Consider the following 60948-nt stretch of genomic DNA (forward strand, 5'->3'; position numbering starts at 1 on the left):
CCTTCACAGGGAGTGACCCCTGCTTTGTCCTTTTAATGGATGGCTAACAGAAGAACTTGTCTGTTTTCTTAACATGCAGCCTAACCCATGTGTACATTAACCCTTAGTAATCCAATAGCAAACAAGACAATAATAATCAAACCCACAAATGTACATATAATATTCATAAAATATTACAGGCATCTTCTTCATCCTTCACAGTGGTCATTAAAAAGTCCACAGTGGTGCTTTAGATACAACAGTTTCCACCTATACTTACAACAAGAAATAACTGGAGCTGGTCAAAAAATGGGATGAACTTTTTGCTATATTTTTTGAGAAATTCCTATTCCTTTCCCTCCAAATTTCTATGGAAAAAAATGGTAGAAGTTTTAAACCAGCTCTTAAATAAAGGGGGTATCTCAGATATCCTTGTGCAGAGTTGTTGGTAAGTGTTGATTTTCTAATGGTGGTCACTTGTACACATGCCAGCAGTGCTCTCTCTATTGGACCATCCTTCCTGACATTATCATTATACAATGAGCATCCCATAAAATAAACAGCTGTGCATATATATATATTGCATGTGTGGCCTTGTGCGACCAGTATATCGAAGTGTTCAACTGAATCTTAAGTCATGGGCCAGATTTTTCCAAAGTAACTCAGAGGAGCCATGAGGCAGGACCTCGAGATTGCCAACAATGAGGCAGAACTGAAGCAGAATGTTTAAACTGCTCACTAGCTTCTTAGGAATTTGCATGCTGAATATGAAACCCTGAAGTTCCCAGTTCCACTGCTTGGAACCAGCCAAAATTCCTTCTACAATATGTCTTGAAAATTATTGGAATTTGTTTGTTGCTGGCTCACAAAAGTGTCACTCCTGTTCATCTCAACCTTTTGTCATTTAAAAAGGAGCAAAATACCAAGTTTGTTTATTCAGCTAGTGCCAATTTCTTTTTAGGCACAAAAATAGCAGCTCGGGAGAAACACAAAGAAACATCAATAGGAAACAGAGAAATGAGGAGAGGCAGAGTGGGAGAGATCATATTAGTATGGGCATAGCTCCAAGAAATGATTAAAGGAAGAAAATAACAAAACATAAAAGGGAAGAGAAAAAGTAGTGAATTGTCTCATATTTAATGAGTGTGGGACTATGTAAATAAAGACTTTATTCATAGGCCCATTCTGCTCCTAGATAATATTATAATATTTAATATTTAAATCTTTGCTATTTAGTTCCTTCCTAAATAAAGTTTGTGTAATAGCCACTGACTGATTGAGCTGTCAACACATTTCTTACTTCAAATTATTTGATGAATAGTTCTATGAGCTGGCTTAACAATGCTCATCAAATTGTTTATCCAGTGATTTTTCTGTGTATGTGTCAATTGTCAAATAAATTATTTGCAATTTACTATTATTTGCATTGTTGGATAACAAGCAGTTGCCTCATCAGGATTGGAGCTTAGCCTCAGGTTAGATGCTTACCCAAAGCTTTTCTGTAATATTCTGGACAAACCTTACTGAATGAAGTTTAATATCTTTGGGGTCTATTGTATTAAAAATGCAATTGTTTATGTGTCACTGTGAGATTGTATGTAACATCTCTAGGAGGAGAGGGTATGATAATATACTTCCTCCAGTTATCAGCCCTTTGAATCTTCATCCTGGGGAGGGGACCTATTGTCTGGCTGATTACCTGTTCACACGCTCTTCAAATGCTCAGACTGGATTCTCTGGAGACCAGCAGACAAAGAAAGGATGGTGGGATAAATAATCTGGTGGTTAACTCAGGGCTAGTCTACACTAGAAGCACTACAGTGGCACAGCTCTCCCGTGAGGCCATAGCTCTGTCGGCAGGAGTCCCATCAACATAGCGCTGCCCACACCGGTGCTTAGGTCAGTATCACTTACATTGCTCTGGAGGGTGGCTTATTCACACCCCTGAGCGACATATGTTCTACTGATATTACCTGTAGTGTAGACAAGCTCTCACAGTTTTTGGTTCTGACCCAGCAAATGGACCGTCCTAATCTTAGCGAAGGGCTGAAAGGACTGATAATGAACAGAGCCATTGTAGAGATGGGGAGGGGGGAAGATGAGCTCTAGTAAGCTTGTATGCGTGTAGTTCCTTTTATTGCTTTTAGTATGATTTCGCTATAATTTTTTACCCTAAGAGTAAATACGCTTGGAGGGAGAGAGCTGTGTGGGAGCTTAACTGGGGGCAGTTATACTGTTATTAGTCTCTGAAGAGAAAGGAAGCAGATCTGCTTAGGCTATTTGACGTTTGATGGGAATAACACAGTGAAGGCAGGGAATGCTTCAACCTGGAAATACCCTGGTGAGATGCTTGTCTCCACCCCAGAAAGGCAACAGCTATGGCTGGAAGCCTGGGATGGGTGCCTTGGCCAAGCCACGAAGAGGAAATACAGGTTAAGTTGCCCTGAGCTGTGACACACTATATTATTGATCTCGTAACCAAAGAGAAATTCCCCCCATGGACAGATTTCCAGTACTTCTTGTGTGAGGTCAGGCAGACAGTACACAGGAGCAGCCCCTCTCATGTTAATTTGCTGCCTTTTGCCAGCATAAGAACAAAAAAAATTGCCAGACAATATGAACCATGTTATTTAGAACCCTAATGATGACACATGTTGCATGAAGGATTTTGGTTCTCCCAAAATCAGAGGTTCTGATTGCCAGGGCAGGACCTGAGTGTGTGTTGAGGGCAGGCCACTTCAGCCCCCCATGCGATAAGAGCAGTCTCGGTGTTGCTCTAAATTCTGCTTGGCAGCTCACAGCACCAAGAATAGCACCAAGTGACAATGAAGAAGAGCTGGAGCAGAGCATCACTCTGTCCTTTTCCCCTCTCCCCTGGCTATGTCCTGAGCTGGGGGCTGGAAGTAAGGGGTGGTATAGAGCTATTATGCCATCTCTCCGCCTCCCAGCGACTCCATATTGCACAAGACATAATCCCTGAGGGCAAAATTTGGCCAGGTTATGACCCCTTTACTCTCCCAGAGCAGCATAAGGGGAATGTGTCAGACCCAGGAATTGCCCCTGAGTTCTTGGCACATGCACCATTGCAACCACCTAGCTCTCTTATTGTTAGTCTCAACAAGAAGGCTAAGATTAGAAGGAAAAGCTTTGCAGTTGAATGTCTTCACAGAGATCCCTAAGTTGACTTGAACCCACCCTGTTACTTTGGGATCTTTGGAGAAAGGGATAAATATGAGTAGTTATTACATTTATGGTTGAATTAACAAACACTTTTGATCTCAGTACCTGACACCATTCCTGCAATGGCACTCGGTTTCCAGAGCCTTGTAGAAGTCCATGCTGGTTGAGCTCATTTCCCTTTAAGACATACAAGTGCAGTGATTCCCATATGGTTGCTCCTGTACCTTTCTGATGGAAGGAAGATTTAACCTTACTTATGTAACTAGCCTTGAGGAGAGGAAACAGAGTTTCCCAAACCTTGGCTGTAGAACTGGGCAACAGAGATTGGAAGCCAGCTATCATCCCCAATTGTGAGCTGAAAGCTCCTGGCAGCATTATGATGGCTATTCAGATGTATTTGCAATTATTTCTAATGCAGTGTGCCAGACACTGCAAGGAGAAAGTGTGATGTGTAGAGCTCAGCCACACCAATTGTTAAGTAGATGACAGACACAAGTTGTTCCTAGTGGTATAGAAAGAGAATAAGATTCTAAAATCTCAAATGCATTTCATATTCCTCATGACTGCCAAAGGGCTTTTCAGTAATAATGGAATGAAGCGTGTTGTATTAGGTTTGTTTTTTTTTGAGAAAATGAAACTTGCCATGTGCTAATACTTGAGTTCTGCTGTGAACAAAGGAGGCTTAACAGGTAAATTTGACTTATACTTCAATTTATCACCCAATATGCTATCCATTGATCAGGTGGAAGTGACCCCAGCTGCACTGACAGGCTCAGAATAGTCTGGTGTTTTTTTTTTTTTCTCTTAAGAGAATTCAGTATTAGGCTTTGTCTACACTGGCAAGTGAATGACAAAACTTTTGTCATTCAGAGGTGTTAAAAAACACCCCCCTGAAAGACAACGGTTTTGTTGGTCGGAGTGCTTTCCTGCCGACTACGCTAACGCCACTCATTGGGGGTGGAAGTTTTTTGTCGGCAGGAGATCGCTCAGCTGTGCCGCTAAAAGCTGTGTCATGTAGACATAGCCTTGGTGAAAGTTGCTAGCTTGATGCCCTGCAGACAGGAGCCCTGTCTCCCATGCACAGAACTGGTCAAGTAGCAGAGGAGACTTCCCACATGCTGATCCTAGCAGAGTTTACCTCTAGAAGGGAGTGGAACTCAATCTGCACAGCCCATGAAATCCTGGGCCTCTCTGTTAAGGCTACACATGAGCATGTTATTTGAGACATGGATGTCGGTTTGCTAGGACTCAGTCCACTTGACAGAGACCACTGTACAGATCCTTGCTGGTAATGGTAACAATTTTCTTTCAATACTGACCTGGGCTAGATCCAACTGGGGGCATAGTGGTGAAAGGCTCAATAGCCTATTCCCATTTCTCTGAGTTATCCAGTCTTCTGGTATGTTATTTCAAGTGATTTTTTTTTCTTGTTTGGTATTTGACTCTGTTGATTTTTACTTCCTTTTTGATATGTAGCTGCTTTCAGTTCTGCTATCCTAAATTATTCCGGGCTGTCACTGAACTGTAAAGTAGTTAGGGGACTAAACCTTCACATTTGGAAAAATATTTTCCTCCATTTTCTTTAGTGGTGTGCTCTATTTTCTTCTGTGGAAAGAAAGCAGACATAGGGGCCCTGAGTAATGTGTGTTTCTGCATAGTTTCCTAGATTCGTTCATTTTAGAACAGTGTACAAGGTACTATCCAATCCCATTTCATGTAGAATGAGAAGCCACATTTGTAGACGTGAAGTGGTCTGAGCTTCAGCAGCAGCAAACATAGCCCTGGTCTACACTAGGACTTTAGGTCGAATTTAGCAGCATTAAATCGATGTAAACCTGCACCCGTCCACACGATGAAGCCCTTTATTTCGACTTAAAGGGCTCTTAAAATCGATTTCCTTACTCCACCCCTGACAAGTGGATTAGCGCTTAAATCGGCCTTGCCGGCTCGAATTTGGGGTACTGTGGACACAATTCGACAGTATTGGCCTCTGGGAGCTATCCCACAGTGCTCCATTTTGACCGCTCTGGACAGCACTCTCAACTCAGATGCACGATTGTTTGCCGTTGCTCTGACGCAGGGAGGGGCGACTGAGGACATGGCTTACAGGGTTGGCTTCAGGGAGCTAAAATCAACAAAGGGGGTGGCTTTACATCAAGGAGTATTTCAGGCAGGACTTCACGGAGGGTTCCAATAAGAAATGGTGCACCTAAGTTATTGTTCTTATTGGAACAAGGAGGTTAGCCTGGCCTCTGATTGATACATGGCTAGATTTACCTCGCTGCACCTTCTCTGTGAGTGACTGCAGTGTGACCTAGAGGAATGAGTCCCCTAGACAGGGGAGGGGGGGAAGCAAATGAGTACAAAACAAATCTGGTCTATTTCTTGTTTTGATCCACTCCATCTATCTTTTAGATCTTTGGCTGGCAGCAGACGGTGCAGAAGGACTGCATGCCATCCACATCTCATGGCTGCTCAGCAGAAGATGGTACAGTACGACTGCTAGCCATCCTCATCTCTTGCCTGCCCGGCAGAAGATGGTACAGTAGGACTGCTAGCAATCCGTATTGCCTGCCTGCTCACCATAAGACGGTTCAATAGGACTGACTGCAGGACTAAAGAGAATGACCTGGTCAAGTCACTCCAAATTTAGTCCCTGCGCCCATGTCTGCCCAGGCGCTCCCAGCCGACGTGGCCAGGAGCACCTCGGACACGATGATGACGGCTACCAGTCGTATTGTACCGTCTGCTGCCAGAAGGCAATGGGTTGCTGCTACTGTGTAGCAATGCCGTACCGCGTCTGCCAGCACCCAGGAGACATATGGTGACGGTTACCTGAGCGGGCTCCATGCTTGCCGTGGTATGGCGTCTGCACAGGTAACTCAGGAAAAAAGGCGCGAAACGATTGTCTGCCCTTGCTTTCACGGAGGGAGGGAGGGAAGGGGGGACTGACGATATGTACCCAGAACCACCCGCGACAATGTTTTAGCCCCATCAAGCATTGGGATCTCAACCCAGAATTCTAATGGGCAGCGGAGACTGCGGGAACTGTGGGATAGCTATCCACAGTGCAACGCTCCGGAAGTCGACTCTAGCCTCGGTACTGTGGAAGCACTCCGCCGAGTTAATGCACTTAATGCACTTAGAGCATTTTCTGTGGGGACACACACACTCGAATATATAAAACCGATTTCTAAAAAAACGACTTCTATAAATTCGACCTTATTCCATAGTGTAGACATACCCATAGAGCTGTCGTCCTCTGGCAAACAAACAGAACATGTGCACATCTTGCTCGTGTGTCCAATTCATCATCAATGTAGGCAGGTGAAATTCCACTTAGTTGTATCTGCTTCTGCCTGTTGTGAATCTGGCTACAGGCCTTGATTGTTACAAAGGAAAGGTATTTTTCAGGTGGATGGAGGGGAAGTCAGGGTCTCTTTTCTCTCCTGTCTCTTCACCCAGACTCTCTGTCTTTCATTGATCACATTTTCAAAGTTTTATAACTAAGTTCTAAAGAGGTGTGACAATTTGGGGTATCTGTTTATGTACAATGTATGAATTCCAGTTTGATTCTATGAACTGTCAGAATCATAAGACTTTATGTCTTAAGATTGTCATTTACTGTATTCTTATCTAACACTTCTTGTGCTAAGGGGCATGGGGTGGTGCTGGGCACCTGTCTATGAATAGGAAAGACTATCAGCATCTGAATAGATTTTGCCCAGGCAGAAGAAAAGAGTAACTGCATCCTAGAGAAAACCAGTGTTCTCCAGCTTGGCAATGGCAAGGGTTTGAAGAAATGAAATTTCCCCAGGAGAAGGAACAAAGAGGTGAGGTGTTGTACAGCCTTTTGCGGACAAACACTGAGCGAGTCAGCAAAAACAATGTGGAGTCCTTGTGGCACCTTAGAGACTAAGACATTTATTTGGTCATAAGCTTCCGTGGGCTATAACCCACTTCGTCAGATGCATGGAGTGAAAAATACAGGTCTGCACATCTACCAATGTGATATATGCCATCATGTGCCAGCAATGTCCCTCTGCCATGTACATTGGCCAAACCAGACAGTCTCTACACAAAAAAAATAAATGGACACAAATCAGACATCAAGAATTGTAACATTCAAAAACCAGTAGGAGAGCACTTCAATCTCCCTGGACACTCAATAACAGACTTAAAAGTGGCCATTCTTCAACAAAAAAAATTCAAAAACAGACTCCAATGAGAAACTGCAGAACTGGAATTAATTTGCAAACTGGACACCATCAAATTAGGCCTGAACAAAGACTGGGAATGGCTGGGTCACTACAAAAAATAATTTTTCCTGTGTTGGTACTCACACTTTCTTGTCAACTGTTGGGAATGGGCCACATCCACCATGATTGAATTGGCCTCATTAGCACTACATAAAGTAATTTCCCTCTGTTGATATTCACCCCATCTTGTCAACTGTTGGGAATGGGCCACATCCACACTAATTGAATTGGCCTCGTTAGCAATGATCCCCCACTTGGTAAGGCAACTCCTGTCTTTTCATGTGCTGTACATTTATACCTGCCTACTTTTTTTCACTTCATGCATCTGATGAAGTGGGTTTTAGCCCACAAAAGCTTATGCCCAAATAAATTTGTTAATCTCTAAGGTGCCATAAGGACTCCTCCTTGTTTTTGCTGATACAGACTAACATAGCTACCCCTCTGAAACGTAAGTGGGTCAGAGAGACAAAAGAAACAGGGGGCAGCAGAGGGGAACAACAGGGCAGGCTTTTGGAAAGCGAGGGGACTTTTTGACTGTGGGATCAGCCAGTGCTGGAGGAAGTTGGCTGCAAAAGAGAAAGACTTCATACATTGGAGGAGAAGCCATGAGCTTCAGGAGGGGAATTCTGGAAGACTAATCAAATCCCAAAGAATGCTCAAGAGTGGTGAGGATACTGAGGCTAGGAATGGCATAGAGGCGTTTTATTGTTTTTATCTAGATCTGCATAGCTCATATGTGCTCTCTAAAACAAAGAGTCATTGTTTTTAGAAATCCTATTTTGCAAAGCATGTGTCTGTTTGCTTCAACTATCATGTGTGTCTGAAAAGGTAAACTGCAAACCAGAGTGCCCACAAAGTTGGAGCTCTTCAAAAGGGTGTGATTAAGCACCTGGTGATCCAGCGCTAGTCTCAGGTTCTCTGTGCTCAGAAGGGGGTGCTAGAAAGAGACTCTGCACCCCAAGAGTGTGCCTAGAGACCCAGAGCCAGGGCATGGACTCAGACTCAGCAAGGCTGAAAGGCACCTGGGTCCAGCATTGAGCTCCAGCACAGCAACTTGCTGAGGGTCCAGCAAGGAGAGCTTGACTCGGGCTGTGACAAACAGTTTTCCTGCTCCTCCTGTTTTCAGTGGCCAGTGTTTGCCGTGTTGGTCTCAGCATATGAGAAAGACAACGTGCGTGAGGTAAGGTCTTCTGTTGGATCAAGTTCTGCTCATGAAAGCCACAAGCTTTTGAGCTACAGCGAGCTTTTCTGGTGGCCAGTATGGCAGAAATAGCCAGATGAAAAGGTGTGTGATGACAGTGCAACTCACAGACCCACATTCGTATAAAGCTGTAATTCTGTCGGGGCAGCTATTGGAGATTCAAACTCAAAACCAAGCTGAATTTGCAGGCAATATTTGCTGTTAATGAACCTGAAGGAGTTTGGGAGTGTTTCTCCAATACCCTTTTCAAATGTGTACATTGATCTGTGGAGTATATAATTACAGCAGGCACTCAGTGTGCTCTGTTTAATCTATGCAGAATAATGAGTTAGCTTTGCTCTAGATAAACAGAGCCTTCCAAGACCTTGAGATTGCATTGCTCAAATTATCTGTCAAACTGTCTTTTAAACTGTGGTTAGTCAATGTCATGCACACAAGGATTCCTTTTACATTAGGAATGGTAGGGACTTAGAACTGAGAAAACTTTGTTTTGCTTTACTTTGAACTCACTTGAACTCTAACGTTTTGAAGGATTGACTTGAATTTGAATGTTGTTAGGTTCATATTCCGATTGGGCGAAACTTGGGGGAAATGTCACAGATGTAGGAAGCATGAAAAAAAATCCAGTGAAGAAGTGAGAAGGAAAATGGAACAGAGAGAGGCCGGGGGAAAAAAAGAGGAGAGAGAAGAATAGAGAAAAAGTCCAGTAAAAATATAGAATAAATGCAATTATGTATATATAGGGCACCCCCTTTGCACCACTCCAGGTTTTGGGGGGGTTGTTCATCCCTATCAGAGAAAACATGGTGCCCTTTGGCTATAAAAACATTTACTGTTTACATTGAATTGGCTTTGAAACAGATGGGTTTAGTTACAGGAGAAAGGTTCTTGAGTTTAAAAACTAGTTTGGAAAAGAACTTTATAGATTCACAAATCTTCAGACTCCATGAGATTTCTTCATCCTGTTAAAAACTTTCCTGTTCTGAGAACAAGCTAGTTATCTGCTGAAGGAGAGTTACTTTATGAACTAAACTCTGGTGGAGCCTGTGTTATGGGAACTGGATTGCTCAAAAAACTGGGAACCTTTTCAGCTCTAGGCCACTGCTGATTCAAGCTTCCATTAAGTGCAGGAGGGAAAAAATGCTTCCCACCCTAGTATTTAGCAATGTGCAAAGTTTGCTGACAATAATCATGACTAATGTAATGGTGCAACAGAAATTTTAAAAGGCTTTCATTGCCCCCAACAGGTCTTTGTAGCTGTTGTGTTAAAGAAATGGAGAGGGTTCTCTGCCAAGATGACAATCTTGGATTGCATCATGGCAACTTGCTCTTGTGTTTCATTTAATTAAAATGTTAATTTACCATCTGGCAGTCAAAACAATGTCCGCAACATGCAGCTGAGAGTAAACAGTCCATATTAATAGAGGCAATGAATGCCAAAGGCCTACAAGGGACCAGTTCTTTCAGCTAGCTCAGTGCTAACCTAAAGAGGCCTGACATTTGAAGGATCTAGTCCAGGGGTTCTCAAACTTCATTGCACTGCGACCCCTTTCTGACAACAACCCCATGAAAGGGGGACCGAAGCCTGAGCCTGCCCGAGTCCCACCGCCCGAAGTCCGGGGGCCAAAGCCAAAGCCTAGGCCCCACCGCCTCTGTGGGAAAGGGGTCTGTCAAGGTTCCTTCCCTACTCTGAACTCTAGGGTACAGATGTGGGGACCTGCATGAAAACCTTCCCCAAGGTACAAATTAATTTTACCCTTTGCCCTTGGATTTCCACTGCCACCACCAAACTTTATCTTGGTTCCTGAAAAAAATGGAGTTTGGATACATCTTTCCCCCCAAAATCCTCCCAACCCTTGCACCCCACTTCCTGGGGAAGGTTTGGTAAAAATCCTCATCAATTTGCATAGGTGACCACAGACCCAAACCCTTGGATCTTAGAACAATGAAAAAGCATTCAGTTTCCTTACAAGAAGACTTTTAATAGAAGTAAAGGAATCACCTCTGTAAAATCAGGATGGTAGATACCTTACAGGGTAATTAGATTCAAACATAGAGAATCCCTCTAGGCAAAACCTTAAGTTACAAAAAAGACACACAGACAGGAATATTCATTCTATTCAGCACAGCTATTTTCTCAGCCATTTAAAGAAATCATAATCTAACACATACCTAGCTAGATTACTTACTAAGTTCTAAGACTCCATTCCTGTTCTGTCTCCGGCAAAAGCATCACACAGACAGACACAGACCCTTTGTTTTTCTTCCTCCTCCCAGCTTTTGAAAGTATCTTGTCTCCTCATTGGTCATTTTTGTCAGGTGCCAGCGAGGTTACCTTTAGCTTCTTAACCTTTTACAGGTGAGAGGATTTTTCCTCTGGCCAGGAGGGATTTTAAAGGGGTTTACCCTTCCCTTTATATTTATGACAGGGTCAAACACAAAGCCCAGCGGCTTCAGACCCAGCCAGGGAGCCTGTAACCTGAGCCCTGCCACCCAGGGCTGAATCCCTTGGGCTTTGGCTTGGGCCCTGTGCCCCAGCAAGTCCAAGTCAGCCCTGGCGACCCCATTAAAATGGGGTCACAACTCACTTTGAGGTCCCGACCCACAGTTTGAGAATTGCTGGTCCAATCAACAGAAAGTGGTATGACAGAGGCAAGCATGTAGGGGTTTGGGGGAATGTGATTGAGATGTAGCAGATATTTATGTTGTGAATGATAACCACAGTGTAATGCAGCTGGGGACTATACATCGGATATGGAGCCTTTTGGCTGTGGGACATCAGTTTGAATTCCAGTCCAGCTCAGTAGGGACAGAAAGTTGTTGTCATGCAACAGCTTTATTACCTGGTTTCTGTGAAATGAGTTCTGGGGTCTCAGTCCCTTTCCTGGTGGATGCAAGCACCCAAATCACAAAAGCAGCATCAAACTGGAACTGATCAGCCCCCCTTGTTGGCAAAGACTGAATGGGCAATGGAGACTTAACCGCCCTCTCACCCTTATAAAGCCCCCTGATGGGGCACTGTATGTGCAGAGTTTGCACTTGTGCTGTACTTCTTCTGTGGCTCACTAAAGACCTCACCCTCACTGGACTGTAGCTTAATTTTGGGGGGCAGTGGGAGTGGAAGGCAGAAGTGTTCATGGATGGGATGGAATCTTAGGACATTTCCATTTTCTTACACAGACTTTGTAAGAAATATATTAACAATTTCTAGATGCTTTTATCTGCAGAGAACTGTTACGGGACTTTCAATATTCTGGTAGAGAAAGAACAAATGATATGTTCTTTGTGAAGCCTGTTGCTTTGCAAATCAGCCTGCGAGCCAGCAGGTTGTCATGTCAGCATAAGACACTGTTAAACACCGACAGGCAGCATAATACAGAAGCTCTCTTGCAGGGAGATCAGAATTTTATAGATGCCCACTTGGGGAATAAAAGGTGGCAGGGAAATTTAGACTTTTCTTCAGGAAGAGGGTTGCGATTACTCCAGGGGTCTGGTTTCTTCCAACCCATGGAGTCATTGACTCCTGTGCACCGTGGGTGTAAAACATTTCTGCAGGTGCGAATGAAGAATTCTGATTTGATCATATTTTGCACACCCTTTGCACAGGTGTAAATGACAACCCAAAGTACCTAAATGGTGGCCCTGAGGCTCAATGCTGGGTGATAATTCATTGACACCTTGTCAGTGTGTTTCCAGGGATTCATGCATTGGGGTCTCCTATATATTTAGAATGTAAGATCTTCGTGGGAGATGCTTGTTTGCTCACCTATTGTACAGAGGCATATATGCTTACGGAGCTGATGGAAAGGCCTCCCTCTTTCCTCATGTTTTGATAAATAGCTTCCCAATAGGGGCACTCTAGTCTGATTATCTATATAAGAACATAGGGTATGTCTACACTGCATTGTAAACCTGCGTCTGTAGGATCCAGGCTTGTGGACTTGGTGTTTCCAAGCCCATGCCTGAGCATCCACATTGCATAGTAAATTGGAATTACAGTTGCTTGACCCGGGTCTCTCAGCCATGCTAACATGTTGTGCTGCATTATGAAGACCTTCTGACATGTGTCTGCGGCTTGAGCTGCTTCCACACTGTACAATGACAGGGCTTGGATCTGAGTCACAGCAGGACTCAGGCTTTGATCCTTCTCCCCAGCAGAGTCCTAAGATTTGGGTCCTGAGTGCATGCTGAACCAAGTCAGGCTGATTTCTGTGTGGACAGAAGAGGGGCTTGAACTCAAACCTGAGACAGAGCCTGGGCTTAGTGTGCAGTGTAGACATATCCTGAGAGAACTCTGCTTTCAGGAAATGTTTGCGAGAGAGAATATGTGGAGGAAGGAATGAAGCCTGTATGTTGTTTTGTTTTAACTCTCTCTCTCTACGCTGGAAAACTGACACCTCATATCACTGCTCCTCTAGTAGCAGCCTTTTCTTTTCATAAATCTCTTTATGGCCTGTTATGTATCATGGTGGTAATTAATGAGCCAAATACTTTGCTGCTGTTGTCAATGGAGTATCATGTCAGCAGAGAATTTGGTCTCATATGGTCAGTACCAAAGATTCCAACCAGAAAACAATAGGACTTCCACTAAGTGGCCCAATTAAAAAGAAAGAAAGCGGGGAGGGGAGACAAATGAGTTGGATGTCTTTTTTGTCTTGAGCTATCCAGAATTCTGTGGGGAAGCAGCCTTAGTTATCCATTAGCCACAGTTTCCATGGAATGATTCTCCTGTATTGCCTAACCATTTTTTCCATTGTTTTTCTTGCTACACATACCTGTTCCATTATCCTTCATTCCAGATTATTGCAAATTTCTTGATACATGTCCAGATTAAAATAATCCACTCTAATAAAGGCTAATTTACACAAACTCCGTTTATTCAAGTAAATAAGAATAGTGGGTTTAACACTGAGATCCTTTTTCCTCCCATCTAATTTAGTATGCTGTGGCCAGCTGTGACCAACATCTTATCCTCTAGAAACAAATCAATCTCCCAGGATGAACCTAGATGTAAATTGTGAGGATGGTGGCAGGAATTCCTTCCTAATCCCTACAGGTGATCAATTTTATACTCCATAGCACAAGATTAAATTCACCTTTATTAGGATTTCAGCCTGCATGTTGTCTGTGACCATGACATTATCCTGTCACAGTATTTAACTTGCATGATGTCATTTGGCAGTGAGTTCCACAGGTTAGTCATATTCTGTGGAAGTACCGGACACACAAGAAGCCACCAAAGATGAATGCATTGCATTCAAGAAGTTCATTAATAGAGTTGTGCAAAATTATAACAAGAAACCAAGAAGGATGTAGATGTAGTGCTTCACAGAAGGCTTGAGTAGCCAACTTTAATTTGTGTGATTTTAAAATCTAATAAAAGGGTCATGAAACATTTTTCAGTTTTTACTACGGTGCCATACAGCCCGTCTTCACCCGCACGGTCTCATCCCTCATCGGCCCTGACCCCGTCCCCTCCCCCTGTAATTTGAACACCCACCCTAATTTAAATTCCTGGGGAAAACACTGCTTCAGAAACTGCTCAACATTAACAACCTCCCTCAGAACACCATACTTGCCACCATGGATGTCTCCTCCCTATACACCAACATCCCTCACAGTGACAGCATAGCTGCCTGCCTCAAATATCTACAAGACCATGAATGACACTCAGGTATCCTCCCTAAGCACATTGCCAAACTCATCCATTTCATCCTCACCCATAACCGTTTTACATTCAACAACAAACACTTTGTCCAAACCATGGGAACAGCCATGGGTACCAGCATGGCTCACCAATATGCCAACCTCTTCATTAGCCACCTTAAGGAAAAATTTCTGGACAAATGCATCACAAAACTAATGATCTACTTGAGATACATGGATGATATTTTCGTCTCCTGGAGAGCCAACTTAAACTTCCTCAGATTTCCACCACAACTTCAACAACCACCACCCATCCAGGAAACTCTCTCTGGAACATTCCCAGACTGGCATGGACTTCCTGGACACCACGATAAGCTTCAGCAATGGAACTCCACAGACAACTATACACAAGAAAACCACAGCGCACCACACCTATCTTCAGAGATCCAGTAACCACCCCAAACACACCAAGAAATCTTTGTTATCTACAGCCAGGCATTCTGATACCACAGAATATGCTCTGAGGAGAAAGTCCAGGATATACACCTTAACATGCTTAAAACTGCCTTCACCAAACAAGGACACTCCACCAGAGAAGTAAATTGCATCATGGAACAGGCCACCCAAATATCCCAATACAACCTGCATTAGTATGGGAATAAAACCCCCTCCAACCACACACCCCTATTTGTCACCTAGCACTGCACACGAGAACCTATATGGGGTATCATTAAACAATTGCAACCCCCTCTGCTGGCACCTCTCTGGAATAGGTGCCAATTTTTTTCCTGGATAATCTCTGCACTGAGTTGGCCAAGCTCATAGGTAGCCTGTGAGGAGTAGGTGAGACAGCCAAGCTGATGCTGGCACCTTCTTGTGGCAGGTGCAGGAATTCCCATTGCAGGAATGCACTGATTTAGGCTCCAGATCTAAAAAGGTAACACAATGGGCATCCTGAGGGCATCTCCTTTCGAGATGGGGACATTATGTCTAACCACCTGGGGCCAAATGCAAATCAGAGGCTGGGGCACTACCCAGGGGATGGTCCTGCCAAGGCCCTTGATGGCAGTGCTGTGTAGGGGGATGAGGTTCCCTCTTGAATCAACCCCGCAAAGGGGGAGGGATGCTAGCGGGTGAGTATAGCTGCCCAGAGACCCACCTAGTGTGATGATTGGTTCCCCCTGAGGTGAGAACCTCCAAGAACTGGCAAAGGATCAACTGGGGTGTGGGTGACTGTGCGGGGCTGTCCCCTGACCGGAACCTTGAATGTAATTTGACTGATAAAGTTTCAGCTTGATTAAAAGTCATACCACATGTCCTTGCCTTCTTCCATGCCATGAGCTCCGCAAAGACTGCCAGTGAGATCCTGGGATTTGCTGATGCACATCTCTGTCTGTTCTGGTTTTAATTTCTTCCCCTTTCCACACCTTGGAATGTAGGGCTTGCGTCAGTTAAAAGATACATTCTTTTATCTTCCTTCATCTTGCTACTTAATGACCTACAACAGAAACTGTATCTCCACTCATTGACGTGTTGGTTTCTATAGTATCGTCCTGCGGAAGGGCAGGGAGGGGTTCTTCTAGCCCAGCAGTGACTCAGTCGGTGCACAGAAGGAGGTAATTCACAGAGTCAGGATTTGCTGCTGCCAGAATACATGAGGATACAGAATGCTACTTTTTCAACTATAGCATTGTTAAACTTCAACATAGGTACCTAAAAATTCAGTTGTATTTCATGATTATTTAGTTTTATTATTGAGTGGAGCTGATCAGGAATTCTTTGGCAAAATGTTTTTTATAGGAAAATGCTGATTCATTGAAACCGATTTGTGTGGGGGGGGGGGGGAGATCTGTTTTGCTGAATTTTTTTACTTGAAAATTTTTTTAAACAAACATTTCAAAATTGTTTCAGTGTTTCTTTTTGACATTTTCTAAAAGAGAAATTCCGGTTTTCCAGTTTGAAAGGATGTTTTGTTTACAAATTTAAGCTAATTATCCATCAAACAAACAAATAAATAATGGTCAAAATCAATAAATGTTTTTAATTGATACAAACCACAAGTGCCATCTGTTTTTTAGCTGAAAATTTATACGGAGGGTATGCCTGCAACTCATATCTATGAACCAAACCTTCATTCTAGGTTTATAATGAAACATGATGTTTGCCTGGCTTTGTGTTTCATTACACGTGGTTTGTAGAGTAAAGGTATCAGGGCAAAGGTCTCAGGTGTCTAGGGGCTGAATATGTAGTAAAGGGATGTAATCATTTGTCTGTTCTCTATGTGCATGTGGAATCCCCATTTACAGCCATACACATCCAGTGGAAAATCCCCCTCTGTCTCACCCTGAGTGAAAACTTGGACTGAGAGAAACTGAACCAATTTCCTTGTTTATCAGGCACATGTTTCAAACCAAACATTATGCCTCACATGTGTTCACCATATGTGATAGGTTTTTTTAAACTAAGAGAGATTAATTGAATCACAAAAGCAAAGGGCACATGTATAAAACACTAGAGGTTCAAAAGCGCATTTAGCTACTGTACAAGCAGAAGAGGTGATTATGTATCCAAGTCAAAATGAAAAGACTAAACATTTATTTGCTAAGTACTTAAAGGTACACAAGTGACTTTGTTCTAGTGGAAAGCAACTTTCCACAGCTCCTACCGACAAACCCAGAGGGGACGATCCAATGCCATTTTGTCTCAGCAGGTACAGTGTCTCTCCATGGACCATCGAATCCTGGTTTCAGTCCTGGCTATGGTAATATGTGCAGTGCATGCACATAAATCATCAGGAGTTCCTCTATTTGCACAAGAGGGCAGACTGAATCCCCTCCAATGTCAGGCCACAATGTAGCGGACATAACAGGGGCCAGTTTCCCCCGCAGTCTTTAAAAAAGAAGAATCCCAAAAACATTTTTCAAGCTTTATGTATAGAGATCACTCTCACACACACCCCAAAATGCAACCACCTTTGGGGTGCAATGAACCAGCAGGGCTACAAAATAGCTGAGTGTTTTTGTTTAGTTAGGAGTGGAAGTGAACAACAGATTTTCCCCCTTAAAATGCTGGAGGAATTTTAGCGAGGCATAAATGCTTGCCGGTGTTCTTATATGGCCCTATTATCCTCAAAGATACTTAGGGTCCTAACTTTCACTGATTTCAGTGGAAGTTAGTAGCCTAAATACCTTTGAGGATCTGGGCCTGAGTGCTTCACAGATGTTAATTCATTTGTCATCACAACACCCTTGTGAAGGTAGGTACTGAAGGAGAGAGAGATGAAGTAACTCGTTTAAGATCACTCAGGAAGTCTGTGGCAGAGGTAGGATTTGAACCCAGATGTCCTGAGTCTTAGTCCAGTGCATTAACTGCAAAACCATATTTCCTTCCCAAGCTTGAAGTTTGGTCTGGACATTGGGGTTAAAACCTCTCGTTTTTGTGAAAAACACCATAGAGTCGTTAATGGAACACACACTGAAGAATCACAAATCTCCCACATGGTTTTCTTTGGCAAAACACTTTACTTTTATTATGCATAGAAAATAGATTCCAAAGAGTGAGAAATCCAAACAGCAATCTAACCAGTTTATAAGCCAGCACATTTATCAATAACGACTCTCCTATTGCTTGTTCTGTAAAACATTATCAACTAATTAATTGAACACAGCTGAAAATGAGAACATAAGTTGCAACACATTTGTTCCAAGCTGATAGTGACACAGGAGGGATGTGCACTAGACAGACACAATTAGGGCTTTAGCAACTGAAACGAAAAATAACCGTGCTCAGAGCATATATATAACATGGTTAAGACCTCGGTTTTACAACACATATGATAGCTGACATCTGTAGCAGAAGTGTTCCTTAGCACCATACTGCAGCCTTGGTTCAGTATTGACTCAGACACACTCCTTCCACCAGGGTATTCCTTAGAATTCTCTCATCCAAGTACTGTTCAGGACAAACACTGCATGGCTGATATGATGAAATCACAGCCCAGGGCCTGCCACTCTTTTCAAGAAAACACTTGTGAGTCTACACATCAGGATGAGGAGACTGCAGGCAATTCAGAACATGCCTAGTGTGTTTTAGCCGTCTGTAAACCTTTTTGATAAGAAACATAATGTGGATAAGTTACGGTTTAAATTGTTCTGTAAATGATAGACAGGAATTATGCATTATTAAAGAGCTAGCTATTCAAGTTCACTTTGGGAAGCTGATTTCAGTAACAGAATGAGTGCCAAATGAAACCTGCATTGAACTCCTGCCTTAGAACACACGTGAAAATGAACTCAGTGGCCTCAATCTAATCATCACTTGCACATATTGAAAGAAAATACTTATCATTCTCAGTTTCCTCTCTCAGACTAGAATAGTGGGTTAGGACTGAAGTGCCTTGACACAGCTCCATGGGGCCCAGGATGGGAGTAGCAAGGGTTGCTTTAGCTCGGAAAAGAGGCGTGTTGGCAGAGCCAAATGGGAGAGAACCTTGCACAGTGCTTGCCTTCAGCCAGCGCTATTAAGCCTTCACTTTAATGAATGCTGAACTCACCCACACTTTAAAACACTCACACTTGATTTCCATCCAGCAGTTTGCAATGTCTCTTTATCATGTACAAATAGAGAGTGGCTCAGATAGAAAAGTCACTGATAAATCCAGCGTCTGTTCGAAAATTGGTTGGATTAAATGTGGCAGGTTTTAAATAATGCTGTCCTTGTGTCTGTTGACACAGAGACATCTGCTGATATTGAGGCCTTCCTTTTCCAATAGCTTTCAGCACCCAGCATATTGTAAACAACAAGACTGCATATTCCACATGGTAATTGGAAGCACTGTAAGCCTTAGCCGAGTGACAGTTTATCTGATTTGTGAGGATATCTATTTAGTGGATAGTATTTGATAGCTTCATTGAAAAACATCAAAGTCTTTTCTCTCATAAATTTCCCTGATGGTTCTTGTGTTTGTTTTTGTTCTGTCTATCTCTGTCCTCAAGCTGCATATTGTCCATAACTTTAAGGGTCAGTTCCTTCTGTGATGTGATCTTTGCCTTTGTATCTAAGGGCATGTCTACACTGGCAGAGTTACAGCACCGCTCAGAGAGCGCTGAAGGGAAACCGCTGTTGTGTGTTCACACTGTCAGTTGCCTGTGCAATAGCATGTTCACACTTGTGGAATCTGCAGCAGTATTCGGAGCGTTGCACTCTGGGGAGCTATCCCATAGAACATTTTTTCCTTTTCTGCCTCTAAGAGTTGTGGGAAGACGGAGGGGGTTGCAGGGTGTCCTGGGTCCTGTCCCAATATCCCATGATGCATTGCTTTGCATCCCAGCAATCCCTGTCCTTCCGTCTGCATTTGGCGCCATCTTTCAATGGTTTGTGTATTGCGCACTCTGCCTCTTCTGCAGGAATGGATCCCGAACAGTTGACCAGTATGCTGCTCGCTCTGACCAACACGTCATGAGTGGCAGTGGAGTTATTCTTTAAACTACAAAGACAAGAGTAGTGCAACATTGATCTCACCACATGTAGTAGCTGTGACACAAGATTACTTGTGACATTCACGGAGGTGCTGACCACAGTAGAATGCTGCTTTTGGGCTCGGAAAACAAGCACTGAGTGGTGGGATCACATTTTGATCCACGTCTGGGATGACGAGCGGTGGCTGCAGAACTTTTGCATGAGGAAAGCCACATTCATGGGACTGTGTGATGAGCTCGCCCCAGCCCTGCGGCGCAAGGACACGAGAATGAGAACTCCCCTGTCACTGGAGAAGCACATGGCGATTGCACTGTGGAAGCTGGCTACTCCAGACTGCTACCGATCGGTTGCTAACCAGTTTGGAGTGGGAAAGTTGACGGTTGGACTTGTTTTTGATGGAAGTGTGCAGGGCCATTAATTGCGTCCTGTTCCGAAAGACTGTGACTCTGGGCAACATGCGTGATATTTTGGATGGCTTTGCACAAATGGGCTTCCCTAACTGCAGAGGGGTGATAGATGGCACACATATTCCAATTCTGGCACCAGACCACCTAGCCACCAAGTATATTAATCGCAAGGGGTATTTCTCAATGGTTCTTGAGGTGCTTGTGGATCACTGAGGGCATTTCACAGACATTAGCACAGTCTGGTCCGGAAAGGTGAATGATGCACGCATCTTTCGGAACACTGGCCTGTTCAGGAAGCTGCAAGCAGGAACTTCCTTCCCGGACCAGAAGATCACTGTAGGGGAAGTCGAAATGCCCATTGTGATCCTGGGAGACCCCGCCTACCCTTTAATGCCATGCCTTATGAAGCCATACACGGGGCAACTTGACAGCAGCAAGGAGTGGTTCAACAACAGGCTGCGCAAGTGAAGAATGACTGAGTGTGCTTTTGGCCATTTAAAGGCCCACTGGCGCTGCCTTTATGGGAAGCTGGACCTGGCCGATGACAATATTCCTATGCTTATAGCCATGTGCTGTACGCGCCATAATATTTGTGAAGGGAAGGGTGATAGCTTCACTCATGGCTTGAACGCAGAGGCTCAGCGCCTGGAGGCTGAGTTTGAACAGCCAGAGACCAGGGCTATTAGAGGGGCACAGTGCGGTGCCATAAGAATCAGGGCTGCCTTGAGGCAGCAATTTGAAGCTTAAAGCCACTTTTATTTGTTGCTATGCTCAGAACTGCAGTGCTTGTAATGCTAGGAGGTGATTGTAATTGGTGCAGATGATGCAATAACATAATTGTGACTTAACATAATTGTCTGTTGCTTTGCAGGGCTCTGTTTGCTTTCAATTAATAGAATAAAGATTGCTTTCAAACCAACACAATTATTTTATTAAAAACAACAACAAGAGAGTGAAACAAAAAAACCCATCAGCAGTGAGGAGGATAGGGGAAGGGAAGGCCCCAGGAGGAGGGAGGGTCCCTGTGTATGTCCAGGGATCATATTCAACCTTCTCCTTTGGAGTACAATGCAGTGGGACTGGACTTCAGCAGGAGCAAACTGCAGAGGGATGGGTGTTGAGTGCAGTGGGTAGTGGGAGTCCGCAGTTGTGGACTGTGATGGGGGAGGAGTGGAATAAACTGGAGCCAAGAGGTTAATAAGACTATGTTGGCAGTGTCTGGGGGGAGAATGGGAAAGAGTTTTGTGACAGTGGCCACAAGGGAGGATGGGCGCGGAGCTGCTCAGTTTGCAGTGCTAATATCGCCTGGAGAGTATCTGCTTGGCGCTCTATAACATTTAAGAGTTGCTCCGTGGCTTCATTTTGGCGTTCCGCATTCTCCTTTCAGTCTCTCTTCTTGCTGTCCTGCCACTCCTTCAATTCCTGTTTCTTGGCCGCAGAGTGCATCATAACATCACACAGAAAGTCCTACTTAGATCTTCTTGGCCACTTTCTAATTCTGCGCAGACGTTTAGCCACTGATAACAAAGAGGGAGGCTGGGCTCCCAAGGTCATCTCTGTGAAGTTTAAACGCAACATTTTACAGAAGTAGTATTGTTTGCAACACACAGAACACTGATTCAGTGATTTAAAACACAGCCAGTACTCACACAGCTGTCACTAACTGGTTGACCCCAGGCAAGCACACATGAGCCAGAAGACCACCAAAATGGTGAGTAGCTGCAGGGGCAGGGTAAATCACTCTTCCTGGACCCTGCTGTACACTGGGCATGTGGCTCTTGGGGAGACACAGCACTGTAGGGGGGGCCAGATAATCATTCCTGTCCCCACACTTTCCACAGAATGTGATCATTATTGAAGATATCTCACTGCTGAGGGTGAGCAGGAAATCAAGGGAGGGTCTTCTCCAAGCCTGTGGCTTCCACCCTGGCCCTTATGCAGCTCACCTGTGTGGAGCAATGGTTCCCCCCCACCCCCGCCCGGCCATGATGGCACAGTGGCGCGGGAAAGTTACCGTTAATGGGGCAAGAAACAAAGCAGCTCTGCCAAAGAACCTGTGGCAGCGGATTGCCCAGTATCTCCACGAGAGTTTCCTGGAGATCTCTGAGGCAGATTCCCATGAAGTGAGGGAGCCAATCAACAGCCTGTTCTGCTGGTCAGACTAGGCATGTGGTGGTACGCGCATCATACAGACACAAGCCTTCTTTTTGCAGCCCTCCTGCCCCCAACAACGCGCTTCAGCGATTCCCAAAATCAAATCCACTTACCAGGGGCCTCCTCTCCTGTTTGCGCTTCGCCAAGATCCAACAGCCGTGACTGGCTAGCCTCCTCCAGGGTAGAAAAGAGCTCCTGGCTTCATGCATCTCTGACCTCCGAGTCATCCTCTGCCTCTGGGTCCTCCTCCACATCCTCGTCCAAGATTTCCTCCTCCTGGTTCAGTCCCCTCTCGACTGGCACGCGAGCCACCGAGTATCCACAGTGGCCTTCGCAGTGGAGGTGGGGTCACCGCCGAGTGTCACGTCCAGCTTTTAGTAGAACCGGCAGCTCGTGAGCGCAGCACCAGAGCGGCAGTTTGCCTCCGCACCTTGTGGTTGGCGTTCTGCAGCTCCTTCACTTTGACCCTGCAGTGTGTCCCGGTCATGGCCCCTTTCTGTCATGCATCTTGAAATCTGTCCGTAGGTATCATAATTCCTACGGCTGGAGCACAGCTGGGACTGCACAGCCTCCTCTCCCCAAATGCCTATGAGATCTAGCAGCTTGGCATTGCTCCAAGCTGGGGATCACCTGGTGCGTGGAGCAGGCCTGGAAAGATGCGCTGAGACCACTGCACGCATCACCGAGCAAGCAGGAAGGGGACTTTCAAAATTCCAAAGGAATTTACAGGGTGGGGATGATGGTTGGTCACCTGAGGGCAGAGCAGTAGAGTTCAAACTGATGACCAGAGAGGCGAGAACAGGCATTGTGGGACACCTCCCAGATGTCAATCACAATGCTGTACCCCGGAACAGAAAGCTGTACACCTCTTGTTGGGGTGTTTTTTTTACAGCGCTGCAACTGTGCAGTTTCTGCGCACTAAGTGGCTTGGCAGTGTGTACCCTTCGGGAGTTACAGCACAGAAAGCTGCTTTGCTGTGCAGAAACTTGCCAGTGTAGACAGGGCCTAATATTCTTTAAATCCAGAAAATAACTAAACAGTTTTGTAGGCAAGTCACTGAAATGTTCCACTAATTGAGTATGCTGACTGTAATGTTATGATGGTACCTAGCCACTTTTGAAGTCTATATTCTCTCTTTGTATGTAAGTGCTTTGAGAGATGTTTTCAAACTACAGTAGAACCTCAGAGCTACTAATAGCCATGTTACAAACTAATCAATCAACCACACACCTCATTTGGAACCAGAAGTATGCAATCCAGCAGCAGCAAAGACAAGGAAAAAAGCAAATACAGTACGGTACTGTGCTAAACGTAAACTACTAAAAAAAAAGGGAAAGCAGCATTTTTCTTCTGCATAGTAAAGTTTCAAAGCTGTATTAAGTCAATGTACAGCTGTAAACTTTGGAAAGAACAACCATAACGTTTTGTTCAGAGTTACCAACATTTCACAGTTAGAAACAACCTCCACTTCCGAGGTGTTCGTAACTCTGAGATTCTACTGTAAAAGATAATTAGCATCCGTTAGCTTGTTCCACTGAAACAATAAATAGAAACGCATCCGGAAAAGACATGGTTTACATGAGTTTTTACTGCATAGCACACTCAAGCATTTTGTGGACATTGAAGGGCTACTCATATGAAAGAGCAACAGAAAAGGCTAAGGGTTTACAGAATTAGAATCAGGAACTTTATTCACTTATCATTGCGTAGCAGGAGCCTTAGAAAATGAGTTGGAGAACAAAATGCTGGAGAATAAACTCTAGGGAAAAATTTTGCCTTAATAGGAAGTGCCTTTGGGAGGTAATGATTAGAAATGACCAAAAGGATCTTTTCCATCTCTGTTTTTTCATGGTCCCATAGAAGTTAATCTGTATCTAATGTGTACTCCCCAAATGTGCTTCTTTATTCTGGTACACTGAGTATGCACTTTTATTCTCACCTCCATGGTCAGTCATTTAGTCCCCTGCCCTGTGAATCAGTTAGCACAGCTAATGAAATGAATGTTCTCTGGTCACAAGAACTGTAGGCGAATGATGGAAATTTATTTCCCCCTGATTGATTTAATCAGTCTGTTGCTCATGACGCAATGCCATGTTCTTAAAAGCCCACAAACATCCTTAATTATTGACTGTGTTAGAATAAAAGGAGGCAGATATTTTCAACCAGAAAATAGAAACGCTGCTGTGACTTTACAGCTGGTTACAAGTCTTCAAACTGGAATCTGAAGAGCATGTTAATAAGGAACAGTTGCTTCGATATCTGACACAAAAGTTGAAAAGTGCTTCGGGGGGAAAAGATATCCACTGGTACATCTTTGCAGGAGGAGATATTCTGAGTCATGAAATCACATTCTTGCAAAAGGTAGCCTCTCTATTACCCAGAGCTGGTGGGAAAATAGGAATTTTTCTTCTGGAAATTCCGACTTTTCATCAAAAGTCGGAAATCCCCCAAGCTGAAATGCTTTCAACCAAAAACTATCAGTTTTTGGCCAAAAAGTTTTCTGGTTTTGCATTTTTTGACAAGATGAAATTTTCTGTGGCATGTGCTTTCTTTCTGAAGAAAATTTTATCTTGTCAAAATCCCAATTTTTCCATCAAAAAGCAGTTTCTATGGAATTTTTTTGACTATTCCTACTCTTACCATCTGATGGTGGCAGCCTCTGAGAAGTAATCCGAGGGTCTCAGTCGAATTCCCTGAGAATAGGTTCCTGCGTTACAAAAATCTCCATCCACCCTCAGCAGTAGCTGAGCCTCTTGGTAACAATCTCCACAGAGAGGCCTGAGCTGAGGCTAGATCAATGCTGTAAACTTACATTGGTATAACTTACAGTGAAAAAATCCACACCCCTGAGAGACGCATTCATACCAACCTAACCCCACATTGAAGACAGCACCATGTTGACGGGAGGGCTTCTCTTGTCGACATAGTTAATCCATCTTCCCGCGACATGGAAGCTATGCCAATGGAGAAGCTGCACTGGACTCTCTTTTGGGAGCTGTGAGCCTAGTACTTTCCAGAAACACTAAACTTCACTTCAGTAATGTGCCCTGAGATCTCATAAGGTGTTTGTTCATGCTCTTAACAACTCGTCCTGCTTCTATGTCTTGGGTTCTGTATTCCTCTTGCAGGTCATGTTGACTGTTGTCACAGAGCCAGGACCTAGACCCAGGGGTGCTGGAACAATTTGTATAGTGGGGATGCTGAGAGACATTGTAACTGTAAACCCTGTTTATGATGGAAACCACTTCAAGCCACAGGATGCGGCAGCACCCGTAGTTCCAGCACCTATGCCTATAAAGTCAACATAGGTGTCAATCTGTTACTTGAATGATCTTTGTAGTATCACAGAACAGTCTGAGCTATTCAGTCTTCAGAAGTGTGAACAAGTGAACAGACTGCAATCAGACACCATAGAAACTTACCTCTTCAGAGAGATTTCAGAGTAGCAGCCGTGTTAGTCTGTATTCGCAAAAAGAAAAGGAGTACTTGTGGCACCCTCCTTTTCTTTTTGTTCAGAGAGAGTGTCAGGAGGCTGAAATGTCTATTGCATAATGTAGTTTACACGTGCTATGGCTCACCAAGTATTTTTGTTAATATTATTGTTGTTATAGTGTCCAGATTGTGTCAGGATCGGGGCCCTCTTGTACTATGTGCTGTATAAAGATATAGATAGGCACAATGCCGTCTCTGAAGAGAAATTAAGAAGACAAGAGATCTCCAAAGGTAGGCGAGAAAAATTTGATCAAATAGACACCACTTTAATATACGTCTGCATGTACTGTTTTTCTTTAGTTTTATGATTACATCAGTGAATAAATGTCAAGCCTTTTGCACCTGCCCCTCAGCCTATCTGTTAAGTCTTGCCATTCGCGATGGCCAAAGCTCAAAACACTCTGGAGTTTTGATTCCATGTTTATCTTGAACTGCTGTGGTTTTGAAATCCAGTTCAGAAATCTCACAGGGACAGGTTTTTCTCATCTTTCCTGAGACAAAAAGGTCACATTGTGGTATTTCATTATCAGAGCTAGAACCAGGAAGTGCAAAGGGGCCTGGATTTTCTTTAGGAAGTGAATCAAAACCTTTCAAGCTTTTTTTTTTTTAAATAGCTTGGTCTTCGAGCAAAGGGATTAGCTAGCTCTGACATTTATCCAAGCCACTTCCCTCCACCCATAAACGTACTATACAAATCAAAGCAGAAGCAGTATGAGCTCAGGATTCTTGGTATCCAAAACACAGATTTCTAGCTAAGCAGCTTCACCAGCTCTGTAGAAAAAACTACTATCCATGAGCAGATCCATCTTATTCCAGTAGAGCTCCCATACAGACAAGTTCAGTTTTGCACCATAGGCTTCATTCAAGTCTCCTTATCTAGGCTGTTTTGAGAGGACTAAGCATTAACTAATTTATTTGTCAGTAACCCATGATGTTGCTGTCAAAGAGCTAGTATCTGAAGCAGAAAATATTCATGGACAAGAGACATTTCAGTCACGGGGCCAAATTCAGACCTAGTGTAAGCAGGCGCAATTCCGAGAAAACCAGTGGAGTTATAACTGCTTATATTAGGACAGAATTTGACCTAGGGAGCTGCAGGGTGTCATAGCAGGGGTGCTGCGGTTAGGTACGAAGGTCATTGAAAGGGCTGTGCAGGGAATAGACTATTTCTGGTGGATCATTGCTTACCTCCATCAAAGCAGTTTTGAGCTGCAATCCAACATCCATTTCACATCTCCAACAGCATAGACATCTTCAGTCAGGGGGATTTTGTTTTCACTATATAGGTCTCTTGCTGTGTATGCAATTCTGTTTTATTCTCCTGGGGGAATATTTTTGAAGTTCTTCAAATATTTCAGTGCTCCTTTAGATTCAAAACCCCACTGCAAGTTTAAAAATATTGCATAGTTTGCATCAATATTTTTAAGTATGTCTGCCATGTCACACGCCTTCATTCCTTGCACTAGCACCCGATCCATATGCCCTCCAATAATATGAAAAGCAATGCAAAAATATTGGTGTGTGCCTAATTTCCTCCCCTGCCCCCCACCCCACCGACTAATATGCTAAGTTTTCAAGACAAGTGAAAAGAATACAATCTTCTCTGTACACTGAGCTCTCTTGCATCTCAAGGGATTAGGTGCCTTATTCATATTTCTCAAAGAGAAACATATCCCAGTCGTCTTGTCTGGGCAAAAAAGTTTGAGGGGCAGAGCCGCACACTCCAGAAAGCAACGAGTCTCTTTTCTGTGGAATGATGTCTTATGAGAGGTATATAATTAACAGAAACTTAATCTGAGATGATTTTATGCTGGATATGATTATTATAAACTGTGTGGCAAACTAACCTTCTTACATCAGGGAAGTTTATTTTAGTGCTCAAAAAGGGAGGAGCTAACAGCAGTACCTAAGAACCAGACAAAACATTTGTGTAAACCCCCTCCTTCCCCCCGCATATCCGGCACATGAGCTGGAGACTTTCTCACTCCCAGCTCAGACAGAGTCCTGAGTGTGACACCATTCCTGCTTCTCTGAATATGGTGTCACTCTGTCAGTTGCCCAGAAAGGCTATGCTGGGTGTGTTACTAACTCTGGATTTTACTCAGAGTCTTGCAATATCTGATGTGTTTCTTAAGGCTCCAGCTGTTGGAATCAAGAGATTGCATGAAAATCTCCGCTTTCTTTTATTTAAATTCTAGCTCTCATGATTGGGGAGAAAAGCTTGACAACCTGATTCAAGTGCACCGTAAACTGGAAAACAAACCCCTTCCCTTTTTAAAATCTAATTATCTTTAAGGCAATCTCGTGACATTTTAGGGCCTGAGTTGTGATTTTTGAACACTTGGGGTTGTCAATCTTGGGAATGTGGCCAGGAATGTGATACCATGTTCAGAGAGGCAGGAATGATGTCACACCCAAGCCTCCTCTGTCTGAGACGGTGGTGAGAAATTCCCTAGGTGACATGTATATGGGTGATAAAGGGATAGAGTTTACATGGATACTATGCCTGGTTCTTTGTACTGCTCTTAGCCCCTTACTTTTTGAGCACTACAATGAATTTCCCTGATGTAACAGTGCTGTGTGCCGCACGGTTCAGATAAATCATATAGTAGAGCATCATAATTGTGAATATAGCAATGAAACATATTTCAGGACCCCGAAGGTCAGGACTGGAGCGGAGCATATTTATTTTATTTTTTTTTTTTTTTAGCAATAGTTTATTTGCTGAAAAAAATGCAGTCTCAAGTCAAACTCAGCCAATTGCTTTGGCCAAAGGCAAACTTTAGAAACAGTCAAAGCAAAGCATTTTAATATTTTTGAAATGACGTGTTTTGACTGCTTGCTTTGAAACTGTTTCTTTCTGAAATTCAGCTAAATTTAACTCAAAAAAAAAAAAAGTAAAAACAACCAAGAATGTTTAGTTTCAAGTTCTAATGTTTTGTTCAGCCCAAAACAAACATTTTTTTTAGTTCTTTGTTTTGGAAAGAAAAAAAAAACGGTTCCTTTGGGTTGACCTGAAATAATTCTGGAGGGGATTTTTGTGGTTCAGCCACCAAACCCCCAAATTAATTATTGATAACAACAACAACAAAACACTGATTGAGCTGGATGAGCTCCAGGCAGGCTCAAAGAGGAGGACGGTGAAGCAAAATAGAGATTGCAGCCCTTAAAGCTAAAACAGGCCTCATGTGGCCAATCCAGAAGCAAGGGCTGAAGGTTAACAGGTAACAACAATCAGTTGTTTGAAATAAAGCCATGTTTAAAGTGGGAGTATTTGCAAAGCTTATTGATTGACTAAAAGCAATGAAGTACCCTACCTAGTAATCCAGCGCTCTGACTCACTAAACTAAATTGGTTTCAGACCAGCAAGCACCACGGCCTCGCTGATCGCGCTTGGTCCAGAGACACTTTCTTTGTTGCAATCTCTACTTTTTAACAGACTCCCAAACATTGTACTTTAGCCAGCTGCTGCTCTTCCATTCCCACACAGCTCGATCATATGAATGGGACAATCCAAAATCCTGCTAGCGTCAATGTGAGCGAGCAAAGGGAGGGAGGGAATTGGCTGCAGGAGACTGAAGCCTGGAGCAGGCTTGCTAAATGAGCAAACCACAAACACCTGGTGTGGGGAGGGAACCTCAAGCAGGGACCTGAAGCAATTCTTGAGTGGAGCTGACTCTGGGAAGTCAGTTCTGAGCAGGCTAGCTGCTAGATGAACCCCAGAGTGGCTCACCTACTAAGACTGATAAAGCGACTCTGTGATGGAAACTTGTAAGGGTTCCTTCCCCACTCTGAACTCTAGGGTACAGTTGCGGGAACCCGCATGAAAGACCCCCTAAGCTTATTCTTACCATCTTAGGTTAAAAACCTCCCCAAGGTACAAACTTTGCCTTGTCCTTGAACAGTACGCTGCCACCACCAAGCGTTTTAAACAAAGAATAGGGAAAGAGACCACTTGGAGACGTCTTCCCCCAAAATATCCCCCCAAGCCCTACCCCCGCTTTCCTGGGGAAGGCTTGATAATAATCCTCACCAATTTGTACAGGTGAACACAGACCCAAACCCTTGGATCTTAAGAACAATGAAAAATCAATCAGGTTCTTAAAAGAAGAATTTTAATTAAAGAAAAGGTAAAAGAATCACCTCTGTAAAATCAGGATGGAAAATACTTTACAGGGTATTCAGATTCAAAACACAGAGGATCCCCCTCTGGGCAAAACCATAAAGTTACAGAAAACAGGAATAAACCTCCCTCTTAACACAGGGGAAATTCACATAAAACAAACGATAAACTAATCCGCCTTGCCTGGCTTACCTATACTGGTTGCAATATTGGAGACTTGGATTAGGATGGGTTGGAGAAGAGGGATTTCTGTCTGGCCTCTCTCAGTGCCAAGAGAGAACTACCATGTAAACAAAGAGCACAAAATAAAAGTCTTCCTTCCCCCAAGATTCGAAAGTATCTTGTCCCCTTATTGGTCCACTGGGTCACGTGCCAGCCAGGTTAGCTGAGCTTCTTAACTCTTCACAGGTAATAGGATGTTGCCTCTGGCCAGGAGGGATTTTATAGCACTGTATACAAAAAGGTGGTTACTCTTCCCTTTATATTTATGACAAATCCTCTCACACGTCTAGGCTTTGATGTAAGAGCCATGCCCTGGGACACACTTCTGGGCCTTTGAGTTTTACTTTTGAGCTCATTTTGTCTGAATAAACCCTGATCCAGTAAGAGTGGGGATAGGATGAGCAAGCGTGGAGTCTGTGTAAAAGGGCCTGGAAGAGGGAGATTAAAGAGCAGGGCCTTATTGAATTCCGGGAGGTGGGCTGGCACAAGCCCCACTGCATCTAAAGGCCCCTCTCCTAACCTTAGGGGAGAAGCTACTGAACCCAGGGTTCAAACGAGCACAGGGGGCAACTAAGGAATAACAGGGTAAGGAGTGGGGGTCATCGGTTAAAAATTAGGGATCCAGAGGGATAAAGAGCAGGGCACTGCAGAGGCACTTTGGCCATGAGTGGGTACTGGGAGTGGCCAAATCACTTACAGTTGGGAACAGAGGTCTCCATGTTAAGGGGCTATAGGGGCACCTTAGGACATAGGTGCTGACTTCCTCTGGGCCCTGGGGGAGTTCTCAATCCCAGACCCTGCCTCTACCCCATCCCTTCCACCAAGCCCCTGCCCTGCCTCTCCCCACCTAGTTCCTCTCCCTCCCAGAACCTCCTGCATGCCATGAAACAGCTGCTCATGGCGGGTGGTAGGTGCTGGGGAGGAGTGGCTGACCAGCAGGTGGGCGGGAGGCGCTGGGCAGGGAGCGGGGAGCTGGCTGACAGTGGGTGCTAAGCACCCACTAACTTTTTTCCATGGGTGCTACAGGGCTGGAGCACCCGCAGAGTCGGCACCTATGCCTTAGTGTCAGAGAGGGATTCTGCAGAGTGAGAGATGAAGAGAGAAGGGCCAGGCTGTGCCTGATGGATGAGCTTGAGGAAGCAGCAGGGAGGGAGGTGAGTCAGTGCTTGTTTAAAAAAAACAACACAAAGTTGAATTAGTTGGGCTCTGTTGATTTCTTTACGTTTTTTAATAAACTCAATTAAATGTTAAATGGAAACTTATTGACTAAATAGTCAAATCCATTTCTTTCATGTTGATTACTTAGTTTGATTAGATGAAATCTGGATGCTAAAAATATCAACATACGGGTCTGATGCTGCCCCCATTGAAGTCAATGGAAGTTTTGCCATTGAACTCAGTGGGAATAGAAGGAGGCCAAGAGCTTAATGTGAAGTGTGTCATTAGTGAGAGGCTGTGAGTCTGCCTAGCTTTATTAACAACGAAAAGGATGAACATTACACGAGAACACCCTGTAACTTACTACCATGTACTCCCCATTATCTGAATAGCATGGGGGATGTGGAATTTATTTGGATGGTTGGGAGTTTGAATAACTGAGAGGGGAGGAGCCATGTGGCAGTGTGGTGGCCATCCCTGTGGCCAGGGTCTCCTCCTCGCAGCCCTGGCCGGGGATCTCTGCTCTGTCACTCACTCCCATGATGGGAGGTCTGCAGAGGACTCCCTGCACTGCTGCAGGGCTGGTGACATCCAATCCCTGCAGGTGCAAGGGGTTGGGGCTGCTCTGGTCCTGCTCTGGACTCTGTTCTGCCCTGCCCCCAGCAGGCCTGTATCCTTCCTTGCACCTGCAGGGATCTGCTGTTACTGGCCCAGTGACAGCACAGGGAGCCCTCTGCAGCCCCGTTGTCCTGGCCCTGCTCGCTCACTCCCATGATGGTGGAGCTGCAAAGGGCTCCTTGTACTGCTGCAGGTACCATTCAGCATCAGAGCAGCCTCCCCTGTTGCCAGGGTCTCCTCCACCTCCTCGCAGTCCTGGCTGAGTGTTGTTGCTCTGTTATCCAAACCTCCGCATTATCCGAATGCTCCAAAGGGCACGTATCTCATGCTGGGGGACAAGGAAAGGACTCGGATAATGCAGAGGTTTGGATAATAGGGCTCTGGAGGAATGAGAGTATACTGTAAATGTTCCACTGATGTGGGAAAATCTGTCACTTATTTTAATACATTACACAAAGCAGACAGAAATATGCAGCTCTAAAAGCCAGATACATCACAGGTATTGCATATCTAATGTACCTTCAGGGCCAAGGGATAATCCTATTTAGCTAGTTAATTGTCCCTCTGCAGTGATGCAGCACTCCTTTAGGACATAGAGTAATATTTGAAACATCGCGTACAGGTATGGATGGGACCAAGCTGCAAATTTCATGTACTGACCTATGGCTGCTTAACTACGGGTGGTAGAATCAAACCTGGGACTGTCAATACTAAAAGTGCACATCCCTGCTACTTGAGCTAAAGGAGAAACTGTCATCAGTGAGTAGGTAGCAGGTTGTTAGTCACTGGGACTAGCAACAAGAGGCTGACATGATTACAAGTACTGAGTCTTAATGTATTACGTATTTCTTCTGTTAGAGTTAGTGCAGAGTGATCGCAGGTGTTCATCTAATGTAGTATTTTGTACCAAACTGGGGCTGCGCGTACAGACAGGCACCATGGTTCTCAACAGCAATCAAACACTGGAGCATCAGTGCAGACACATTACTACTGTACTGAAGCCCACAGGCTTGATTCCTGCTGATGACTGTGGTACCTGTGTACAAGCAGCCACAGTTCATTATACTGGGAGCCAGAACTGGATCTGAAGTTGGGGGTTCAGGTTTGTCTCATTTTAGAGAGTGGCCCAAGTTGGAGAGTTCAGAACTCAGTCCAAATTTCCCCAAAGTGCAGAGGGATTCAGATCCACAATACCACTCTGGACCCACCTCAGTTTAAAAGTGGCTAATTGAAACCCCCGACTCCCAGTGATGTGCATTTACTCACATGAGTAGTCTCAATGACTTCACTGGCACTACTTATGTGAGTAACTGCTCATCAGTGGGAGTGAGGGATTCCCAAACTGACCCAAGACACAGAGACGAAACACAGATAAGAGTTATGTCCCAGTATGCTCTGAAGGAAACTAATCTCCAGCGAAGACAAACCCTGAGAGTAAATCACAGGGCTTTGCAGAGGTTAGCTAAATAAAGGGGAGAAAGATTCTAAAATTGCCACCAAAGTTTACTGCCCCCATTATCTACTTCACAACCGAGCAAATTCCTTTTTAAAACTTACTTGTTGAGGAATATTTAAAAAATCTTGGGCCTGATTCTCCTGTCACTTGTGCCAGTTTTGCACTGGTGTAATTCCATTAACCTCCCTGGAATTACTCTTGATCTGAGTGGAGTTCCATGGCCTGTGCCTCTTCGCCAAGCCTTGCCCTAACTTTGGAACTTGCCCCCTAACTTGCCCCCTTTTAGTGAGAGATGGGGAGGCTTTTTTGTCCAATTTATCAGCTGGAGTGTTACAATGATTTTAACTAATTGATGCCGTTAGGAAAACAAATTCTTTCCTTTGTGTTTGTACGTAATTTGGTTGCAGGCGAGTTTATTATTCCAGATATTGCTGTGCTATATTTAGTAACAAAGACTGAGTACATAAGCTTTTACGTTTTATTTCTGATTTATCAAGCCCAGCATCTACCAAGCACCTGCAAAGAAGAGAAGGGATTCAGAGACTAGGGAATGTGCATTGTGACGAATATACTTAGAGGGTAGTATAGACTACCACCAAACTAATCTCTAGCTATAGACCAGGAGTGGCTCTTTTACCATTAAAGTGGCTTGCGGAGCCCCCATTCTCCATTTACCAGACTTGCGGGGAGAGCTCAGGACCTCTGCCTTGTAGCGGGATGGTGGGGTAGGGGCTTCTGTGCAGCAGGGAGAGGGGGTCTCAGGGCTTCAGCCCTGCAGGGTGCACCTGCTGGGGCTCGGGGCTTCTGCAAGAGTAGGGCTGAAGCCCTGAGCCCCATCACGAGCCTCCCATGGGGCTGAAGTTCCAAGCCCCGGCAGGTGCGCCCCTGTTCTTGAATTTCTGAAGATTGTCGGATGTGGCTCGGAGCGTCAGTAAGTTTGGCCACCCCATAGACAGTGAGATAGCACTACCCCACCTCTGCTAGCTTCTTAGCTGTCTCACAGCCATACTCCTGCTTTCCAAAGCATGCTGCGGACTGGCCCCACTCTGCCTCTCAGCTTACCCACACATACACCATAGCACGTTGCCAGCAACACCTCTCCCTCTAGCTGCCTATTTCAGGTATTTACATGGCTCCTAGCAACACAGTATCTGAGCAACTCAAGTCTTTAAAGTATTTATCCTCACAACACCCCTGTGAGGCAGGAAAATGTTATTATCCCCATTTTACAGAGGGGGGTGGGAATTGAGACAAGGAAACTTAGTGACTTACCCAAGGTCACACAGAAAACAGAGCAGGGAACAGAGATTTGATTGCATGGACCCAAGTATACCACTGTGAGCCAGACCCCTTGGCAAGGGGTCTCCAGTTCTTTGCAAACAGCTCTCACTTTCAGACCAGATATAAACTCACTAGACCAAACATCTCTTATTCTGTAGGGATAAATATCCTGTAACATGTAAGGGATCTACAGAAAGTTCGTCACTTGTCAAGACCCATAATCCTTGTGAGATGCATGTACGGGTAACATTTTAGGAATAATTTATTTATATTGAAAGCATGCTTTATGGACTCGAAGTAGAATTTGTCAACAGTAGGCAACGTGTCTCAAATTTGATGACCCATTCAAGCAAGAGGGAATTGTCACCCCTCCCTGGTGAGCCAGCAAGGTAATGCACAATTCTGTAGTCTACCCTGGCCATGTCCCAGAACAGTCAATGGAAAACCGTCAGAGACAAGGGCAAACAATCAAAACCACTTAAAGGTAGAAAAGCAACTCTGCAAGGTGAGGTTCATCCTGCCTGTGAATAGAAACAAAAGACTTTTCCATATAATAGAGTGTAGGGAAAGGCACTCTGTATCCAGTCACTGAAGAAAAGCCCTGTTGACGGGGAAAAAGGGGTGCTTGCATGGATGTTTGGATCCTCGTTCCTGAGAAAACAGCCAGCTCTGCAACAGACTGAACTTTGAGAGTAGGGAGAAATCTATTAGCTAGGGAAGCTAACTATTGATAAGTGGAGACCCAGGTTTGCGTTTTATGATTTTGTTTTCTACTCTGCTTGTTTCCACCTCTCTCTCGTGTTTCTAATTAATCTTTATTCTTTCTTAAATCTCATTCTGGTGTATTAGAAGTTCTCACAAATGCTATGTTGTTTATGGGAGCAGTAGTTTAAAACTGGACCTTTCGGTGAGTAGTCAGTGTCAAAGGCTGGACATCACAGGGGAACAATTCAAAGGGGTTTGGAGATGGGGTGAACCGGTTGTTAACCTGCAAGGCGAAGTAAGGGCTGACAGAGCCCCAGGTTGCCCCTAGTGGGGTGCTGGGCCTGGGGCAGAAGTGACAAATCCATCACTTCCAGGCTGGCCAATCACACCACCGGCCTGTGGGGCCCCCCAAAGCGCAGGGCCCAGAGAGGTCACCCCGATTTGCCGTACCCAAGGGATGGCTCTGCAGACCGAAGAGGAGAGTATTTGAGTGGCTGAAGGGCTGGTGGTGCCAAGGAGCTGACACCCAGCTACTACAAGCACGACTCCCTCTCGCTGGAGGCAGGGGGTAATAAGGCGACTCTCAGTTCTGGGTACCCTGAGAACCATCCCACCTACCCTATCCAATGGACTGTTTCCATGTTGCCCTCTACTACCAGGATGGCTCTTGTATCACACATGTTTCTAGCACTACTCTGCTCCTACCTTTGCATGCCTTCAAGTGTAATCCATGTTACCACAGTGTGGCACTTCATCCATTCAAACAGTGCCTCCGTTTCTCTGTATCAGCCTCCATCTATCTTGAAATCCTCCCCAGTGAGTCACTTTCCATCTCAAACCCCCTTCTTCTTCTTCTTGTTAGTTTTTGAATAACTCATGCTGTTAAGTGCTTGGCAATACTTTGGGTGAGAGACACTTTGCAGAACTAAAGTTGTTTGGTCTTCTCTCTTCTGCTGGGAGCCCCAAACAATTAAGTTTGTTAAATCCATGTGTTAAAGGATGGTTGTTAGGAATTGAGTGACGAAGCACCAGTTAAGAAACTGTGCTTACTGATTTCTCTGCACAACTACCTACAGGAGCTCAAGTGCATAAAAATCTGGACATGTCTTCAAATCAAATCCAGCCAGAACAGGCTGGTGACTATATATCATTTCTGTGCAATGTTCCCTGTGCGTCACCAGGAAAATGGCCTAGCAGCAGAAGCCATTAGCTGGCTCCGAAGTAATAAATAAATGGACCCTGGCTGCAGTTAATATAGTGATAAAGGGGAAAATAGTGTGTAAGTTAACTACGGTCATTTATTTCCTTTGTTGTGCTCTTTGGGATGTTCTGAAGGGCCAAAGCCTGAGTTAATGGAATCATTAACTCACCAGCTCAGATAAATGTGTATCGGCTACTGTGGGGTCCCATGGCGGCCCACACTGAGGTTACTCAATTAGGACAAACTGTAAAGAATGGGACAGACAATCCCCAAAGCTGGTGGATATTCCAATACTTGGATTTACCAAGCCAACAACAAAACAGCTTCTATAATACCTTACTGACACAGAGCCAAAACACAGTTCCCTTATAGCAACCCAGCCTTGGGCTTCCAACCAGACATCCAAGTCAAATATGATGAGGGTTATTGAAAATCTTATTAATCATATAAAAAAATTCTACCAGTCCAAAGGATCGGACACATTACCTCCCAGGTTAATGAATGTTTCAGATCTTACCCAAATACACGCTACAGCCGATTCTTATTAACTAAACTAAAATTTATTTTTAAAAAAGAGCAAGAGTATTGGTTAAAAGATCAGTATACATACAGAGTATAGTTATGAGATCAGTTTCATAATAGAGATGGTAAGCTTTGGAGTTGAAGAAAGTTCTTAGAATTAGTCCATAGATTCAGTCCAGTGTTCATATCCAGGGTGATCCAGGTTGGACTGGAGATCTCAGTCTTACGACTTAAGCTTCCCTTGCATAAAGTGTCAAACAGATCTGAGATAAAAAGGATCAGTACCCAAGGGTTTTTTATACAGTTCCAGGCCTTCTCTTGACAGCTGAGAGTTCTTATGCGAACAATAAGCAATCTTTGGGACCTTGAAATAGACCTATTTCCTAAGCATCACTAGGAATTAGCTACACAGATTAAGATAAGGCAATTGCCTGTTTTCCACAATTTGTGGATGATTTGCTATATACTTCAGAGAGTGAGTAGTACAGTGATATCACTATATTTACAGTTAATTTAAATATTAAGATCTCCTTTTGATCTCTGAATTAACAGAATACAGCATAGACAGGAACTGTTTGATTATATATATATATTGTTAGAGGCTGACAACAATGTAAACACGCAAAAACACAAACATCATCTACCAATATGTCCCTAAAGGTTGAATTTGGGTCTGTGATGGGGTAGACTAGGCCCAAAGGCCCCCTGCTGGAGGCCTCAGGGTTCTGCCACACCCATCCCAGGGAAGGAACAAAGTGGAGAGGTCCTCCAAGCAGGCTAGAGTGGCTGCAGGGGAAGCAGCCAATCAGGGCCCAGGAGGGCCCTATAAAAGGAGCTGCAGGGCAGTAGTCAGTTGTTGCCAGGAGAAGAAAGGGCTGGAGGCCTGGCTTCCTGGAAGAGCAGCAGGGCCTGGGGGAGCATTGAGGGAGCTCCTGGCTGCTTACTAGGACTGAGTAGGGACTGAGCCTGGGGAGGGCTGCAGGAAGTCAGTGTCTCCAGGCAGGAAGTCCTGGGAATACAGTCTCATACCAGGATTGGACTACTGAAAGACCAAAGCCCAGGGAGGGCTAGAGAGAGACAGGCCCTGGTGGACCATATACCCCAGAAGGAGTTTGTGCTGATTAACAGGCAGACTGTGACTCAGCTGGAGCACTATGTCACTGACAAACCCACTTGAGAACCACCGAAAGGAGTCACCAGAACTAAAGAATGCAGACATGCTGAACCAGAAGGGGGCACTCGTAAGAGGTAGGTGCCAATCCGGTTGCACGGTCATTTATCCTGCAGGCTGCTTAACCCTTTCTGGCCATGTGTCACAGTTACTAAGGATGCAAATGAGGTTGCAGGCCTATCACAACATCCATTGTACTAAATGTCCCAATAACAACTATGTGGGTGAAACAAGACAATCACTACTCTCGTGAATGAACTCACAGAAAAATAAGACCAAAACACCATATTACCCATGGGTGAACACTTTTCACAAAACAATCCCCCCACAACTGACTTCTCTGTCCTTGTCCTCAAAGGAAACCTGCCCAACACTTTCAAAAGAGCTATCTATAACCTATGACCCCTCTTTTGTCCTACGATTGCAAAGGTGTTAGCTGCCTGCTTCGTTTTAAATGGTCTCTTGAAATATTTTAACTCCTTAGGCTTAACAATCTGTTCCACCTTTGTATTTAGCTGTGATGCTGTGAGGGTATGTCTACACTACAGCAGCTGCATTGGTGCAGCTGAGCCACTGAGGTGCTTCAGGTGAAGATGCTCTAAGTTGACAGAAGAGAGCTCTCCGGTCAGTTAACTCCCGCCTCCATGAGAGGCGGTAGCTATGTTAGCAGGAGAAGCTCTCCTGCCGATATAGTGCTGTTCACTCCGGCGCTTAAGTCTGTATAACTTAAGTCGCTCATGGGTGTGAGTTACTTACACCCCTCAGCAACTTAAGTTATACTGAAGCAATTTGTAGTGTAGACAAAGCCTCAGTTCCTTTCCCAGATCTGAAGAAAGCTTCTGTGTAAGCTCAAAAGCTTTCTCTTTCACCAACAGAAGTTGCTCCAATAAAATATATTAACTCACCCACCATCAGGCTCCAAGTAAATAACAAGGGATTTTTTTTCTTTTTACTATTCTATGTTTCATTTAACAGCAGTCTGTATAACAGTTACAGCTATTGCTGGGAAATGGTCAAAAACCTTTTGGTAGTCAATCTCTTTCTTTGTAACTGTTCTTGTTGTTTTCTTCTACTGAAAGAATGGTGCTTTGCATCTCCAGAAGACCTCGGAGAACTATAGACATTAATGGAATAAGCCACTTGACACTGCTGAGGCAGGCAGAGTATTAGCCAATCTACCTGTAAAAAGGAAATAAGACACACACCAAGTACCAGGCCTAGGTACTTCTGTGGCCACTATCACCACAGTAGCTGAGCACCTCACAATCTTTAATGTATTTGTCATCACAACATCCTGTGAAGAAGGGAAGTGCTATTATCCCCATTTTACAGATAGAGAACTGAGGCTCAAGGAAACTATGTGACTTGCCCAAATCACACAGAAATCTGTGGCAGAGCAGGGAATTTAACTTGTCTCCCAAGTCCTAGACTAGTGCCCAGCCCCAAGACAATCCTTCCTCTTACCTTGCTGTCTTTCCCACCCTTCGGAGATGAAGGGTAACCACAAAGCAAGTTAGTGACAGAACTGAGACTATAACCCAGAGATCTGTGTGTTGAATCTTATGTTCTAATCAACAGTGAACACTGCCTCTCATTGAACCCGTTACAGGCACATAAAGCAGCAGAACAAAAAACACTTGAGTCATTAGAAAAGATTAATAGATTTAAGGCTAAAGGGGACCACTATGATTATCTTGTCTCATCTCCTGCATAACACAGGCCATAATATTTCACTCAGTAATTCCTGCATCAGGCTTATAAAAAAGGTCATCTAGCCCAACACATTGCCCCATCTGGACTGATTTCTGTGAGTAGAGAACAGACAAAGGAAATGGCCATGCTCTCAGGGGAGTCTACACGAGATTTCCAGGATGAAGGAATTAAGAACTAGGGACAAAAGGGCTTTTCCCTTCTATTTAAGCCCATAGATGGAGCTCCTGTTCCATGTCCAGGGCACTGATCCCTGGGGAGGGGTTGGACATGTCTGGCTTTGCTTCTGTAGCCCTGGGCTGGGGCATACTCTGTGGGGATGGGTGATGCACAGTCTGGCTGGTATCAGGAACTGTGAGAGGCTCGAGTGTGCTCAGTGTGGACAGCATCTTCTGGGATTTTACCTATGAAAATCGAGGCTGTTTCTATGGAGCATATTCAAACTGAGATTTTTGTTCAGTCTTATAACTTGGCCAGATTTAGGTGGATTTTCAGAGGGATGGCAAACTGTCTATCCCTGTCACAAAAGCCAACCCCTGCCAATTTAAGTTCTTGAGCTTTTCAGAGAAAGTCACTAGAATCTTTTAATGTGGACAAAATTATGCACATTTCTTAGTCTTTTTCTTGGGAAATAGCTGAATGATTTTCAGTGAGATTTTTTTCCAACAATTTCAGCCTAAAGCAGGCACCTGAAAATTGCCAAAAAAAGCATTTGGGCTGAAAAGTTCTAAGCATCTGAAAATAAATTCTTCTAATGGCAAGTATTAGGCAACCTGAATAATAGGCAGCACTACCAGCTCCATCTATAGTGTATTTGGCAGGGGCAAGAAGAATCTCCAAACACTACCTAGCTATTGACATTATTTCAAATGTCCATGAGTGACCTATGTACTGAATGACTACATCTCCTAAAGCTCGTTATAAGATAGGTCTTTGCTTCTTTGTGTCCTCGGAGCCCTTGAGTGAATTACTCTTTACTACTTATTGTGAGACCACCTGTTATCCTATCTTTATATCCTATGCTTGATAAACCTCCATATCAAGGAGGTACTTGCAGTTTATTAATGCAGGATGAATTGGATATGGGCTTCCCCTCTCCATACAGCTCACTTGATCTTTGCCTGCTTTGCCTTTTATTAAAATGTCAAACAAGGAGGAAGTATGGGGGCTGCCTATTCAAAGAGGAAGCCTGCAAGGCAATGTGACATCACAAGGAACCTGTGGGAGAAATCAGTAACCATGTTCTCATCCCCTTACTCGCTCTGAGTTGTATCTTACTCCATGAATGTTCCTGCTTTGAGTCATGTAGAGTAGCATTGACTTTTAATTATCAGCCTCTGGCCCTCAATCTGACTACATCCTAACCAAAGGAATGAGAGGTAGAAATCTCTAATCTCCTATCTTATGTCTACTCTACCACCACCTTCCAGCCCAGATGCGCCAGTGAAGGCTGGCTGGCTCCATATACTATACTGAATATTTCTGCTCGTGTGACTTTTTAAATGATGATGAATTTCACCCTGTGCCCTCTGGTTATACCTCTCCTCAGACTAGTCTAAACCAGTTTTTCTCAACGACTGGTACATGGACTAGTGCTAGTCCCTGAGATCTCCCTGACACAGATTAGGAAGGCAGCAGTTTAGGAAGGTCCCTGGTATAAAAAAGGTTGAGAAACACAAGCCCTAAATGATCCCTGACTGTAAACTGGTGGTGGATTGATTCAATGGGAAAAGATATTCACGGTCAGCAAATTCTTTGCCTCAAGGGACCATCTTCATAAACCAGAAGAAATGGAAATTCACATAAGAGTAGGGTAGGGGTAGGTGACCTATGGCACGCATGCCAAAGGTGGCAGTGAGCTGATTTTCAGTGGCACTCACAGTGCCCGGGGTTTCCGGCTGCCGTGCCCAAGCTTTGGCCCACTGGTCCCAGCCTGGGGCAGTGAGGGATACAGACAGGGACAAGAGGGGGCACAGCTCAGCACCCCCGCCTTAAAAATTGTTCCAGCGCCCCTGTGCTGGGATATTTTTAAGTCCTGATTTGCTGCTTGCATCACAATCACACCACGTGGAACAGCGCTCTGCGTTTTGAGGTTGAGATTAGAATGTACGTGCAAGAATTGGAATCAGAATTTTCTGACAGATTTCAAGTTTTAGAGCGATTTGGCCCCATACTTTCTTTTTTAATTAAACCGGAAAAGTTCAAAGAAAGCGACTTGGGTTTGTCTGTATTTCAGTGCATGGGTGTTGAAGATTTCGAAATACAACTCATTCAGTGAAAAATCTCAGAATTGTGGGCATCAAAGTTTGGAGATCTGCGCAGTGCACTTGAAGCTACCGAGAGAGATCATGGGGCCTCTATTCTGACCTGCTGGACATCCCTGCCAGTGAAATTTAACTCTTTGTTTGAAGAGAATTGCATTTGCAATGCTTTAAGCATTTGGATCCAACATGTATTTTCACACATGAAATCTGTCCTCTGTCCTTCTCGGAGCTGGTTAACAACTGATCACTCAGAAGCCTGTGTGCAGCTTAAAGTATCCAAATATGTGCCAGACATTGGAAAAACTCAGAAGGAAAAGCAAGGGCAAGGATTACACTCAACTGATAAGATCTGCATTTTAATTTAATTTTTAAATGAAGCTTCTTAAACATTTTAAAAACCTTATTTACTTTATAGACAACAATAGTTTAGTTATATATTATAGACTTATAGAAAGACCTTCTAAAAACGTTAATGTGTTACTGGCACACGAAACCTTAGTGAATAAATGAAGACTTGGCACACCACTTCTGAAAGGTTGCCACCCCCTGGAATAGGGGATAAAACAGAAAAGTCTTCAGCTTGGTTTCAACCCAGACCTGTGACCTTCAATGTGGAGCCTGACCTTACCAAAGGCTTTCATTCCCCATTTGACTCCTAAGCAGTCCCCCTTAGAGCCCTGCTCCTGTATAAGAGGAGGCTCCTTGGCTCAGTCCATTCTTGGATTTTACATGCTTCAAATACTTTATAGATGGCTGGTGACTAGATCTCAACAGCCACAAGGATTGCATGTTAAAAAAGCATCACTGGCGGGGGATGGGTTAAATCATATGTTGCAAGATATTTACTAGGAGTACTTGTGGCACCTTAGAGACTAACCAGTTTATTTGAGCATGAGCTTTCGTGAGCTATAGCTCACTTCATCGGATGCATAGCATATCGTGGAAACTGCAGAAGACATTATATACACACAGAGACCATGAAACAAAACTTCCTCCCACCTCACTCCCCCGCTGGCAACAGCTTATCTAAAGTGATCCTCAAGTAGAGCCATTTCCAGCACAAATCCAGGTTTTCTCACCCTCCCCCCCCCCCCCCCACACACATACAAATTAGCTCTCCTGCTGGCAACAGCCCATCCCCCTTTGAAACCCCTCTTTATAATGCGCATGATAATCAAGGTGGGTCACCTCCAGCAGTAATCCAGGTTTTCTCACCCCCCCACACACACACCCCCCTTTTCCAAAAGCCTAACAACATCAGCCACACTATCAGAGGCTCGTTCACCTGCACATCCACCAATGTGATATATGCCATCATGTGCCAGCAATGCCCCTCTGCCATGTACATTGGTCAAACTGGACAGTCTCTACGTAAAAGAATAAATGGACACAAATCAGATGTCAAGAATTATAACATTCATAAACCAGTCGGAGAACATTTCAGTCTCTCTGGTCACGCAATCACAGACATGAGGGTCGCTATCTTAAAGCAAAAAAACTTCAAATCCAGACTCCAGCGAGAAACTGCTGAATTGGAATTCATTTGCAAATTGGATACTATTAATTTGGGCTTGAATAGAGACTGGGAGTGGCTAAGTCATTATGCAAGGTAGCCTGTCTCCCCTTGTTTTTTTTCCTGCAAACCCCCCCCCAAGACGCTCTGGTTAAACTTGGATTATTGCTGTGCACATTGTAAGATGAGCTGTTGCCAGCAGGAGAATGAGTTTGTGTGTGTGGTTTTTGGAAAAGGGGGGGGTGTGGAGGGGGGGGGGTGAGAAAACCTGGATTACTGCTGGAGGTGACCCACCTTGATTATCATGCGCATTATAAAGAGGGGTTTCAAAGGGGGATGGGCTGTTGCCAGCAGGAGAGTGAATTTGTGTGTGGGGGGGGGAAGGGTGAGAAAACCTGGATTTGTGCTGGAAATGGCTCTACTTGAGGATCACTTTAGATAAGCTGTTGCCAGCGGGGGAGTGAGGTGGGAGGAAGTTTTGTTTCATGGTCTGTGTGTATATAATGTCTTCTGCAGTTTCCACGATATGCTATGCATCCGATGAAGTGAGCTGTAGCTCACGAAAGCTCATGCTCAAATAAACTGGTTAGTCTCTAAGGTGCCACAAGTACTCCTTTTCTTTTTATGAATACAGACTAACACGGCTGTTACTCTGAAAGATATTTACTGGAAGACTCTTGGCTGAGCTGTAAAATCAAGCCCCTGACAACTTTAATGAGCCCAGGGTAGTGTTTTTTTTTGTTCCCCCCGCCCATGATTGAGGGTGTGAATTCCAGAGTCTTTACAAAATTAAAATTCCACTTCTGGTAATTGCATGCTGCCTCCTTAAATCCTGCCCTGCAGGTTTAGTTGGAGGTGGTGGTATTCTTCATGTTTTGTCATGACCTGCTTTGAAGTGTTGCTGTGCACTGTTAAAGGGTTGTGTTTCACTCTGGAGGTGGCTGCACTTTAACAGTGGGTAAAGCAAGTGATTTCTGGGTTTGTAAATCATGTTGGGATCGTTTAGGGGGAAGGATTTTTTTTTTTTTTTCAGACAAGAAATGCTAAATACTACTGATAGCTGAGCCATTGAAAATGTTATCCTTTCCAGTGATACAACAGATGGATCATACAGATACCTAAGCCATTTCTGAATCTTATGTACGTATTCTCCTTAGTAATATCCTGTGGCAGTGAGTGCCACCTGTTAATTAAACATCTGAAATGTGTTGAATGTGTTAAACTTCACCAAGCTCTGCCCTATTGTTCTAGTGTTAGGGGATGGCATAGAGATGTCACATGACCCTTCTCCATACAGATCAATAGTTCATGTACCTCTCTCAGGTGGAGAAGTGGGCAGCCTCTTCCATTCTGTGCTCCCGGAATAGTGCATGAGGTGCAGATCAATCTTTCTTGAAATCTTCAGGTTGGCTTCAGCAAAATTGAATGCGGCTGCTTCACTTTCCCATCTGAACCACTCACTCAGGGCAGGTCTAAGCTACAAATTTACATTGGTGCTCGTGCAGCTGCAGCGTATCTGGTGAAGATGTTCTAAGCTGATGGGAGAGAGCTCTCCCTACCAACCCAAGCAGTTTTCACGGTCTTCACCTAAAATCACAAGCTTGGCCAAATATTTCTCAGGTAGAGACCAAAGTTTATTGGCTTGTTTCATTTGTATGCTGTATGAGTCTCTGACACTATTGCTGCCCTAACTTTAGAGGAATGTTGAGGTTTTTTCAGTCCCATGAGCCAGTTGGAAATGGAGACATGTTCTAAAAGCACAAACGTGCATTTTTAGGTCAATTAGAATTTGAACCTATCCCTTGTGATGGTACCTCTTTAAAACATCAAAGATAAAACTTTGCCTGTAGCAACTTGTTTTGATTTTTTTCAGGGATTAGCATTTAACGGTGAGCTAAAAGTCTTGTCCAGGTTTTCATCTTGATTAGTGCAACATCCTTTTCTCTAACCTGGACAAATGCTTGCTATCCTCACTGACATTCATTCAGAGTGCTGCTGCAAAGCATAGGCGCCGACGCTGTGGGTGCTCCAGGGCTGGAGCACCCATAGAGAAAAATTAGTGGCCAAGCTACCCGCTCCTTGCCTCCTTCTCTCCCCTCCCCCGCGTGTTGCATCCCTGCTCCTCCCCCTCCCTCCCAGTGCTTCCTGCCTCACTGCCGCCTAACAGCTGTTGGGTGGCGCTTAGGACTTTCTGGGAGGGAGGGGGAGGAGCAGGGACTTGGCATGCTCAGGGAGGAAGTGGAGAAGGGGCGGGGACTTCTGGAAAGGGGTGGAATGGGGGTGGGGCAAGGCCAGTAGAGTGGTGGGGTGTGTGTGGGGGGGGTGTCGAGCACCCACCGGGCAGAGGGGAATTCGGTGCCTATGCTGCAAAGATCATTCTCCTAGCCTGTCACATTGACCATGTCACCCCTCTCTTTGCATCCCTCCTCTGGCTCGCTCTTCTCTGTCACATCAATCATAAGGTACATGTCTTCACCGTCAAGGCCCTTCATGACCTATCCCCACCCTACCTTTCATCACTTTCTGTAAAGGTCGACTTCCACCTCAGATCAACCCGTGATGCCAACCTCCATTGCTCACATGTTAAATTTTTCAAATGAGCACCTCTATGCTTCCTCTGGTGCTTCCCCTTACGCTTGAGAAGAGCTCCCTGTAAACCTCTGCAAAACTAACTCACCTTCAAATCCCTCCTTAAAACTTCCCTTTGCCAAGATGCCTAAAAAAACAACTTAGCAATAGTTAAGCTTCTGGTGTGCAGAGACCACTGTCTATCATCCTGACCAATATTGTCATTGTTTCCTTGTACTCACCTGTCATTCTGTCCATATCCATCTGTTGTCTCTTGTTTTACAATCTAAGTTTAAGTCCCTGCCCCAAAGAACTATCTTTTCATTCTGTGGTTGTACGGCACTGAGCACAGGTGGGGTCTAGGTCCATGCTCTAAGGCATTATGAAAATACAAACTAATGATACATTTGCAGAAATAATCACATCTGTGCTCTGAGGAGGAACAGATGCCTCCGATTCCATATTAATGCACTTCAAGACAAGGTGAGTGAGGTAATATCCTTTACAGGACCAGCTTCTGTTGGTGAGAGAGACAAACGTTTGAGCTTACACCGAGCTGCTTCTTGTTTGTTTTGATCAGCTACTGTACTGTGGCTGAACATTTTATATTCACATCCCAAGAAACTCTGAAGTGTTCAGAATGACTCTCATTTAATCTCTCCACAGAGATCAGAGGAGGTAAACACCACACTCATTCACTTTAATGAAGTGGTCTAAGCCTGGAAAACAAATTATAACCTGTTCAAGCATTGGGTTTGCGTTTCTACAATTAAGAATAGGCAGTAAACAAATCAAAAGGATTGTACCTTTTGTGAATAAGGCTCTGTCCTGAGGGCATAAAGGAAAATGGTTTGGCTTTGTTCCTGAAATAGTTTGCCCATCTTCACTGGCATTGTGTGCTGTAGCTGAGTCTATGCTCCTGCGGGGAGAAGCCAGCCAGGACAGTCATGTTTCTCTATGATTGACCAATATCCTCTTTGCCATGGCCTGGGCGACATTGTTCCTTCCTTTTCTATTTATGTTCACTGATAAGGCTGCAAGGAAGCATACCTGTAACTTAACCCTCCCTATTCATGGTGCTTTTGCCCTAGCTATTTTGAATATCCATTTCTTCATTAATTGCTGCTGCTCTGTGTGATTATTAGCTAAAAGGGCAATTATTTTTCTTCAGTACTTGGTTTTGTGGGGTCATTACTTTAGCGCTCAGGAACCTGATGGTATAGTAGAATGTGGACAGGTGCTGGGCAGAAGTCCCGTGTTTCAGCATAAGAGGCTCTGGGACTTTCAACGAAGATTAAAACATTCTTGTTTTTGATGGAAACATTTGGGGTATGAAACAGCAGGGCAGCCCGAAGCTACTGTTACACTTGGTAAATGTAAATGCTAATGCAAAGTGAACAGGGAGAAACACAACACTGCAGCCTAGCAACACTACCCTGCATCAAAAGGGTTCAAAGAAAAAAGCCCCTTGACCTTTTTGTTTTGGTTTTTTTTGTTTTGTTTTATTTCCTCATGTAATTAACCTTCAGTGTCTGCGCTTGGTTGACCATAGCGGCTAATGGGGATAATCACCTCACAGGAAGCTTGTTTGTGGACTGCTCCTTATAAATCTAGAGTTTGTAACCTACAAAACCATTAATCCTGATGCAAGCTTTAATTCCTCTTACACCAGCTCCTGCTCTACTCCACTCACTCCTTGCTCCATAGCCCTGAACAGCACCCGCTCATGTTAGTGGGCCCTGGTAGACAAGGATTCCCTAGGATTGACCCCAGCGGCTTCACTGTCAGATGGCATGTCATAGCTCTGGTTCATTCATTTCTGCTGCTGGCATCATTTAGGCCCCAATCCTGCAAACACTCATGGACATGCTTATCTTTGCTACTGTGAATGCCTTACTGTCAGAGGGTTTCTTGCAGTCTCATACCTCTGCCCCTTCCCTCCCCCCACCATCCCTCTTGCTGCCTTTTCCTCTCTTAGCCTCACTCAACCATTCCAGGTAAGATTTTTTCAAAAGCACTCACCCTTAGCCTTAGGGTTGCCAGGCATCTGGTTTTCAGCCGGAACACCCGGTTGAAAAGGGACCCTGGTGACTCCAGTCAGCACTGCCAACCGGGCCGTTAAAAGTCCAATCAGTGGCGCAGCAGGGGCCCAAGGCTAAGGCAGGCTCCCTGCCTGCCATAGCTCTGCGTGGATCCCAGAAGTGGCCGCCAGGTCCTTGCGGCCCCTAGGCACGTGGGTGGCCAGGGAGGCGCCGCACTCTGCCCCTGCCCCAGTGTCGGCTCCACAGCTCCCATTGGCCAGGAACTGCGGCCATTGGGAGTTGCGGGGCGGCACCTGTGGGCAGAAGGGCAGCACATGGAGCCTCCCTGGCCACCCATGTGCCTAAGGGCTGCAAGGACCTGACTGCCACTTTCTGGGAGCCGCGATAAGCATGGCTGAGACCCCACACCCCAATCCATCAAAGCACTTAAGCATGTGAGTATTCCCGCTGACTAAAACTCCTTTTCCCCCTTTGAGTTGGGTCTCCGCAGGTGAGAATTGATATAAATATAGGTAGGGGGATTGGCTGTCCCTTTAGTGGGATTCCTCATATAGTGAAAATTAAGCACATACTTCAGTGCTTTGCTGGATTGGTTTCTGTGTATGAATGCAGATCTAGTAGTTCTCTTGCTATGGATGTATGCTTGCATGTAGTCATACTTATGTGCTATTTAGTAATTAAATACAAAACAATAAAGGGGTGATATCGATTTTTTTTTGAGATGTTGATTGGTGAATTTGTACTGAGGATGTATCAATTGCTCTGAATGGCCCTAATCCTACAGTGTTTCATCCAGCAGTGCTCCTCTTGCCTTTACTAGGAATTTTGCCTTGGCAAGGTTACAGAACTGTTTGTGGTTTAGAAATGAACAAATTACAGTTTGCAGGAGAAGAAGTTACTAAATATTTTCAAAAAAATCTTAATCCTATGCCCTCAGGCCACACATAATAGAGAAGTGTTAATGGTACATATGGGGAAAGGGTGAATACCACACATCAGAGAAACTAGGGACAATTTGTTTTCCAAACAGCAGAGATTAAGAGATGGATGTCAGCTTAATGATGGGAAGGAAAGCTCATATGCATTCATAGGGTAATTCTGTAGCCAAACCAATTCACTTCGCGGATTGTCTATATAGAGCTGTCTCTCTTGCAGGTCAACAGAGGTTATATTGCCAGTTTAGATTGCTTTGGAGACACCACACCTGGAACACCAGTTTTAATAATACAAATATGAAAAGACAGAAATAGTTTAAGAAATAGTCACTAAAGTGACATAAGCAAACTCCGAGTATGTACTTTAAGAGGAGAGACTGAGGGGGTGGGATAATTATTATAGCCTGGAAAAACTACAAGTACAAGGTTAGGATGTGATACTGGTCCTTGGGTCCAGTTCTGCTCACACTGGCCTTACAATGGTGTAACTTCATTGATTACTCGCATCTGATTTACACCAGTATAACTGAAGATAATCCAGGCCTCTCATTACTCTACTCTAGAACAGTTGTTCTCAACCAGGGGGCTGCAAGCAGGTTTCAGGGGGGCTGCCAAGCAAGGCCCGCATTAGACTTGCTGGGGCCAAGAGCAGAAAGCCAAAGCCCCACCACATGGGCCTGAAGCCCAGGGCCCTGAGCCTCACCACCCAGGTCTGAAGTTGAAGCCTTCATGGGAACCCTGTCTAAGTTCCCCCTAAGCTGTGCTGCCACGCAGCCCTAGGGGCCTGCACTGGAGAGGAGAGAGGTAGGGGGTTTGCAGGGCTGCAGCAGGGAGAGGGGCCTCTCCCCCAGCTCCAGCGGGAAGAGGCACCTCTCTCCCAGCTCCAGCGCCATGGCTGCCGTGATGGGGAGAGGGCTGAGGAGTCCTCTCTCTCCCTGCTGCAGCCCTGGGGCAGCCTGCACTCCAAACCGCTCATTCCCAGCCCCACCTAGGGTTCCAGGCATCCAGTTTTCTACAGGAATGCCCAGTCGAAAAGGGACACTGGTGGTTCCAGTCGGCACCACCGACAGGGCCATTAAAAGTCTGGGCAGCAGCACAGTGGGGGCCCGGGGCTACGACAGGCTCCCTGCCTGTACTGGCTCTGCATGGCTCCCGGAAGCAGCAGCCAGGTCCCTGCAGCTCCTAGGCACCTGGGCAGCCAGGGAGGCTCCATGCGCTGCCCCCCGCCCTGTGTGCCAGCTCTGCTGCTCTCATTGGCCAAGAACTGTGACCAATGGGAGCTGCGGGGGCAGCGTCTGCAGGCACGAGGACAGCACGCAGAGCCTCCCTGGCCATCCATGCACCTAGGGGCCACAAGGATCTAGTAGCTGCTTCCTGGGAGTTGCAGTAAGCGTTGTCAGGACCCCAGACCCCTGCTCTAGCCCGGAGTCCCCACCCGCCCCCCCACACCACAGCCTCCTGCCCCAGCTATTAGCCTCCTCCTGCACCCCAAACCTCTCATCCCCACCCCCTGCCCCAGCCCAGAGCCCTCTCCTGCACCCTGAACTCCTAATTTCTGGCCCCACCAGGAGCCCGCATCTCCAGGCCAGAGCCTATACCGGCCCTGCCCCGCCCCAGCCTGTGAAAATGAGTAAAGGTAGGGAAGAGTGAGCGATGGAGGGAGGGGAGAATGGAGCAAGCGGGGGGGCAGGGCCTTGGGGAAGGAGTGGGGCAGGGGTTTTCGGTTTTGTGCAATTAGAAAGTTGGCAACCTTACACCCCCAGCCACAGCCCTCACCCCCTTGCACTCAACCCTCTGCCACAGCCCTGAGCCCCTGTCCCACACTCTGAACCCCTCAGCCCCACTCCCGCCACACACAACCTCCATATGGGTGCACATAGTAAAATTCATTCCTTCTAAAAACTTAGAAGGAACATTGGCCTGTGGCCCCAGGGGCCTGGGCAAGTGCCCTGCTTGCTACCCCCTAACGCCAGCCTTAGCTTTTATATGCACAAAACCAGTTGTTGTGGCACCAGGTGGGCCGTGGAGTTTTTAATAGCATGTTGGAGAGGCCTCAGAAAGAAAAAGGTTGAGATCCCCTGCCCTCAAGTACTTAGAGTTGGCCTTTATCCAGAAAGTCTGCTCCCCTTTAAATATAGCAGAATACTACAGATTCATACACTGAGCCAGATGCGTTGTGAGTCTGAATAATGAATGTTGGTACAGTGTGTTGCAGATCCTCAGATGGAAGCTAAATAATTAAATATTATTATTATAAAAATTGCCACACCTGCTACCACAGTTATCTCCTGAAATATAGGAAGATTGAAGGAAAGTTTAATATTCGGTGAAGGTTCCATGTGACTGCCCTGGAGACTGACATCCTCCTCTTTACAGGCCAGGGTCACCTACCTCAGACAGAGAAAGGGCAGTTCAATGTCCATGCAGATTGTTCAGGTCCTGCTGGATCTGCTAACGAGGCCCACTTACGGGTGAGCATAATTATGCCCCTCACTAAGAGGGCAACAGAATGGAGCTGTGGCCATCAAATCATTTTCCATCCTCCAGACAAATGTGGTGTGTTCAATTATATTTGTAAATTTGGGCTAAAATATAAGAGGGTGCGTCAAGTCTGCTTGCAAATGCCTCCAGTTGGGAACAAAGTGAGGGTAATTGCATGTTCGTGTGCATGCATGCTGGCTTCCTTTGCACAGGGAATGTGGACTGGGCACACCCTAATCCCTTGAAGAGCTGGCCACACAAGATGACAAATTCTTTCAGCTAGTGATTTGGGCAGTCTTTTTTTTTCTGGTTGCTACTCCTCTCCACTCCCAGCACACCAGCCACAGTGAAGAATCTGGCAGTTAATGTGCAGTTAAAAGCAGTTAGAAATTAGACCAAGGAATAATGCATTGTAGTGCAGCCATGTACTCCATGAAGGTGTGAATGCAAACTGTTATGCCCTAATAAATCAGCTGTTTTTAACCACTCAAGTGTTAGGTATATTTTTATGTGTCACCATAAGTATGCATGGTACCATAGTCCACAAATAAAATGTGGACTAGCCTATCTAATCTAATCATTTTCAAACAAGAATAGGAAGCAGATTAGGATTTAGTGTTTCCTTTGTAGATTGTTTGGCAGCTATTGTGGGGAGTTTTTTTAATCTTCATTCTGAAAGTTCTCCAAGTGGTGATCAAGCTGCTTTCAGTGCCATGTTTCCAATGCACTCCATTTATCACTCAAGAAAAGCTCTTTAATAAACCCAGGAGGAATGAAAATTAAATAACCTGTTTCCAAGATGAGTAGTAGTAATTGCTCCCTTAACATATTGTCACCTGAAGATTAGATGAGGACAAAGCCATTTGAGCTGCTGTCCATTTGTTATGGCAGAGATTAATAAAACACAGCAGCTAGGTTGGACCTAGTCTCACTTGGCCGAATCTAACAGGAAAATTAAGTTCTTCTAAATTCCTCAGATAAGTGTCTCGGATGATCCACACCCGTTCTATGCAAATTGCATTATTATTTTGCACCCGAAGAGACATTCCCATCTAAGACGCTTGCTAGCTGTCCTTGGTAAATATCCCCAGAACTCTCAGCAAAAACAGACTCTAGGATAATAGCTGGTATCCTGGTCCAACATTCTTCTCCCTCAGTAACATTGTTTCTAAAGCCCAAGGTTTTGTGTGAGCCATTGTTGATAACAAAATGTCTGCCATTTGTCTGTCCAAGCAATGCATTCCAGGACTGGAACTCATTGCTTTATGAAGGGCACAAGCATCCCTACAATATGCAAGTTTCTGTAGGAAACCCACTTCTTGTCTATACCGGTGGAGACTGACAGTGGATTTACTTTGAGAAGGCAGGTTATATTAAATAACCTCAGGACATTTTTGACACAAATAGTTTTGCAAGATTCATAAAAAGCAATTATAGGAATCTGGATAGCATCTGCAGTGCCTGGACTCATACTAGGTTTTGTGGGACCTCGTGTGAAACAGCATGTGTGGGTCCCCAACCAATTCCCACCTCACATCCATATACCTATGACACCCCACTCTCCTCCTGCCTTTGACACATCCCTAGGCCATGACGGAACCAGATATACCTGTTTGTGCAGCTCCTCAGCCACTGATGACCCTCCTTCACAGACTGGCAAATCAGGGAGTGGGGGTACAGGCCAACTTCCTGAGGCAGTAGATAGATGGGAAGGCCAATTAAGAAACGTATTTCTGTTGGTTTTACAGTTATAGGGGGTTGTGGATGGGATTAGGGATGGAGCTGTGTGTGTGTGTGTGTGTGTCTTGAGACCATTGGAAAAGCAGTACCCTATGGGTTCATGTAGGGATAAGTCTGCAGAAGCTTCTGAGGTTGGCTGATCTTATTGTATGATAAAAGCCCAGAAACTGAGAGAGAGAATGCTTGTTATAATCAACATGTATGTTGGCTTTATACTTCAGTCTGTTACATGTGTCAGTATAACATAATTGTGTGCCCCAGTACATACCAACTAAATTTCTCTATACCACTGGGCTGGTTACATTAGGCCTGTGTAATAATGACTTAGCTGGCCCAAGAATATAAACAATGTATTTCAGCATGTCACTCCAAAATGAAGAACTTAAAAATCAAAACAAAACATGGAGGTCTGTCCCTCTTGGTGCAATTCCCTTGTTTGTAGTTGAAATTGTCTACAAGCACTATTCAGATAACTTGTGAATTGAGTCCTTGGCAGTTACTTTCTGCACTGAGTTTGAAGTCAGATGGATCTATGCTCACAACAGGAAGTATGTTCACCTGATCGATTGTGTGCCTCTGCTTTATAGACTCTGGACTAGATTCTGCCCTCAGTTACATCAGGAAAATCCAGAGCAATTCTCCTGAATTCATTGGTGTGTGAACAGCATATGGTCCATTTATTGTTGAACAATAATTGCTCCATTTCTTTGAGCTGCTCAGAATGAGAGGGACAGCAATCAAATGGATAAGATGTATCACTAAGAGTATTTATCATGTAAAGAAAAATAATGCTGATAATCAGTTACATATCTGCCTTAAAAGAAAATTTCCTTATTTTGTATTTTTGGAGTATAGTTTTACTTGGGACTGTGAGTTATTCACCACCTTCAGACTGGATAAAGATAAATGTTAATGAGTTGCACCAGGACCTCAAAATTACATAAATGTAGAATACTTCAGACTGGTACAATTAGAATAACTGGCCCCTGTGGTTTGGGCACAGCTTCTGGTGGCTTGTCTCACTTCAGCAGTATAAGGAATTGACTAGAAAAGAATGGAAAAAACCTTTCAGGCCAGATGTCTTAATTAATTATTCAGCTGACATAAAAGCCAAATAAGTTTGAACATGCGGCTTTAATGAATCCTCCTGGTGTGCTTTGAAATATCCATAAACTATTGTGTAAATCATTGTTTTATACACTTACATTTAATTTATATCATAATGAGCTAAAAACTTTGATCCAAATTCTAACCTCACTTACACCTTTAACCCATTTTCTTCATTGGGGTTGCATGGGTGTCAGAGCAGAATTTGGCCCTGTAAATCTAGGAAGAATCATTACCCAATCAGAAAATTAATGGGTTCTGGGTACCTAATTCCCTTAGGCTCTTTTAAAAATCTTAGACCAGAGCTCTAGATTTCAGTGAAAAAGTGGCATATGAGAGAGAGAGCAAGCCAGAAACCTGAGTTTTAATCCTGTCTCCAGAATTGATTTGCTCCTGTAGCCTTGCGTCAGTTAACATCTGTACCTCAATTTCCACTCCTTCTATAAAATCAAGGTAATTACATTTATTTCCACTTGCCTACAGCTGCCCCGTTGGTTGACAGGTGTGTGTTTCTGGGATATGGGAGGGCACCATACAGAATAGGTCATGAATTTTATATTCTATTTTTGTTTGTTTTGCCCAGACACAGTGGACCTGGAGAAAGTGTATGAGGTGTGGAAAATATGTCAAGAATAAAAACACAATCTATTTTACAAACACCATTGAAAATGCACCTAGAGCTGTGAAAAGATGATGGAAAATAAAGGAAATTTTAAATGAGGATTTGATCAAGGAAAAGCATTTGTCAGAGACATCCACCTGAGAAGCTTTTCTTTCAGCACGGAGAAATAGATCAAATTATTCATAAAGGGTAAGTGGCTGCAGGTGTTTCACCCCTTAGCATCATTTGCTTTGCAAAGTCAATGTCCATCTGTGGTAAGCACATTGTCCAAAACCAAATCAAACACCCAGCTGAGGAGGCTGGAGAGAGAAGCAAGTTTGAGAGGGTTGTTTGTTTTGACACAGAGCGATTAAGACAGTTGTGTGCAGTAGCTTCAAATGAAGCCAGTTTGTGACCTAAAAGCTGCATGAGTGAGCCCAAATGGTGGGCTGGATGACAGAGTGCTGTGCAATTATTCGTATCCCTTTCAGTCCTTCATAGAGTTGGTTTATCATTCATGGCATCAAATGCATGGCACACATCTGCTTTCTTGGAATGTGCCTATTTTGACAGTTTCAGACAGGACATTAGACCATATGGGAAGATGTGAATTCTGAGGGTTTTATCACCTGATTTTGATTACTCTAAACCACTTCTATTGGATGAGGGCCAGTTATGATTATTCATCTCATAAGTAACTGGGCTGAGCCTCATTTTCCTCTGACACCAATATTCACTGAATCTTTGAAAGACCCAGATGTGCTGTTGTCAAGGTAACTCACTTTTAAAATAAATATGCTGTAATTTATACATGGCTCACAATTTAGTAAAACCAGGCAATAAAGTTTTGAGATCACAAATAATCTGTAGACGACAAATGGAATCAGGTCACATAAGCCAGCTGGGTTCATGGCAGATGCATTCTGTCTGACAAATGTTGGTGGGGGTGCAGGGATTGAGGCAATAACACAGCAGCGAGGGTGACTCAGTGCTAACATATAGGCATTTCAGAAAAGCATTCAAATACTGCAATGCAGAGTACCCTAACACATAGGCGCTAACAAGAATGACTCATAAGGCACTATCCTTTATTAAACAAGGAGCTGGCTAGGAGATCAAGGACCAATTGCAATGGTAAAATGGGTCGGGGAGGAGGAAGGTGATGGATGTGGTACCAAACCCTGCAGTGCTGAGTAAAGATGGGCAAATTAGGGAAGGCTTTTGGCTTGATCAGGTTTGGTTTGGCCAAACCAAAACCAAGAGAGGTTTAGATCTGGGTTCCTTTTCATCTGAACATGCAAAGTTCAGGGATTTCAGATAATGATTTGGTACCATCTACATTAATGGGAAGAGCATCCGCATTACTTTAAGCCTATGCACCACTTAAATCATAAGGTTACGAGAACTGGGTTAGAAATAGTCTGAGGGAAGCAAGCTTAAACATGCACAATGAGGCCCTAGAAGTGAGGCAAGCCAAGGACATTCTGTTTAAGGCTAAGATTTAGTCAAGGGTATTTTTAGTAAAAGTCATGGACAAGTCACGGGTAATAAACAAAAATTCACAGCCTGTGGCCTGTCCATGACTTACTATATACCTCTGACTAAATTTTTGGTGTTCTGGGAGGTTCCAGGGGTGCAGCTGCTGTTCTGGAGGGGAACCTCTGGGGCAACTACTGGTGCTGGAGGGGAGTAGCCCAGGACCGCAGCTGCTGGTGGGGGGTGGCTTGGGACTGCCGTTGTTGTGGGGAGGGGCCGATGTGGCTGGCCCCAGGGCTGCCCAAGCAGCTCAGGCAGCCCTGGGATCTGTTGCACCTGCCGGCTGCAGAAGTCACAGGGGTCCCAGAAAGTCACAGAATCCATGACTTCCATGACAGACTTGCAGCCTTAATCATGCTTAATGACTTGCATGAAGAACAACACAGATGAGATGCTCTTTGTAAAGTTCCGTGAACAGGCCCAAGTGGGCTGTTTTTCCTGAGCTCTCAACATCATGGGGTTTTCAATGATAAAAATGGGTTCTTCAGGAGAGAGAGGACAAACAGCTCTCCCCATTCCAAGGAAAAATAATATTCTCAGCTCTCAGAGGATAAAGATGGATGAGTTGCATTCCAAGCATGTTCATTTCATGAGCTTGTGGCACTGGTGTGGCCTAACACCTGTTAGAACTGTCACTCTGCTTCTGACTCTCACTGAAATATGGCTTTTCAAAGGACACCCTGAAGGGAAAAAACTGATTTCTGGGGGAGGGGGCTTTCTCTGCACTTGCATTTTAAAGGTTGATCAGAAGTTATTCTACAGAAATCCATACCAAGATCTGACAAGGTCTCAATCAATACCAAGGTCTCCAAACACCTGCTGCTCAAGATCAGCAGAGTCAGAGAGAACAACCGCTGTGAAATCAGCCTGTGCAGTGCATTCATCAGCATGGAGTAATTCAGACAAGTGAGGAAGGATTGTTTCAATTTTACTTTGTAGAATATTTCATTTTTTTTCTTTTCCTAGAATAGTCAGAGTTCTTTTTAATGTGCTTGTGCCCCCAGCTCGCTGGGAAGTAGGGTGCCCTAAGGTGGCCAGCGCATATGTCCCCTCAAGATGCCTCATTAACATCCCTTCATACTTAGGCATCAGCAATTTTTATCTAAACTTTCTCACCCAGGCATTTCTGGCTATCACCTTGTCTCACTCAAGATACCTTTCCCCACTGGCTTGCCCCAGTCCCCATCAAAGCCTTGTATCCTACCTCTGTGGATTGAGTTCTGCTAGGACCACTTGTTACATATTCAGAGTGATTTATTCAGGTTTTGAGGAAGGGGAAGATGTTCTTGTCACATGATAGCCATCATTATTGACTATCGTTGCATCAATGCTGTGACAGATGATGAGCCCGTAGGGCATGCTGACTAATGAAGCATTGCAATCAATTTTACCAGAGCTCTTTTATATGGCGCAGCATGGGGGAAATCAGACCCCTCATCTCTGGCACCAGCAGCAGATTTCCCAGAAGGCTCCTTACAAAACAATGATAAAAATAGACTCTTCTCCCCCCCCCCCCCGGCCATGTTCTTTAAAATTCCAAATCTAACTCCATCATGTGACTCTGGTTTGGTCTGAGAGAGAGAAACTTTTGTTACCGACAAAGAAAGCATTTTCCAATGTACTGAAATGGGATATCATTAAAAGAATAAACAGCATGAAAATGAGTGGCGCAGATGGTACAGTTTACACAGCAATTCCTGCAGTAGGGACTTCATCTTGGCAGGGAGACCCTGCTCTCTCTCCCAGCATTGCTTCATGAAAACTAGAGACGGAAAATATCTCTCAGCCCAGGATGGCTTCGCCTCTAGGTTGTAAAGTCCAACTCCAGCAATATTATTCCTTCCGTTACATCCTGCAGTGCTTTGTCCACTTTAGTTGTAACTGACTTGGGACATAGAGTTTCCACTATTTCCTACGAGAGCTTTCCACGGTCTAATAGACCACTGGGAAGTTTTTCTTGTGTAAAATTTCCTTTGCTGAATTTCAGGACATTCATTTCTCCTAATTATACCCCCTTGGAGCTAAACAATTCCTTTTCCTTCAACTATCTAGAGATGGTTTAGCTATCCCTAGTTGTTTACCCAAATTCTACATATTATTCACATTTTGATCTTTTTCCATAAGCTAGTCCCTCTGGCTCCTTCATCATTTGTACAGCTCTTTGTTGAATCCCTTTCATTTCATCTTTCCAGTTGGTGTCTTGGACCTATTCTGGCTTGCACTTCAACACAAGAAAATGAGGCGGATGAGAAGCTGGGGGGAGGAGGAGGAAGGACATTTTAAAATTCAAGTGTATAATAGGGGGGAGAGAGAGTGAACTGCATGGTTGTGACTCGCTTGGGGGTGGGCACACTGAGATTGCTCAATCAGGGCAAACTGCAGAGAATGGGGCAGACAACCCCCCAAACTGGTGGTTATTCTAATGATTAGATTCACCAAGCCTGCAACAAAACAGCTTCTATAATAGCTTACTGGTTACCCAGAAGCCAAAATCACCACTTCCTTAAAGCATTCCAGCCCTGCCTTAAAGCAATCCAGCCCACCCAGACAGCCACCTCAAATATAGTGAGGGAAAAGGAATGGTTCCAGACACCTTTTAGCTCCCTAAAGACCAGCATATTTCAGACCTTACAGAGGAGCAAAAAAAAGCCATCCGATAATAGCTCCAGCAAGCGAGCCCACACAGTGGGTGGTGTGGAGCCTGCATTCTCTCCCACTCATTCTGGCTGTGCAACAGTTGTTAAAGTCTTGCTTACAGACCACCAAAAAACGTGCTCTCGGTGCTACGGAGAGCAAATGAAGACACGGCGTGGTCCCTCTTCCAAAGAGTTTGCAACCCCATTTTAGATAAAATGTAGCTTGTGAGGATAAGTCAGTAGAAAGTAGGGTGGAGGTTGGTTGGGGGTTATAGTGGTAACGTTGCAGTGTTACTTAGGTCTGCCATGGGCACATCTAGATGGCTCAGAAATCCGTCAGCTCCTTTTTGGAAAGTAGGGTAACTCGCCTCTTAGTGGAGATCTGACAATTGAGGTTGTAGGAGGGATTAGAATGAGGAGAACGTGGCAACTTGGTGAGCTGTGATCAGGAAGCCCTTCTACACCTAGCAAGGCAGTATGGAAACAGGCATAAGGATAGAATTGTTTCCAGGGAGATTGATACATATGAATAATACCCTATCACCTATTACTGGCGATGACAGTTAATAGGAAGAATATACTTCTCTTTACAGTGCAACCTGCAGGTATCTGGCTGCCAGAAAAAGGATATTGAAGCTAGAGACTGAGTTGAGCGGTGTAGATTTCTCTGTGTTGCTGGGGGAGGGGGGACTGCAAGAGAAAAACTAGAGTCCATGATTTTACTGAGGAAAGTACTTTGGCCTTCTCTGTTGCACCTTTTATCTGAGGACCTCAGTTTATTAGTAGTAGTATAACTACATTTCCAGTATTGCAACCATTGACTGGGGGTTTCATCTGGGACATAGTAGGTTTAACTGTCCCTTTTAATGCTTTGAGTCATTATTTGTTTCGTTACTGGCTGGAGGGTAACGTATCAGGTGCAAAGAGGAGTTTCTGGTTGAACAGCAGAGCTCAAAGTGAAAGTGCTCACTGTGTTAAAACTAGTTAGGGCTAAATCCTGTACCTTCCTGTTAGGGTTGCCAGGCATCCGGTTTTCAACAGGAATGTATGGTCAAAAAGGGGCCCTGGCGGCTCCGGTTGGCACTGTCAACCGGGTCGTAAAAAGTCCAGTCAGCAGCGCAGCAAGGGCCCAGGGCTAAGGCAGGCTCCCTATCTGCCCTAGCTCCATGCAGCTCCCAGAAACGGCCGCCAGGTCCTTGTGGCCCCTAGGCACGTAGGCAGCCAGGGAGGCTCCGCGCGCTGCCCCCACCCCAAGTACCGGCTCCACTGCTTTCGTTGGCCGGGAACCGTGACCAATGGGAGCTGTGGAGGCAGTACCTGCAGGCGCGAAGGCAGCACGCAGAGCCTTCCTGGCTGCCCATGCACTTAGGGGCTGCACTGCAGGGACCTGGCGGCTGCTTCCTGGGAGTTGCAGTAAGCGCCGCTGGGACCCCGCACCCCAACACTCTGCCCCAGCCCTGAGTCCCCTCCCACACTCAAACTCCCTCCCTGATCCCCCAACCCTCTGCCCCAGGCCTGATCCCCCATCCTGTACCCCAAACCCATCATCCCCAGCCCCACAC

The 60948-nt window shown here is 44.7% G+C and overlaps 1 long non-coding RNA gene across 1 annotated transcript; it reads left to right on the forward strand.

Annotated features, from left to right (window-relative positions):
- The first annotated feature begins 37933 nt into the window (after nt 1-37933).
- LOC122461806 lies at nt 37934-55334 on the forward strand. The gene is made up of 2 exons (XR_006283997.1): nt 37934-38330; nt 55197-55334. It is a non-coding gene; the product is annotated as an uncharacterized LOC122461806 (long non-coding RNA).
- Nucleotides 55335-60948: the final 5614 nt, after the last annotated feature.

The sequence above is a fragment of the Chelonia mydas genome, chromosome 9, assembly GCF_015237465.2.
Source record: "Chelonia mydas isolate rCheMyd1 chromosome 9, rCheMyd1.pri.v2, whole genome shotgun sequence".
NCBI classification, from domain to species: domain Eukaryota; kingdom Metazoa; phylum Chordata; order Testudines; family Cheloniidae; genus Chelonia; species Chelonia mydas.